Source organism: Pyxicephalus adspersus, chromosome 7 (genome assembly GCF_032062135.1).
Source record: "Pyxicephalus adspersus chromosome 7, UCB_Pads_2.0, whole genome shotgun sequence".
Taxonomy (NCBI): Eukaryota; Metazoa; Chordata; class Amphibia; order Anura; family Pyxicephalidae; genus Pyxicephalus; species Pyxicephalus adspersus.
The window spans coordinates 14,461,650-14,533,738 of record NC_092864.1 but is presented as its reverse complement, the minus strand read 5'-3'; the positions used below and the strand labels follow the sequence as shown (position 1 = coordinate 14,533,738).

General features: G+C 40.3%; 3 protein-coding genes across 4 annotated transcripts in view; 1 reads left to right on the top strand and 2 right to left on the bottom strand.

Annotated features, from left to right (window-relative positions):
• The first annotated feature begins 21,880 nt into the window (after positions 1 to 21,880).
• Positions 21,881 to 30,337, top strand: PLK1 (polo like kinase 1). The gene is made up of 10 exons (XM_072417555.1): positions 21,881 to 22,371; positions 25,048 to 25,216; positions 26,063 to 26,207; positions 26,924 to 27,017; positions 27,259 to 27,478; positions 28,054 to 28,218; positions 28,691 to 28,768; positions 28,848 to 29,002; positions 29,462 to 29,644; positions 29,827 to 30,337. The coding sequence occupies exons 1-10, from the start codon at positions 22,003 to 22,005 to the stop codon at positions 30,031 to 30,033; spliced, it is 1,785 nt and encodes a 594-aa protein (XP_072273656.1). The 5' UTR covers positions 21,881 to 22,002; the 3' UTR covers positions 30,034 to 30,337.
• A 6,359-nt stretch (positions 30,338 to 36,696) lies between these two features.
• Positions 36,697 to 60,997, bottom strand: ERN2 (endoplasmic reticulum to nucleus signaling 2). The gene is made up of 19 exons (XM_072417554.1): positions 60,765 to 60,997; positions 57,644 to 57,761; positions 53,923 to 53,956; positions 53,070 to 53,142; positions 52,625 to 52,697; positions 49,622 to 49,744; positions 48,974 to 49,075; positions 47,967 to 48,228; positions 47,013 to 47,091; positions 45,895 to 46,042; positions 45,248 to 45,366; positions 44,333 to 44,518; positions 43,975 to 44,221; positions 43,315 to 43,405; positions 43,040 to 43,229; positions 40,251 to 40,350; positions 38,673 to 38,872; positions 37,493 to 37,640; positions 36,697 to 37,311 (listed from the first exon to the last, which is right to left on the bottom strand). The coding sequence occupies exons 1-19, from the start codon at positions 60,816 to 60,818 to the stop codon at positions 37,178 to 37,180; spliced, it is 2,481 nt and encodes an 826-aa protein (XP_072273655.1). The 5' UTR covers positions 60,819 to 60,997; the 3' UTR covers positions 36,697 to 37,177.
• A 6,805-nt stretch (positions 60,998 to 67,802) lies between these two features.
• PIGQ (phosphatidylinositol glycan anchor biosynthesis class Q) overlaps positions 67,803 to 72,089 on the bottom strand; it is a 13,336-nt gene continuing 9,049 nt past the window's right edge. For both annotated transcript variants that reach the window (XM_072417552.1, XM_072417551.1), the window contains exons 6-11: positions 71,623 to 71,776; positions 70,966 to 71,077; positions 69,993 to 70,073; positions 68,856 to 68,970; positions 68,681 to 68,742; positions 67,803 to 68,053 (exon numbers count right to left, since the gene is read on the bottom strand). In XM_072417552.1, coding sequence (XP_072273653.1) covers positions 67,901 to 68,053; positions 68,681 to 68,742; positions 68,856 to 68,970; positions 69,993 to 70,073; positions 70,966 to 71,077; positions 71,623 to 71,776 — 677 coding nt within the window. In that variant the 3' untranslated portion in view covers positions 67,803 to 67,900. The remainder of the gene's footprint in view (positions 68,054 to 68,680; positions 68,743 to 68,855; positions 68,971 to 69,992; positions 70,074 to 70,965; positions 71,078 to 71,622; positions 71,777 to 72,089) is intronic.

Sequence of the window (72,089 nt, the reverse complement as noted above, 5' to 3'; positions counted from 1 at the left end):
TGCCCATCATGAAGGATTCTACTATGGAGAATGGAAATATGTAAAATCCAGATGCCCCCTGTTTATTAAAGAACAAAACTTTTGGTTTTGGCCAACCCCTGAGAAAGTCTGCAAAAGTTTTTGAACTTCTAAAAACTTTATTTTGGATATTGGTAAAAGTGAGTTTTCTACTTTCTTCTCCATTGATTCTCTAATATGTAAGGTTTACTGGGAAAAAAAACCTTCCTATAGATCCATACACTTTGTATATCGCTATCCTCTGATGAAGCTGAATGGCGAAACGCGTCAGCATCTGAGATTTCTCTTTCTCCTGTTCCAATGTTCCTAATGATGAACGCATGAATATCACAAAAGTGCTTTTGTATTCATTAAATCATTAATTAAATCTTCTCTTGTGCCAAAAACCCACTTGTCAAAAATCATCTACACTAGGGGTTCAAACACTTTTTTAAATATGCAGAATAGTGCAAAAAACGTGTGCAAGAACACCAATAATTTTTGGGGAGCAAGAACTATGGCTATTTCCAAGACATGTTAAACCAGACGTTGGCTATAGCCAAGAGGTTGGGTGGACTGCTGTTTAGGTTAGCCTACGGTTAAATTATGGTAACTGCCCATGTGTACTTGCCATACAGCACATGTGTAGCAGCATTCCTGAATGACAACCCTATCATCTTACTAGCTGGCATGGGCCTTCTTATGACCTAAGGAGAAATGAGAGGGAGCTGGAAATGAAGCATGAGCAGAAAGTAGGAGCAAGCCGAATAGGATGAGGAAGACCATTCCAGAGAGTCGGGACAGCCCTAGAAAAGTCTTGGAGCCGTGTGTGTGATGAGGTTATGAGTGAGGAAGTCATTAGTAAGTCATTGGAGGAGCGAAGAGAGCGGCTGGGGGAGTATTTTACTATCAGGTCAGAAAGGTAAGTGCGACAAGAACCTTGGAGGGATTTGAAGGCAAAGCACAGGAGCTTGAATTTGATTCTAAGGTGATATGGAAGCCAAATGTTATTATTAATATTAATTTTTATTATTATAATTGTTATTATTAATATTAAACAGGGTTTCTATAGCGCCAACATATTACGCAGCGCAGTACATTAAATAGGGGTTGCAAATGACTGACAGATACACACAGTGACACAGGAACAAGAGAGGACCCCTGCCCTGAAGAGCTTACAATCTAGGAGGTGGAGGAAGTTACATACAATATGTTGCAGGACATTGCGTGTCCTTTCTACAATAAAACCCCTGCCACTTCGCAATTTTTGAATACAGAACTATAGTTCTCCATTAAGCACCTCTTACACAGAATCGCATATACAAACTAGTAGCACAATGTGCAAAGGTTTCCCTGGCATTTCCTTAGTGGGTGCCCGTCTAGGCTTGTCTTTAGTGCCCATGTACACGTCTATGGTCCATTGCAGTACTCTAACATGCAATGCATTATGACAACCCATGAAAGGTCTGCTAATGCACCTAAGACAATTTTGCGGTGAGTGCCTTGTGCTGATCTGCCATGGGTTGTCTATTTCCAGCTACTATACCTGACATGCATTGATACGTGTTGCGTTAACCCTCGTTACCCCAACACATAGCTATGACTGCGCCCTTAATAACTTATAACAAAAGAAGATGAATAATGAGTGAAAAATAATTATTTGCCATAACATGGCAGATTGTTGATCCAAGGCGGAATAATTACCTGTGGGCATCAGGAAGAATTGTGTTTTCCTGGTTGTAGCTAATAAGAGAATGCTATGCATTGGGTTTCACCCTTCACCTGGATCGGCTGTGGGTTCAGGGCAGTGATGAGAAAAATATGAATGTTTGTGTGAATGAAAGCTGATGTTTTTTAAATCAGTCTTTTATGGTCTTAAAGGACTAAGCTTGTGCAATGCACTTTACATGTGCATTGTGATAAAAGTGCCCTTTCATTTAAAAGCAATCCCAGTGCACCTCAGCAAAACAAAAATTGCATGTGCATTATTTTTCCAATTCAACATAGTACAACGTAGGTGCCTGTTTTTAAGTGCATTGCAAATGTCACAGCATTCTGCCTCATTGTTCTCTTGATATATTCTCTCATATAATATGACCTGACATACTCCAATTTTTAAATAAACCTATTCAAACACAGCCAAGTTTTATTAGATGCCGGTGCATAAATGCCAAAAACCCCAAGTCCCGGACACTACACAGGAATGTTTGTTTGGTATAATTTATGTGCACGTGTTATTTCAAGTTACCTTTATTACCATGAGCATCGGCTGTGATTGTATGACGTAGGACATCATGGATGGACACCATTAAACCTGAAGCTCCACATCTGGAATGAATGCAACTAAAAATACCTATGGGTATATTTTAGGAGTAAACCCCCACATTCCATGCACCTAATGTCCTTGGTAGGAATCAAACTTGAAACCCCAATGATGACCCCCCCCCCCATAACAACCACCACAATACCCCATTTCACCCCATATTAAACCTAATTTCCTTCCAGCTTATTGGCTGGAGATTAGACAGCGGAAACACTATTTTGCATCCTATAAAAGCCAGTTTGCCATATATACTCAAATATAAACCAAAATAAATATATAAATATATATATTTTTTAAACATATGTATATTACTCATATGATTAGGTGACTGGAGATAACCCACATAAACACTAAGAGAATAAACTGTTTATAGACAGAGTGCTGCAAAGACAAGAGTGCTAGCCACCGGACCACCCTTACCACTCCAAAACCTGATAGTTTTTACTGCTTTGCTCAAAAAACAAACAAACTGATTACCATTGGACATAAGAGGTGACCCTCCTGATCCCCGCGCTCTGAGTAAGAAATACCCCTGACCTCTGCATTCTATATTAAATAGTCCTGACTCCTGCATTACCCCATACTAAATCTTTTCCCTTCAGATTTTTGACTGGAGATGAGACAGCAGTAACATTATTTTGCATCCTATAAAAGCCAATTTGCCGAATATACTCAAATATAAACCAAAAATATAGTTTTTTATTAATATATGTATATTAATCAAATGGTATGCAGTATTCCTCTTTAATGTGAGGACTGTGACTTAAGGTTTCCTTTAATTAAAGTGCATTGTAAGATGAATTTGCACTCTAGCTGTGATTATATGTTAATGATAATACACATAAAATCTTTTCACAGGCTCCCTGATAGATAACGTTCGTTACTAAACATTACTTAATCCTTACCTGACCACGAGGAAATAAAAGAGCATAATATAATGACATTGCTCCTCAGCTGTGATTATATCTTAATGAGATTGGACATGTGATAGATAAACATTGCACAATCCGGACTTCAGCATCGTGGCTAAAGTGAAATGCATTAAATTAAAGCATTATCCATCTGCTATGATTTTATCTTAGGGACAGCAAATGTAAAATCTTTTCTCAAAGCCTGAGACTGATTTGTTACTGAACATTATTGTTATTATCATGCATCCATATTGCACACTCACGTCACTCTGGATTTGCTGCTTATTTTCTATACATACCAAGGACAATGGGCCTGATTTATTCCAGCTCTCCAAGGCTGGAGAGGATACACTTTCATCAGTGAAGCTGAGTGATCCAGCAAACCTGGAATGGATTTCTTCATAGTAATTTGCTATTTGATAGCAAATGTTTTGAATCATGGACCAGGTCCTAATTAATCTAACTGCTTTTTTGGAGGTGTGGGGAACACTGGAAAAAACCCAAGTGAGAGAACATGCAAACTCTGTGCAGATAATGTGCTGGCTGGGCTTTGAACCCAGGACCCAGTGCTGTATAGGAAGAAGTGCTAGCTTCTGAGCCACCCCACAACCTGAGACTTTTACCATTTTGCTCAATTACAATTTGATATGGTGAACCCTGCACTTTGTATACTATAGCCTCCTGCTCCCTGTGCTTTGAGTAAAACATACACCTGACCTCTGCACTCTGTATTTAATACTTCTGACCTCTGCACTCTGTACATTACACATTTTTTACACCTGCACTTTGTGTACTACATGCTCCTGATCCCTTTAATCTGAGTGGTAAATACCCCTGATGTCTGCACTCTGCTTGAAACTCCTGCACTCTGTGTACTAAACACTTTTTACACCTGCACTTTGTGTGCCACATGCTCCTGTCCCATGTACTCTGTGCATTACACATTTTTAATACCTGAATTTTGTGCAATATGTGCTACTGATCCCTGTATTCTAAGTAATAAATACCCCTGACCCCATCATTTTGTGTACACCCTTCTGACCCCTGTATATTGTGTATTAAACCCCCTGGACCCCTGTGTTTGCATACTGTTCCCTTCCTAGTTTCTGCACCCTAAGTATAAAATACTGCCGACCCCTGGACTTTTGTACCTTTACACTTTTTATTCCTGAACTTTGTGAACAATATGGCCCTTATCCCTTTACTGTGAATGATAAATACCCCTAATGCCTGCATTCTATGTTTAAAAACCCTGACCCCTACATTCTGTTTACAACACACTCATGACCCCTGCATTCTGTACACCTGTGCTTCATATACAGTACCCTTTACCCATGTGCACTGCACTACCCATATTTTAGGTATATTCCTCCCTTTTGTCTGACAAGGTGTAGATGGATACCTTCTAGAATATATTATTTAGACAAAATATGTACCCCTGCCACACAAGTAAGCAAAATACAAAATAAAAGTCACTTTTTCAAAAACTCAGCATTTCAAAATAGAAAATGGAAAAATGTATCTGGATGAAACTTTGCTGAAATATAAAACTTTTATTTTGTTGTAATATTTTAAAAATGTATTTGTTAAAACCCAATAAAAACGAATTAAAAAAGAAATATAAATCTTTTTATAGGGAAATAATACTATTTTGGGTAGGTGAATAATAAAGGAGGTAATGCGGCCTCCAATCATTCCTCACATAAATGCCAATTTGCACAATTTAGGACTCAAGCTGGCACTATGTATGAAGAGTAAACATAAAGACGAAATGATAGTTTTTAGATCCAGCTTCCTTCTCAGCATGTAGAATTGCCTGCCTGTTTATTCACAACTTATATTTAATGTCATTGTTTAAACAAGCTCTCATCCCTGACCAGAGTTCCGGCAAATATTCCATCCTGCACGTGATTGGTGCTTTAACATTTTAATTGTCTTAAGGAATGCAAAGTTCTCCTTTGAATTGACGTAATTTTTCACGTGTCGCATCTCCTCGTTATACTGATGTTGTTTTCTCAGAATTTTTTCTTGATATTTAGCCTTATGACAGCTAAAGAAGATCATGGTAACCCACTCAATGACATAGGACTGGTGGTTGTGGATTTGAGACCCCTTACTACAGGGGGCCTGTAGAGTTGATGACCATTGTCTGGCCACCAGTTGTACCAAGAGCCGGCAGAGAAGATCTTCCACCATTGGCTTCCTCTTCCTGGCCCTGCATTATAGAATTGGAAGGATCCTAATATGATAGGTCCCCTGATGTAATTTGGAAAACTCTGATGTAAGAAGATGCTCCTGATGTAAACGGGGGAGGAGGGGGGTCCTAATTTGAATTTAGGAACTCTAATTCAAAGAAGCGCTCCTGATAAAAAGGGGGCCTTCTCATGTGAAGGACCTTGTCCTAAAAGATAGGGGCCATGCCAAAAATTATCATTAGGATCTGTAGCTAGAAGACTGTGAGTTGCTGTGGAAGAGGGTCGAGGTCCAAAATCAGCATCAGAGCCAACAGAACAGAAGGCCATCCCTACCAAATAAGATTTTGTTTGATTATTACCAAAAGATGGTCAGCCATCTTGTAAATTCTAGCTTAGTAAACTCATTTATGTTCTTTATATTACATTGTTCATATTGCTTTTGTTCAACTTCAGATTTCAACAACAATGTTCCCATATGATTCCATGTGCTGTGATTGCTGTTGGGTGCTGCCATTTTGGATGTGATGTCAACAGCCCCAGGAGGCTCAAAGTTGTCACACCAATTACACAAAAGATTATGTGGGAAACAAGGACAAAAGAGCTGGGTCGGCACTAAAAGTAATTACACACTCCCAGTACAGGAGAGGGCTATGACATGCAAAGAGGAGGTGGGGTAAGTTGACTCCTCCTAAAAAAAGTCCAAATTTATAGCAAGTTCAGAAGCACTTACCAAGTGATTATAAAATTTGAAATGAATTTTTTTGAAATTGGTGACAATTAGTTCAGTTGGGAAATCTGTATGTCTTTACAGTAAGTCAATCTAACTGCCTATAAGAGCTGCAGAAGTACATATGACCATCTATGACCAAAGATGCTAGACTTTGGTATTCAATGTCCATGTTATGGGAGAAGAGTGTAGGGTATTTTTAGAACTCCTCATTATATGGGGACTTTAAAGCACTTTTGAAATGGTTGGTTTGGAATTGGACTTTGGTGGAAATGACCGCTTTGTAGGGTGATGGCTGTGATAGGCGAAGGGCTTTGGTGGGCTTAGGAAAGGCAGATAGCTTAGTGTGGGCATTGAGGTGGCATTCTTTATGGATATTCTTAGGGGTAATTAGGATAGGGGGTCAGTGACATACCCCAGCCATAAAGCACAGCAAGGAAAAGTTATGATATTATACATTTGCCCTATCCACGTATCCTGTTGTTTTCCTGGTTTTTTAAGCAGCTGTTGCACATGACTTGAAAAGTAAAAAAAATCCTACATAAGGGCTCTATTGTTATCGTCCCCACCAGTTTCGGCACTTTTACTGTAAGGCACCAATCACGTGCAGGAAAAAACAATTGCAGGAACTCTAGTTACGGATGACACCTAATTCAAACAAAGACGTTAAATATTATGTGTAGTATATCTAAACAAACAAGCAGAGAAATTTGAGTCTGAGGCTGAGAAGGAAGCTGGACCTATAAACTATGATAATATCCCATGTGGGTGTTTATTTTCAGGCTGAGCTGTAATTACAGGAAAGAAATATAGTACTCACATGAGCAATGCCAGGAGGGTGACACTTGTAGGTAGATCTGGGAAATATATATTGTGGAAGATGAGCGGGAAGGAGATTTGGTAGAGAAGTAGTAAAATGCCCCAGAGATACCCTTGTTTCATGGGTCAGTTCCTGGGTTGTAGACCTCATGTTGTAGGAATATCTAAGCGGCATTTTTTGCATGAGTTTAGTTACACTTTCACGAGGGTGTAAAAAGGTCATAAAACAAAAGAACAGATGGCTTTATATTTCCAGAACTGTATTATGTATTTATAATGCACCGATACATCACATGTGCTTTGCGCATGAGTGATAGTCATGTGACTAACTGTCCCTTGGAGAAGCTCACAATTAAACGTCCCTATTATAGTTTAAGGCCAGTTTGGGGGAATCCAATTGACCTACCTATATGTTTTTGAGTGTTCTGGCCAAAATCCAAACCTAGTCCCGTAACCCAAGTGTGCTAACAACTTATCTACTGTGCCCCCAATTGTAATAATTCAGAGATTGGATGAACTAAAAGGATGAAATATGGGACAGATGGGAACAAAGGAGGACAGCATATTGGAATGAATTCCATGCCTGTAAGCAAAGGAGGCCAGTATATGTAGAATGCCTTCCATGCCTACAAGCCAAGGAGGCCAGCATATGCCGAATGGTTTCCATGCATATAAACAAAGGAGGCCAGTATATGTAGAATGGCTTTCATGGTTATTGGCCAAAGAGGCCAGCATATGCAGAATGGCTTCCATGCCTATAAGCAAAGGAGGCCAGCATATGTAGAATAGCTTTCATGCCTGTGCGCCAAGGAGGCCAGCATATGTAGAATGGCTTTCATGTCTATAAGCTAAGGAGTCCAGCATATATAGAATGGCTTCTATGTCTATAAGCAAAAGAGTCCAGTATATGTAGAATGGCTTCCATACCTGTAAGCCAAGGAAGCCAGCACATGTACAATGGCTTCCATGTCTATAAGCAAAGGAGGCCAGTATATGTAGAATGGCTTTCATGGCTATAGGCCGAGGAGGCCAGCATATGTAGAATGGCTTTCATGGCTATAGGCCAAGGAGGCCAGTATACGCAGAATGGCTTCCATGCCTGTAAGCCAAGGAGGCCAGCATATGTAGAATGGCTTCCATGCCTGTGAGAGCAAATTACTTTGGTTGTCTGATCTAAAAAGAACCTGTCTGAGTAAAAACTTTAGAGCTGCCATTGATTCCTGTTTTTGGGTTGCCATGAATGTGCTCACTTTATTACCTTTATTACCTTACCTTATTACCTCACTTTTATAAACCAATAGAATTCTACCAGGATCTTGGGTCTTGATACCCTTTAAAGTATAGGTGTACTGTTGAAGGCTAAAGTGGAACCAAACTCAATAAAATAAAAAAAAAAATTTTGATAAAAAAATTGATATTTTTTAAATACACTATTCTCCATTCCATCACAAGCATCGCCATCTTTTTTCTTCACTTCTTCCAGATTTCAATCTTCAGCGAGTAAGTCTGGATAGCAGATTTAATTAGACGCATACAGTAAGCTGGTACCACTTTCTGCCATTGTATGTGTCCCCCATCACCTTCCATGGGTACTGGAACAGGAAATGAGAGTAAATGGGGACACAATGACACAACAGGGGCAATAAATGCTCTTTTTCCAGAGAATGGTTTGAGCTCTAACAAGCTGGAAAACCTTATAAAGAATTAAAAAGCTCTAGCCAACATCTATGACCAAGAAACCTTGGAGGATCATACCGGTAGCAACAGGGAAATAGGACACTATAAAGAATATAAAAACCCAATCACATTTGCATGCCAGATAGAAAAAAATCATGAAGATTCCTAAGAAAACTATAATCCTCTAGCAAATTTAGACAAGCTAGGCAGAGATTACCTATAAAGCTGTTTGCAGTAATGAAATGATCATGTGACCCAGAGTGGGAAATGTACCAAACCAATCTCGTAATTATTTCATAAAAGTGGAATTTAACTGACTTGGGGCAAGGTATCCTCCGAGAAAGGTCTCCATGTACTCATACCAATGTGGATCATTCTGTATAATCTCAACCTCAAATAAACTCCAAAAATATGATTAAGGGGTAACCATAAAATGCGTCCGAAAGCTGTATTGTATGGGCACTTTCAATGTTTTTGAAACTACTAATAAAACTATTGCACAAGATGCACCTTTTTTTACTTACAAGGAGCATCGCTGTTCTGGGGGGTAAAATGCTGTGTTTGCCATTCCAATACAAATGAATGTGTTTAATGGGCCAATGCAACGTCTGACCTTCTTCACCTGCTCAAAAGTTCTATATTGGTTAGATGTATAAGATAATGGGTTATTGGGTATTTAAAATGGAGGAACCCTTAAAACAATTCTTAGGTCTTGGGGAATACCTACTATTATTACTATAGCCATGGCTCATGGGAAACCAATGTCACCCTTACAGATAGCCAAAAAGATCATTGGTGTCATGTAAACTAACCCATAAGTTACAAATCGCTCATTGCTTAAGCAACCCCCAGCAACCTCTGGAGGAACTCTGGTTGAGGAACACTGGTCTAGCTGGTCATACTTGTTGGTTACTTATGGAATCAAAAGAGGGTAACTTTTTCTCATGCCTTATGCAGAACCTAACCATAGCCAGATGGGTCTGTGACATAGCATGCATACATTTAATATGTGGCTTAGTTTTGGCATGATTCCATAGTCCTTATGGGGTCCTGGCTTCTCCAAGGCACCATAGGAAGCCCCATAGCCTATAGAATCTAATACAACCATACCTGACCTTAGTTGATCCCTGCCCCCTGCTTTGGTACACAGTGGCTGGTCATCCAGCACCCATTACTCTGCCAATCACCAAGTGCCACAACATTCCCCAACTTAGGAGCGGCCACACGTCAGTCAACCCATCCATTTGGATAGAGACCCCTCTGATGTGTGAAGACCCTAACAATAAACTGATTTGCCCCTTCTGATCTGTTAAATATACTTTTGGAATCTTTTTTATATTTATTTTATTATAAATATTATTATTATATTACTATATTTATATATTTGTTATATTGTTATATAAAGTGTTGACAATATCTGTTGACCCTGCGAAAAATCCACTGAAATAAAAATTAATAACCCTTACATATTCCCAGTTATCTCTGAAGACTACATATCACCTACCTTCTTGTAGAGTAGATTTCTGTAGTCCTGTCCTGAGTTGACATTGCTGCCTCTCCATAGATTTAGATTTGCCAGTACAACATTATTTTTTCCCCTTTTTATCAGTTCCTTGCTTATTTTATAGCTGCTTAGCCTGATAATTCTACTTTTTCAGCCTCTATTTATTTCTTTTAGAGGTCTTAACAGAGCACACATCTTACAAATCTATGATTCCATGCATTACTGCAGATTTTTTTTAACTCCTGAGGAACCCTTGAAAAAAATGTTAGGAGTCCTCAAAGATGCAAAGACCTTCACTGCCATGATAATATCAGCACCACGTTTATAGAAAGTGAGGACGAAGAATGAGGACATCTAGTGGCAGAATAGAATTACTGCAAAGGACAGTGCCAGAGAGGAGATGTCTACTGCAGCCTGGGCTGCTTTTTATGTGCTATACAAACAGATAAAATACATATATGTGAAAATAATTTACCTGATGGGTTTGTATTTTTGTCTATCCAGCACAGCCCTGTCTGGCAAAAGAAAAGACCTGGTTTTGGTTAAATACCATCCATAGGTCTTGTCTCTCCCATAACCTTTGATTGGACAGAAAACAGAAGAAGCAGACTGATATGCTCATCCCTTTGCCTCTCCTTGAGCAATTGACTGGCTTTTTATGCTGCGTTTGTTCTTTCAGGTTTAATCTCTGCTGTACAGGGAATACAAGAGGCCAATACAAAGTCAGAATCAGGTACACTGCTTGCTTTTTATAAAATAAATATTGAATGACTTGTGTTATTTAATACAATTCTGGATTATTCTGTGTCTTTTATATTAACCTACAGATCACCTAATACATATTATATTGCTGTGAATTTAAAAGTATCTCCCACTCACAGTGTTTGTGCTGCCTGTGTATATCAGCAAATAAAGCTGTACAAACACTTAGAATCCATCATATGGACAAATCTGAACCATATCTGGGACACAGGGAGCCAACATGATTTATCCTGTCAATTCCCCAATTAAAACATCCCGAGATTCATTAAACAGCTGATGTGTGAAATGAGTGGGCATTCATGTTGGGGCTGGTTGTCACCATTTGTGAAATCAGTGGAAAAATACAGCAGGTTTCTGTGTCCAGAGGTAAGCAGAATATATTTCTATAATAACACAGATTGATGCAGAATAATATGGTTCCCTGTGTAAGACATTGGGCTGGATTTATTAAAGCTCTCCAAGACTGGAGAAGATAGACTATTATTGAGAACCTGGGTGATCCTGGGTGCTGGATCATCCCTGTGAAAGTCTATCTTCTCTTCGATTTCCTGCGACTAAACGTGCTGCAGACACATACCTTTTTTTTTGCAGTATAAGACGCACTTTTTCTTCCCCAAAACTGGTGGGGGAAGTTAGTGCGTCCTATACAACAAAGGTGTGATAAAATACGGTAATTAAAATAATATACTCACCCGATACCCGATCCTGCGTGTGTCTCTGGCTGCAGCAGCTTCTGTCTCCTCTTCTCTCTGGCAGCAGCACGTGTCTTCTCCTGTCTGTAAAGCAGAGCGAAAGAAGCCGGCACAGCGCCACCTGCTGTTCCCTGTCCTAACTGCCGTACAGTGGAAAAAAAGCACAGAAGGGGAATTTGAATGACAGAATGATCAGAAAGGAATTTTGAATGACACAGAGTGATCAGAAAGGGAATTTGAAAGGCATTGAGTGATCAGAAAGGGAATTTGAATGGCACATAAGTGATCAGAAGGGGAATACCGGTATGAATGGCACATGAGTGATCAGAAGGGGAATAATCTTTCAGAATCTTTTTTTCCTAGATTTTCCTCCTTTAAAATTGGGTGCGTCTTATATTCCAGAGCGTCTTATAGGGCGAAAAATACAGTATTTCCTACTGTAAAGCAAGGATGATGGGAAACGTAGTCTGACCTCTATTATTCTTCCTATTTTGGTTGTCACATGGTCACATCTAGCTGTCCTTTCCACTGGTTTAATTAACAGAGGAGATGAAATAGGCTGTAGTGTAATATCCAAGCACATCTGGCTCATAAAACGTGTTCAGTGCACGATTATACCTCTGTACACAGTTTGTATTCAATGATCCCCCCCTCTATTGCTATTACAATTTGCCTTGTACAATTTTCGGTTTAGTTGGGCTTTAAGCTTTTAATTTTTATGGAGCAGGCCTGGCCTCCTCATAGGAATCATATTGAGGATGGAGACAGAAGTGACAAAAGAGTCCTTTGCATTTTTCAGAATAAAAGAAGAACTCTACCTGGCATCACCTCCACCGGTGTTCTCTTTTTCATTCTTTAATAAACTGCAGAATAATTCAGGCAGTAAAACGCCTACTCATTTTTAAAATCTTTACCTTACATTTCCAATAGCCTGGGGTTATTTGGAGCGGTTCCTGATATTTCACAGAAACTATTTATTATAACTGGTAAAGGTTTGCAGCATACTGGTTTTAGCCCTGGGCCCAATGAGACATTCAAAGATAAATGTTGCTGGCTCGGTGTGACTTCCTGGAAGATACATGATGGAATATTTTTTGTTTGTAGGATAGTCAACCACAATTCTTCATCTACCCATCATTCACCTGGTGTCTATGCGTTTATGTCTGCGCCAGGTGTCAGGTGACTCTGGTGCCACCAATCCATGGCCCTTTGGTGATTACTGTGCCACCCAGGTGCCCCAAAAATCAGTGGTCAATGTATTCCCCACCTAGGAGATGGAGAAGGTGCACTCAACATTTTACTTTACATAAAAGTATAGAAAACCATTTTATTTAAAATAAAAATATTGTTTTTTAAACAAAAAAGGGTTAAGCACCTCCCCTCCTAGAAAAAAGGAAGAACATGGCGGCGCCCGGCACTTTTTCCAGAACGAGGAAGAATTCCAGGATGGCGTGGGAACTGATTGAGGAATTCTCCCGCGTGAACAAGGGATTCTGCAGAATAAGGTATGTGTGATTTTTTTCAGTTTAGTTCACTTTAAGCTGCCCCCTGCATTTAAACTGTATGAATAGACAAAACTTTTATGCTAAGGCTGGATATTGTATGGAGAGGTTAAAGCAGTATTTGTTAACATGAAGGAACCCTAGAAATAATATTCTGGTCTTCAAGGACCCCAGCTATATTGATTATATCCATAGCTCACAGTATATTATTAGTGAGAAGAATTCCTCTTACATTGCTGGCCATTGGGAAGAATGTCACCCTTACAGATAGCCAAACATCATTTTGTGTCACTTAAACTGACCTGAGAGGTACAAACTCCTCATTGCTCAAGCAACTCCAAGTAACCTTTGGAGGAACCCGAGGATACCATGGAACCCTAGTGGAGAAACACTGGGTTAGAACCCCTGCTGTCTGTGTTCATTCAGATCCTGTCTTCAAGAGACAACAAGAGGTTAAAGGGAACATCTTTAAAATTAGGGAAATTCCTGGCTCAATAATAAACCTGCACTTCTTGTTCTTGTGACAAGCCGAACTAAGCAAATAATTATTTAAAGAAGAAGCAGGTGTATTGTTACTTGAAACATGATGTGCTTTGTGTTTTTCTTCCAGATCTGTATGGTAATCTCATGTACATGCGCTTCCTGTAATAAAGACCTGTTTGTGCCGCTCTTTCTCCTTGTCCAAGGTGACTGGTCTTGTATCCGCCCCCTCCTGTCCTTTTCGGCAGACATCCTGTAGTGGGAGGGGCTTATGGGACCCTCCCACATTTCTACACAGGGTATATCTAGGGCAGTGATAATGTCCCTACTTTTACATAATAATAACTGAGTTTTCAAAGACATTTTGTGCATTCAGAATACATTTATATGATTTGTGGCTATAGGAGAATCAGTTTAACATTTTTGGCTCTGAAATATTATTATTTGATTGTTGGCTTTTTTATGCCAAACACATTACAATGGGAAGTTTTACAGCTGTCAGATGTATTTTTATCAATTTATTGTAAAGATGACTGGATGAAAAATGGTGCTGAGAAGAAACATTCAGTTGCACAGCAGCTTTCGGGTTCCTTCAGCTTGTGATGTCAAATAGGAAAGGGAGTTCACACATCTGACTTGTTCCAGGACATTATTGTCATTCATCGGTGGAAGGTTTTCAGAAGGTTCCATTGTAGATGAAAGTGTGTATGTATGTATCTGTATTATATATAGCATGGATTTCCAAGCCCTTGAGTACTATATAGAACCATTGACTCATGAACTGTTACTAGGGCAGCATGGTGGCTTGGTGGTTAGCACTCTGACCTTTGCAGCGCCAGGTCCCAGGTTTGATTCTCGACAAGGACACTATCTGCATTAAGTTTTTAGGTTCTCCCCGTGATTGTGTGGGTTTACTTTTACTGCCACCTAAATTTCATCATTGTTACTCACCCCCATGTGATGCTCCTTTCTCCCCTCCAAACACCCTTGTCCAGACCCATTGGCCTCCCGCAACCTTTGTTACACCATATTGTTTAAGAAGGTTACCCCGCTTTATGGCCACATTGCATCCCTTGTAAGATCTACTTCCAGCTGTAACCAACTGATTCTTCTGTCCTCCTATGAAAACAGCTGTAGAGGTGGACCATTGCTTTACATGCAGAAGAAATAATTTGTCTACAGTTCATTGGCTTTGCAACCAGCAGAGCTCATAATCCTTATTGATTGAAGAGCCCTAGCTGTAACCGAGCAGAGGGAAAGTTATTCCTCTGCAGAGTGACCACTGTTTCCACTCGGAGAGCAAGGTTCCTTCTCTGTAGCTCTTGGCAAGGAAGAGTTCTGAATATTGATGCATTACTAGCAAATTGTTTGCTGCCCCACCGAGTTGGTGGGCCTAAAAATACCCTGACCAATCCCACTGCTTTGTTACAAAATCAAAATAATATTTATGCTGTAGATACCTATCCAAGGCACGTGTGCCAGGACTGGGCATAACAAATCATGTGAAAGTATTGTATTACACCAGAATCAGATATTTATTACAATTCCTGAGAACTCTGCAGTGGAGAATGGATAGCTCTTAATCAACAAATATATACGCTTACTGAACTAGAGCAGCCATTCACTAAGTGAAGTGATCTGAATCTGCTGACTTGCTTTGGATCAGTGACTCAAACTTTAAAAAAGTTGGTTACAGTGACACAGTCTTATTTTTAGAAGAGATCAGATTTGGCCATCTCCAAGTCTATTCACCTGCAAAGGTACAACAATTTACCTATCACAGCTCTCTATCGCCATCCAGTGGTATGTTACAGTACAGTACAGTACAGTTACATGTATGCAATATCTACGGTAGTTACTAACAGCAGAAGTAAACCTAATTAAAAATTTAAAACAAACCAGTTTTCTGGCTACACCCAGCACCAAAAATTATTTATTTCTGAATGTTTTTCCTGCCTGAAAGCAGAACTAAACCAGCAAATATAGGCACGTTCTTTATTGCAGAGTTCTTTTGCTGGTGCCAACATGTTCACCCAGTCCTCTTTGAGTTTGGGTATCTTTGGCCATCTTCAATGGGCAGTGCAGAATTTTACTTTTACACATGAGCATCCAAAGCCATTTGTTCCCTGCAGCCAACTATGCCGGGAACATATACTGAGATGCTTAGTGTACATTATGGAGAGACAAAGCCTGTCCCTTCTGCAATAAAGAACCTGCCTGCTTGCATTTTTTTTTCATTTTAGGTTTAGTTATGCTTTAAAATAATCCTGTCTTTGATATGTCTGTGTTCAAACTAATGAAAATGCCAAAGGTCAGGTACCTTTTGGTGCCATAAAGTAATTAATAACTAAATTATTTCCATGTTACTGTAGAGTTGATAATGCAAATGCGTTCCAGCATGCATATGTGTGACTATGGAATATCACTGGATTGGCACCAAAACGGGCATTCTGTGTACCATGCACCAGGAATCCAAAGGGATTCCTGGTGCATGGTACACAGAATGTGCATCTGTGCATTGCGTTAGGCAGGATGCATCATTTTTGGCAGGACCTTGTATACCAATGTGCTTACAATGAGTAGGTGCATTGGGGTGACATTAAAAAAGAATGGCTCTGCAATGCACAAATGCAGAACATATGTGTGAATGGGTGGACTGCAGGTGACCTCCTCTTTCTGACTTTGCTACTTGCTTGATTCCTATACTGACCTGATGGTTTCCATATTTTCAGAACCACTTCCTCTAGCTATGCAGATCAGGAAACCTGTTTTAATCTGACTTAACTTCAGATATATATGTTACAGGTCTGTGAATCTGATGATGTTGAAATCAGGTGATCAACATAACAGCCAGGTAAGTAGTATTTCTAGAAGGATGTTAAAAAAGAATAAAAAGGAGACAAAAAGGAGGATTGTGGAAAACCTAGGGAACCTCTGGGCACTCCAGGATGAACAAGGACGCAGTGTGTGATTGTGGTGAACACTGCATGTGGTTACACTGCACTGACAATGCAAAAGGCTTAAATTAAAGGTATTAATAGAAACTGAGCCTATGCACTGTATTCATAGCACACATGTACCACAGTCCTAATACCCACAAAATATCCCCCAATTACAGTGGTATAAGCAAGAATCTCACATATGCAAAAAAATTGAAAAAAAACTGACAAACCACATTTTTTTGCACTCAGACAAAAAAAAGATAAAGAGTTAAAACTTAGCTAAACCAATTTACTTCTGGGAACATTAATAAAAGTTACTTTTGAAATGCAGTATGTGTTGTGGTTTTCTTTCCTTGGAATAGATAAGGCGTACTAATGTACCCCTGTATACATTTTACTGGGTAAAGAGGTGGCTGGCTATCTGAAAACATTATTACAGGTTGCGTCTGGATTCCACTAAAAGCCACTATAAGGGGCAGGATGTGGTATAGGGGTCCTGTCCCCCAACTATGGGTCTCCTCTTCTGTTAAAGGAAGGCATGGGGCCTGGTATAGATAGGAAGAGATGGGACTCATGCTTGTTGCTTTCTGGCCCCCCAGGCTCCATGTCTTAAATGTAATCAATACATAAAAAACATAAATAGAGCTTTAAGGAAAGAGCATTTTTAAGCATTTCTTTGCCAAGGACAAATGCCATAAAAAGGTGAAAAAATGCCACTGCTGCAACAGCTGCTGTGATCCTATTACATTATTTAGCAGCAGCGTAATGTAAGTTTGATCTTAGTGAATGTAGAGCCACTCAATCGCTCTTATAGGCCTGTAAAGGTGCTGACCCACTTCCAGGACCCAGAGAGTACAGGGTCCAGTAATGTACATACCATTGTACAGAGTTCAGTACTTAGGACATCAGTCCAGCAGCCATTAGTATGAAACATATAACAGTACGGGGTATGTAACATACAACACAGTATATAGGGTATGGCAGTCAGGCGTATACCATGTACAGAATACTTTCCAAATCCCTAGCACTTGTACCGTTTACTATTACATTCATTACTTACTCTTGAACAGAATAATATGTTTGGTGCGCCCCCTAAGCATAACTATTCCTTAATAAAAATCCCCTCATTCCCCTCTGCACCCCTTATCCACACCTCATCTTTGCACTCCCTGAACCCTCAAAGCTCACCTGTGTACCCCCTGAACCACTCCACCCCTCGTCAACAGTTTACCTTTTTACTCCGTGGAAAATGGAGTTCAGGGGGTTTAAGGCTCAGGAACAGATAACATACACCCCGGCAGCACTTGGGATAGTTTAGTTGAAGTCCAGTAATAATTTTTATGTAACATACAACAGTGGGGGTTATTTAACATATAACAAAGCATGCAAAGTATGTTAGGAAAGAGTATATAATGCACATGATATGGTAAAGAAAAATCCTAACAGCTGTACTCTGTATACACACAATTCACCTCTGAAGTCTGTACTTTGAACTCTGCACCACCCCTTTCACACCACATATGCACACCTAAACACCCTGCCCCTTCCTGTCCATAAAAAAATGTTTCCTTTACTTTCTTTTGCAGTTTTGTGTTTATTTTTATATGCAGTGTTCTCTCCGGCCCCTTTTAGCGGGGTGCACCACCCGGCACTTTTCAGCAACCACCTGGCTGTTTTTGGGTGGTTATTGATGAGTTGGGTCACAATACAGGGGACATCACCCACATACAATTTCTTCCCATCCAGCTTTAAAAAAAATCCTGGGTTGAGCACAGTATATGATACACAAATTGAATAAAAAAACAAAAATGGTAAATTGTTGCAGCAACTTTTGCAAGGGCTTTTCACATTATGGGAAACCCTGAGTGCTGGAGTTTAAATTGGCTTTAGGAATGGACCCAGTACACCAACCCATTTTATACATTGCTTTAATGCAAACAGTTTCACATGGAAAAGTGAGAGTGATTGCAACACACTGATGGGAATGAGCTGCCTCATTTACCTGTGACAACTGGACAAATGCAAAGAGGAAGAAAAGGCTGGGCCAAACCTTATGTTCTTCAGTAAGGTTTTAGGTGCGCATATTGCATGGCAATTGTCCACTAATTGTTAGAAACAGCAGGGTTAGTTTAGGCAGTACAGAGTGTTCACTAAAAGTGAATTTTTCACATAGCCTAATGAATATGTTGAAGCTAAGTGACAATTCACTATGCAAATTATACCCAGTCACATGCAAATTAAGATTCACCTAATTTATTAAACTAGGTGAACATTCAATTTGCAAAATGAACAGCCACTGGAAAGCTTTCATGATTTCTGACAATATCAGCAGGAATTTATTGAACATATATAACAAAACAATTTAAATGGTAATTGTAACTGATTCTTCCTTCTGCCTGGTCCTGGGCCTATATCTGTGCTATCATTGTCAGCCCCCTAAGACCGATGGCACCCTTAGTACATCAGCTGATTGCTTAGCTTTGGTATCATGCAGACATGCTCAGATGCCATGGTCACAGTGCCAGCCTTCTCTGCTAAAATCTCAGTTCAGTTTGTATGTAGCTCTATCCCAGCATTCGCACTGACGGAGCAGTAACATCAGAAAGGAGGACCCAGTAGGGTTGCCAACTGGCCGGTGAATATTTCACTTAATAGGAAAAAGCCCAAAAGGCTGGTAATTCTTTTCCAAAAATGACAGCAACCCCATGGGTTGGGTTGCATTGCCAAATAGTGTAGCTTTTTATCATGCACGGGTTGCAGGGTAATTCCTTGGCATAGGAGTGCATGATATGCTTAGGATACAACCAGGCTAAAGGGAGCCCACTGGCAGAGACAGCAAGTTTGCCCGATACTCTGCAACCTTTCAATGGCCTGATACTAAGGCTTCTTTCTTGTAGTTGCAGTGGGTGAGGATGGCTCAGTGCCTATGAAGGAGAGTGGGCACAGCACCAGCTGCAGTCATGGGCAAAGCAACTTCCATCCATTTCTACCTGAAGGCCTGAAGAGTGAGTGTGGTGTGTTGGTTGTTGTTGGTGGTGGGGTAAGGTGTTACAGAAAGTACTAATCCTAAAACCTTATTGGCTTTTTCAAATTAATGGGGTATGCTGCCACTGACATGGTCTGCCACCCCAGGCTAAACAGAGATTTAGACTTGGTCATCATGGCTGTAGCATTGTACATTAGCATATGAAAAGGCATTAACCTGCATGAGAGAGGGCAGTGGGGCAATTAGGCTTATATTATTCGAAAGCACAATTGTCCTTTAACATATGTAAACAAACCATTAAGAAAAGACAAGGCTTCTGTATAAACAAATAGGAAATGGCCTGTTCTACACACTAAATAATGATAATGTCAATTACTGTTTAAAGCTAGACTTCTGAATTTGCAAATATTGTCTACTTAAAGAGTGATGTGTATTCTTACTCCAGGCTTGGTGTGTTTTGTACACTTTTTACAGGTTTGTGCAGTAATCCAGTGTGAAACATTGCCTCTGTGTAGAAACTTCCTGTAATAAAGACCAATCACTGCTGCTCTCTTTCTTCGTGCTGGGTGACTGGTCTTGTATTTGCCCCCTCCTGTATTACCTGTGGGTAGCCTGTGGTGGGCCGGCCTTTGGGGTCCTTGTGTGCACTAGATATGCTGTTATTGAAAATATATAGGGTTGGAAAGGCATGCAATGCACACAAAGCAGATATATAATATTGGGAGATGTATTTAAAGTGGAAGTAAACTCAAAAAAACACTCACCTTTACTTTCAGAGATCCGTCAATACCTGCGGAGGTTTTCTGGTTCCTGGTTTCAGAGAATACTGTTTTATAAAGTTTGTTTTGCACTGAGCAGTCCTGGCACTGGCGTTGTATTCTGGGATGTGGGGGGACAGTGCCAGTACTAATGTTCATTTTTTATTTAAAAAATAACGTTTTTTCACGGGCCTGCAAAATTTTCCAAAGCTGTCCCCTAACCACTGATGAAGCAGTAAATGTACCATTTGGTCATGAGTCCCGCCATTCTCAGACTACATTTCTCATTCGGCCTGCATTTTGCACAATGCATGTGTACCTTATCAATGTCCCTATGATTGTATCAAGTCCCTGGGGACATCATTGAATGGGTTACCTGCTGGTATTTGCCACGTTGGCATGTAATATTGCCACCCCACATAAGAGTCCAGGATGAGGCGGGTGAGGAGTTGTTCCTGCTTAGAGACCCTTCAAGGAAGTGTCGTCAACTGCAGAGGAGTACATATTGAGGTTCAGTGTGTGCAGCTTCATAAGGGCCCCCGTGACAGTCCTTGGAGGGGCTCCTGCAGCAACTCATGTGATATTTGCCTGCAAGCCCAACTTCATCCGGGTGTAACTGCACAAAGGTAGCGCGTGCTGCAAGCTGGCAACTGAGGGCAGGTTTGCAGGCAAGGATCATGCGAGTTGCTGCAGGGGCCCCTGCTGTGACTAAATGTCCCTCAGAGGTACTCACAATCTAATGCCCCTACCATAGTCATACGTCAGTCTAGGGGAAGCAGAATAACCTAACTGCAAGTTTTTGGGATGTGTGAGGAAACCTGAGCATCCATCTGAGCAGCATGGTGGCTCAGAGGTTAGCATTCTGGCCTGTGCAGTGCTAGGTCACAGGTTGGAATCTTGGCCAGGACACTAGCTGCATGGAGTTTGCAGGTTGTCCCTGTGTTTATATGGGTTTCCTCTGGGTACTCTGGTTTTCTCCCACATGCCGTTAAATTAATTGGCTTCCCTTCAGAATTGACCTTAGACTCTAATAAAGATACATGACTATGGTAGAGACATGGACTTTGTACAGCACTGCTTAATATGTTGGTGCCCTATAAATACTCTATAATAATAATATAAACACAGGGCACTTCCTTTTATAGGATGACAACCTTTCATCCCTTTTCCAACTCCTTTCCTATGTTGTCACCTTAATACATTATTTCTTAGCAGAGGCAGAGTGCAGTAGTGATAACAGCATGATTTAGTGTTGTCACCATTAGAAAACTCCTGCTGAGAAATGGCATGCAGCCATGACAGGAGTGTATGTATACAGAAAGGCGGCCTGCAAAGTACTGAGATACAGCTAAGAAGCTGAAAATGTTTCTTTATTATGTAAATTGTTTATAATACACAGTGCTTAGATGTAATAATTGACATTTATTTTGTGTTTTACATCCTTTAACCACATTCCTCAGCATTTCCCCGCCCAGTATGTCCGTTTCCCCCTAACGTTCCTTGTCAATAAAGCTAATCGCCGCCCATTCAGTCCTTTAAACCTCTCTCCTCCCATGGTGCATCAGGGCCGGCGGCTTTGGAATTTAAATCCTATCGACCAATCAGAGGCGCGCGTTCTGCTTCAAAACCAACGGCGGCTATAGGGCCGGGAGCAGAGGCAGTGCAGGGCTCGGTCATTGTCGGCAGCCTCTCGGTCGCAGCGTCAGTAATCCCCCCACCTTATAGATATGGCACAGGTAGATGGCAGGACGGCCGCCCAGGCCGTTAAACCTCCTGGGATCCCCGGCACCACGGCAGTAAAAGAGATCCCCGAGATCCTGGTGGATCCCCGGACCCGCCGCCGGTATCTCCGCGGCCGCTTCCTAGGGAAGGGAGGATTCGCCAAGTGCTACGAGATCACCGACCTGGCCAGCCGGGAGGTGTACGCCGGGAAGATCGTCCCGAAGACCATGCTGCTAAAACCCCATCAGAAGGACAAGATGACCATGGAGATCGCTATCCAGCGCAGCCTAGCGCACAAGCATGTGGTCGGCTTCCACGGCTTCTTCGAGGACAATGACTTCGTCTATGTGGTGCTGGAGCTGTGCAGGAGGAGGGTAGGTGATGGCCATGCTGGGATCTGTAGTGCCACCGCTGCAGATTGTCTTATAATTATAATTGGGACTTGTAGTACACCTGTGGGCATGCTGGGTGTTGTAGTTTCCTGCATCTGCTGCTCATTTTCCTCTATGTATGCAGATTCTCTTCATTTTCAGTCACTGCATGCTGGGATCTGTAGTCCTTCAGCTGCCTATAGCCGTCTTCTGATCGCTGAGATTTGTAGTTTCCAATAACTTTCCTCTATGCATGCTGATCCTCTTTATTTTTAATCACGGGGCGTGCTGGGATCTGTAGTCCCCTGCTGCCTATTTTCTGTCTATAGCTCTTTTGACTGGGATTTGTAGTGCACCAGTGAGCATGATGGCCCTTGTAGTTATGCAGCATCTTCTGCTCTTTCCTCTATTTCAGTAGCCTATTTTTACATTAATTCGATGCATGCTGGGATCTGTAGTTCCTCAGCTTCCTTTAGCTCCTTTCTGATCACTGGGATTTGTAGTGCTGGGCCTTGTAGTAGTTTCCTGCTGCTTAATTTCCTTTATGCCTGTAGCTCCTCTTCATTTTCAATTACTGTTCATGCTGGGATCTGTAGTCCTTCAACTGCCTATAGCTCTCTTATGACTGGGATTTGTAGTGCACCAGTGGGCATGCTGGGCTTTGTAGTTTCCAGCAGCTGCTGCTCTTTCCTCTATGCACTTAGCCTATTTACTTAGCTTAGCCTACATTTAATCCCTGGGCATGCTGGGTTATGTAGTCCCCCATCTCCCTATTGCTTATTTTGTTATAGCTCCCTTCCTATAAGTCACTCGGTTTTGTAGTGAATCTGTGGGCATGCTGGGCTTTGTAGTTTCCTGCAGCTGCTGCTCTTCACATAGCCCATCAATCACTGGGCATTGAGCTTGGCATGTAAATCCTGTTATCTGATAATTTCATCTTGCTGAGCTTTGTAGTCCCACACCAGCACAGGATGCCTTGTCTCCTATGGACCAGAGGTCAGGATGATTGGCAGCTGTCTAGAAAGAAGTTCTGCAGCAGCTGTAAAGGACAAGGGTCTTTGTTGGCCCTGATGAGACAATGGAGATGAATAATGATTTGTGTGTTTTATTTACATTATAAAGCCTGTTTGATAAACTGAGATCTATTGGTGGTGTTCCTTAAGGGTAATTTTGGGGGTTCTGTATTAAAATCTGCCCCTTCCCCCACCATTGTAGGGTTCAGTATTGGCCCCAGACTGTGTAACAGTCCACATGCCATCCTTCCCCATTCCTTTAGTCTACCTGTCTGCCCCCTGCTGGTCACCCGCTGGTAGTGAAAGCCCTGAGCCGCTGAGGAATGCTGGGAGTTTTTTATTTTGAAGGCAGACGAACTCTGATTGGCTCTTTCCTCCGGTTGCCATGAGAACCGCTGTGCTTACAAATCTGCTTTGTATGCTGATAATGTCATATGTGGAGTTAATATGGAGGATTTACAAATAATAAAACTTCAAAATAAATAAAAGTTTTTAATGTTTTGCTTGTATTCCTCATTCTTTAATGGTCACCAGGCAGAAAAAGTTACCATGGGTGACCACAATTCTAGTATAAAGTATACAATATGGGCCCCGACTTGCAATCTGGGCTGTATAGAGCCTGAGTCACACAGGGTTGCAGGATCTTCAATAAAAATATAATGCAAACAGACGTTGTTTTTTTTTGGTTGCTGTATGTAGTCACATTGACACCATTGCAATTTGCACACTCGCCACTTCCTGCTTTTGTTGCAGCCGCCCCCACGAGTGCTGCATTCTGTTCATTCCATTGTAGCGCTCATAATCTTGTCTGGAATGGGGACTGCAGAATAGGAATGGGACAGTGAAGTTTTATCGGAGGCAGTGCAGAAAGTGGGGTACCAGAGAGGAGTTGTGGCCCCAGTCAGTTGAGGGACACGTTAGACTGGTCATTCTCAAATTGGGTTCCTTGACCTGTGGCCCCAGTTCGAGGGCCAATTCCTCTTGGGTGCTGTCAATAAGGTTGGTATTCTCGCCACCATTGCCAGGTGGGGCACAACCATTTCCCCCACTGTAGCCAAAAACTTGCTTTTAGTGCAGAGTCTCCCATATACCTAAAATATTTTTCAAGGGTTCCTCTGGGGTAAAAGGCAGAGATGCTGCTTTGTGGATTAAAGTGGTACTAAACCCAGATGGACTCGCCTGTCCACATTCCAGCAATGGGCCCCATAATATTGCTACTCCCTCTTCCCGGTGTTCTTTTGCCATCTGCCAGGATGCCGAACTCCCGCACGGTTTATTGTACACAGAAAGGGAGCTGTGATTGGTTTTCCTGGCAGCCAAAGCTGATGCTGTGCATGTGCAGCTCAGCTTTTCTTCCAGAAATCTCTAGCAATCTGTTTAAAATGCTTTATTTCAGAATGTACAACACCTGTCCCTCTCTCCTGTCATGACCTGCTTGATCGTACAAGTTAGAGGTACTAAAGTTCCAGGGTCTAATTTAGGACTGTCCAGTATCTAAATACCCCCTCAATCACCTTTGACACCCACTAGGATGGAGGTGTTGCTGCACTAAAAGGTCCAGGACACTCCTGGAATAAAATATGCTTGTAAATTATATTCCCATCCAGAGATTTTTTTATGGTCTTGTGGTACTGGACACTCAAAAGTCTCTTATTTTTCTTTTCAGTCTTTGCTGGAGTTGCACAAGAGGAGAAAAGCTGTGACTGAGCCAGAAGCTCGCTATTACCTGCGACAAACCATCCTGGGCTGCCAGTACCTTCAGGGCAACAAAGTCATACATAGAGATCTCAAACTTGGGAATCTGTTCCTTAATGATGACCTGGATGTGAAAATAGGTAGGAAGATTGGAGCAATGCTTTGATATGATTGAGTGGACTGGGGTTGTGCTGCTGCTATAGAATGGGAGTATCTTCTATTCTATACCTACATGACTAAAGAGTGGCTTTTAGCACCCATTTGGTGGCAAAGTAAATGACAATTGGTCAACCGTTTCAGCAAATCACTAATAAAGTAAGGGGATTTGTAAATGCTGCAATCGAAAGTTTGCCATATCCAGCAGTTTGTTTTCTGCTGCGTGACAAAACCTTCAGGGACACATCAAACCTTTGTCACCTTAATAAACAGAGGTTTGCATGGTATGGCCCGAGTTTGTGGTCCTCTGCTGCAGACATGCATTGCTGACATTTTTAGATTTTGCATTGGCAGCACAGCATTAATTTGGTGTAGATGGCTTAGTGTAAACCCCAACAACTGCATTAAAGTGAAGGGCATGCCACAGTGAATATGAAAGCCATGAACGTGCCAAGTCCCTTCTAAAACCTTCTTGTGATGTAGTGCTCGGTTCTGAGGACCATTTTGCCAGCCCCATCCACATTTAGATGTAGTGGAGGATATTGACTCATTGTAAGCTTTACCTCTTGTAGCTGAGTTTGCACCAGCCTGGGTGGGGTAGGGAGTATATGTGGGTGGTGGGGTAGAAGGGGCAAAGTGAAAGTTTCTAATAGAATATTTAATTCTTGCTCACTTCTGGCAATACATTGCTCTGGCTACACCCTTGCTCATTCCTGTTGATATGCTGGTTTGCTAGATCAAAGGTCAGGTTTATTGACCCATTTATAGCATTATTGGAGATATTGGTTTAAATCAAGCCTTGATTCCTAACAGTTTATCTAATCTTTCAGGTGATTTTGGGCTTGCCACTAAAGTGGAATTTGATGGGGAAAGAAACAAAACCTTATGTGGAACACCTAACTACATTGCACCAGAAGTGTTGGGCAAGAAGGGCCACAGTTTTGAAGTAGATATCTGGTCCATAGGATGCATCATGTAAGTACTGGCTTATCTTGGAGGCATTCAAAATTTACTTCCTGTTATCAGGCAAACTGGCAGATAATATGGGGAAAAACAGAACGGTCATACATGTGGAACACAAATTTCCTGCCACGGGTAAGAACGTGCAAACCTTTTACTTCAGCCGGGTAAAGTAACAGGTTGCTTTATCATAGATGCAAGAAGCATTCCCTGCTTGCCTTCTCTCAGCCCTGGTGAAAAACATGTGGTGACCTTGTTGGTCTCCTGTGAAGACAGGATGTTTTTTTTAAAACTGAACTAAAACCACAATTACTGGCCTATCCAGTTCCATCACAGGGTGCTGCCATATTTCTACGTTTATTCTTGAAGGCTGTTTCCCCACAGTGACTGGGTGTCCCAGTATGATGTAACTACAATGCTGGCAGATAGTAGTTCATTCCCAGGATTGCCAGGTTTCCCTGAAAACAATGCATGCTCAAATCTGCAAAACATGATGGCTTAAGCAGAGTTCAGGCAGCTAAACTGTTAGTGCAGAACAGACCTTGCCTGTCCCTTTCAGCAATAACCACCTGCCTGACTGGCCCATCTTCAAAGTGCTGCTCTAATTTAGAAGTCTTGTTAAGCTTTTCGTAGTCCTAAACCACCCAATACCAGAAACTGAAGCAAATAAATGGCACTTGCAAATCTAAATGCTACTTATGGTAAAAATGTTTTTTTGCTTCTTTTCTTAGGTACACACTACTGGTTGGCAAGCCTCCCTTTGAAACGTCATGCCTTAAGGAAACCTACCTTAGGATCAAGAAGAACGAGTACTCAATTCCCAAGGTGAGCTTAAACAATGACATGATATTTGGCATGATGTAGGTGTATTAAGTTGCAGTTTGGTAAATTTCCCCAAGGCTTTGGCTTCTTAAAGCAGCTTGGTTTCTTTGGTAACATTCTTTTAATGGAAATGGTTCATCTTACAAAAGAAACTTGATACATTGTTATGTAGCACCAATGTTTCTGGCAAGGCACAATTGCCCCAGGTCTGTATACTAACTGAATTTTTCCCCTCTCTCCTCAGCACATAAACCCTGTAGCAGCAGCTCTTATACAGAAGATGCTCCATTCGGACCCCCCCTCCAGGCCCACCATAGATGATTTGCTAAATGATGAGTTTTTCACCACCGGCTACATCCCTAACCGCCTCCCTACTACATGCTTGACAGTGCCTCCCCGATTCTCCATTGCACCAAGCTCTATTGACCCAAGCATTAGGAAACCACTTACAGCAATTAACAAAGGTAGGTTGTGCTGCTCTGATCAGTGGTGAATGGGTCTGTCCAGTCTTTAGGCAGAATTTGTCATTTTCCCCTGTTCTGTTTCTTCCGTCTTCTTAATTTGCCAGGTCAGAATGACAAACTCCTGCATGTAGGTGTGCATTCGTTCCCTGCAGCTGGGGGTATGCAGGATTCTTGGCATTGATCAATGAACTGCACAGTTCAATTTATTTTACAAAGAGTGCAGAAGAGAAGTCCCTTCTGCAAAAAAGCTTGCAGTTTACGTTCCCACTTTAAGCTGTAAAGGATATTAGTTTGTCCTAGGTTTAAAATGTACAATGAAAAGGCATCGACTCAAACTGGGTTGATCTCCCTGCATGGGGGTGGCAATAAACCTGTCTACTAAGAGTTGGGAGTAGTAGTGTACCCAATGATCTGCTCTGATATGTTTGTGTGCTTCAGGAGGATTTAGGATCCCCATGCTGGTCAAATACACCTGTTGATGGATTTCTGAATGACTTTTGTCAGTGATATGATCACTGCTAAGGGCATCTTGCTCACACTATAGTATATCTAACATGTGATGTTTTTTCATACAGGCCAAGATTCTCCAATGGTTGATAAGAATGTTGCACCTGTAAAGGATGAGGAGATGGCCCAACCAGAGTCAACCGAGCCTGCAGATTGTTACCTGTCTGATATGATGCAACAACTGACCAGTGTCAATGCTGCTAAACCCTCTGAGAAGCCTTTAATCCGCCAGGGTGAGTTTGATGTTCTAAAGTATCTTGCATAAAGTTGGCTGGCAAACAATGAAATTACAAGTCAATATTACCTGCAAATCAATTTTGTGGTTTTCTCAATAGTTCTAGCTGCTGTGCAAGCATTTATTTTCTGGCCTCTTGGCTTGATCTCTGCTTGCACATCTTTGAGATCATAGAGTATCCAGTCACCTGCATATATAATGTTTCTAAGTTTGTGTAAGGAGCATAGATTATTGCACAAAATCTTCACCCCCCCCCCCCCCCCCCAATCCTCCATCTGTAGTTACAACTCAATGTGTTTCAAGCAATAATGCCCATTCATTCCATGTGCCTAATCTCATCCAGTATACATGTCCCTGGTTTTGGAGCTTTAGGCTGTAGAACCCAGAGATTAAGATCTTGGTTGGAGGGATGATAATTCTTCAGGTATGCATGGGAATTAGTCCTAATATAATTGATATTTCTTATGCAGAGGAAGCTGAGGATCCAGCCTGCAATCCAATATTCTGGGTCAGCAAATGGGTGGATTATTCCGACAAGTATGGTCTAGGTATGTAGCATCTGGATTGAAAACTTAGATGTCTGTTTGTATCCCACATGGTCACTAAGCTTAAATGTTTCTTTCACAGGTTACCAGCTGTGTGATAACAGTGTAGGTGTTCTCTTTAATGACTCCACTCGGCTGATTATGTACAATGACGGAGACAGTCTACAGTATATTGAGAGGAATAATACAGAATCTTACCTTAATGTGCGTGCTTACCCATCGTCGCTGACAAAGAAGGTAACGTCAACTAAATGTCAGTATCCTTAGCACAAGGACCTCTTAAATCTGATGCATTTTAGTATTTGGAAGTTTAGGTTTGAGAGGAAAAACAGGAACTATTTGTAAAATTAGTTGCCTGGCTGGTATCCTAGATTGTATTGGTACAGCCAATTGGTAGGTTTGGCAGTTTAGGTTTGAGAGGAAAAACAGGAACTATTTGTAAAATTAGTTGCCTGGCTGGTATCCTAGATTGTATTGGTACAGCCAATTTAGAATGTTTGAAGGGCAGGTCCCTTTTTGACACTTGTCAGTACCCTAAAAAATTGTGTTCAAACTATTTGTGTAACTTGATATCAAAGGCTACTGTACCTTTAGTTTTTGTAAGATCAGGGTGCTTTTCCTGTACAAAAGGTGTCTATTGGCTGTAAAATGGCAATATCTAGCAGAACGGATCTAATAAATAACTTTTAATTGCAGATCACACTACTAAAATACTTCAGGAACTACATGAGTGAGCACCTTCTGAAGGCTGGTGCCAACATTACTCCTCGGGAGGGTGATGAGCTGGCTCGCCTCCCTTTCTTGCGTACATGGTTCAGGACACGAAGTGCTATTATCCTACACCTCAGCAATGGAACCGTTCAGATTAACTTCTTCCAGGTGAGAACTGTGCAGGGAATTGTCACATTGTAGGCAAACTATCAGTGTTAAAATTAGTGGGTCATATATGGTGCCAATTCCCATGCTCTGCATAGTGAGCAGTAGTAGGTGTAAGGTCTACCTGGTTAAATGTCTGAATTCAGTTTAAGTTTGACATGTGCCTTTTTTTCCTGTTTCTACAGGATCACACAAAGATTATTCTGTGTCCTCTTATGGCTGCCGTCTCTTATATTGATGAGAAACGGGAATTCCACACATACAAGTTGAGCCTTATTGAGGAGTTCGGCTGCTCAAAGGAGCTGGCTAGTCGCTTGCGTTATGCCCGTACCATGGTGGAAAAACTTCAGAACTCAAAGTCTGGTGCAATACAAATAAAATCCGCGGCATAGCTGGATTAAAGAAATACGGACGCAGTCTCCTGAATGGGGAACTTCGTGCCAACCTCGGCGGCCGCTGATGGTTTTTATCCCTGAGCCGAATGGTGACAATGGTTTGAATGTACAGTTCTTAGCTTCGCACTGGCCACTAGTGCTGGTTGCAGGCCTCTTTGTACTAGGAAGCTGGGTGGTATCATGACTTGTCTTAAGAGCCTCTCTTTGTCTGTCACTTCTTAATGTTGTCAGGTTTTAATGTAATATATTGGCCTTATAACTTTTGTATATTAATATCAGATTAAAGTTCTTTGTATATGAATTCATGTTTGTTTGTTTTTTAACTTTGATCTCTGAAAGCCTGAATTTGCACCTTGAGATTCCGTAGAAGGAGCTGGAGGCATGCTGTACCATTGTACCAAAATATCACCTCACCCAGCCCTGATTCAGACAATTGGCTTGCTCTTTTTGGACAAGAGATGGGAAATGTCTGGGGGGGGTTGGCCAGTTAAGATAAATCTTATGTGCATGAAGAAACTGCATAGTGTTTGAAGGAACAATATTGTGTAAAAAGGTTGGGTTAGGACACTGGGTAAAAATTGACCAGGGCCCCAAAAAATGACAAAATACTGGACATCCTTCAGCCAGAAAATGACTTTATGCTGTCTCTAGGCATCCTTTATCACCAAATAAGCATGGAACCTTAATTCACTCCAAATGAAGACATTTACCATAGTCCCTTGCCTCTAAACAAGTCCTCCTTTGAAGCATTCCCTCTTAAAATTGACTTTTTATTTATTCAATTTAAAATTGAAAGGAAAGCAGGAACTATCTACAATGTGACATCTTTAGGTGATAGGATAATAAATTGTCTCAAAGTTCAGATAGTTGAAAAATGATAAGCTTATCACACAAGCTGGGGGTGGAAGTCTTGGAAAAGCTGTATGTGGATTACATAAGCATTGGTGGGAGAGCTGATCACATGAGGATGGAAATGCTGGGAAGTTCTGGTGTTGCAGGGATTATAAGCATTCAAGGTAATCCATTAGTATAACTTTTTTGACACTTTAATTTGTTCTGGTTTTTAGGCTGGGTTAAAATATCTATTGGTAAATTTGTGGTGTCCTGTTGAGCAAAGAATTGCCTGAAGGGGTAAAAAAAAATCCTCACAAAAAGACTCACTGAAACACACCCCTTTTGAGAATTTCTGTTCTGTTGGCATCTAGACTTTAAATTTGGATAACTATCTGGCAATAGAACTTACCACAATGGTGTATTTATACCATATACCCAGCAGGCATGCAAATGGTGGCAAGGGGAAAGGTTTGGAGTAATCAGCCCTATACCGCTCCTAGCGTTCTAGTGAAAGCTTACAAACTTTACATGTAATCAAATATAACAACCTATACTTTTTGATTTATTTTGCATTAGGACCCCATTTATGCAGAATAACCATTCTGGGTTTCTGTCCATCCAAGAGCTCTGACTTCTCTCATTACTTTGCAATAATTGCTTTTTTAGCATGACAGTAATGGTTTCTCTGTGCTGCATTCTCTGTCCTTGCATTGGGAAGGAAAACCATGGGTCTCTTCCAGACTCCTATCTTTACATTAGTTCTGTATAGAAACCTGAGAAATTTGTGCCTCCTGAACCATCTTGGGCTGAAGCAAATTACATTTCTGGATGTCCAGCTTTAAACTTTACCTTTTTGTGCTGTTGGCATGTTCTTCTACTCAAGTTAAATTGGCTACAATGTTACTTGCCAGGCACACCACCTGGCTGTATTGTGGTGATTACTTAAAAGTTGGGCCACAATACAGGGGGTGCCACCCACCTAGGGCTTCTTCCCACTCGGCCTAAATTAATTTCTCAGGAGAATACTGGGCTAAATTTCTAAATGCTTCAAAACAAAATGGTGTTCAAGGTCATGCAGTTTATATTTATGGAGCAACTGTCAACAATTGCAGCATGGAGCCAGTGCTTTCTCCTGATACCCATTTGCCAAGTGAGATCTATAGCCATGTCCCCCATTCATTTAAGAGTTCTGGTTAAGCATGTGGTGTTAGACCACTGTCTTCCCATGGAGAGCAAGAATCCCTTGCAGCTGCATGGTGGAAGGGCACAGGCCAGCTAATTCTTGCCATGACAGAAGCCCGTCAGAACCAACAGTGCATCAAAGCTTGCTATGTATAGGACTGCATTGACAGACCGGTTACTATGACCTCCCCCTGTTGGAAGTGCCTGCAATGGACATCAAAACTTGACCATTAACCCCCTAGGGGTCTAGTTCTGTCCAAATTTCCATGCAAAAAGGGTTACAATTTTTTTGCATGTAACTTTACATTGTAGGCTATAATTCTTAGGCATAAACTCCAAAAAATGTCCAAGTTAATACATTTAATAATAAACTTTAAAAAAAAAATTGAAAATGTAATAACTACAGTAGCATATATAATTATATATATTCTATGAAGATTTCTTTGTATTGGACTCATTACACCTCTTGTGTTTGAATCCAATACAAAATGATTTAAATTTCCTGCACCGACGTCACGGGAAACCCCATAGATCTCGGCTCTTCACTTCGCACCTGGGGATCGGAGAGATAAGACATGTCCCCAGGACCTGCAGGGACCAGAAGGATGACAACAAAGCAAGGTAAGTGGGGTTTTTCTCAGTTTAAGCCACCCAGAGTGTGACTCGGGATTACTGCTAGGGATCTTAAACAATGGAAGCAGGCACCTTGGTCTGATGAATCATGTTTCCATTTGGATGGCAAAGCAGCTTAGTGGTTAGCACTTTGTCCTTTCCAGGTTAAGATCTCCACCAGGACACTATCTTCATGGAGTTTTCAGGTTCTCCCTGTGTTTGTGTGGGTTTCCTCTGGGTAGATCAGTTTCCTCCCACATTCCAAAAACATGCAGTTAGGTTAATTGGCTTCCTCCATAATTGACCTTAGACTGTATTAATGACATATGACTATGGTAGGGACAGACTGTGAGCTAGTGACAGGACTATGGACTTTGTAAAGCACTGCATAATATGCTGGCACTATAATAATGCTGTGTATTAATAATAGCTGGGATGTGTGCATCATTTACCTGGGGACAAGATGGCAGCAGGATACATTATCAGAAGATCCACTAGATAATATTGTCTTGGTGCCAGATAAAACAAGACACTTTCAGTCAGGGGAATCTTGTGATTATACATAGAGATATATATATATATATATATATATTCATCACTAGACGACTGACTGAAAGTGTCTTGTTTTATCTGGCTCCAACACACACACGACATTATTGTGCATAATATAAAGGCCCTATAGGACACATTTTACTTTAATTTATATATATATATAAAAAATGTATGTCCTATGTGGGGCCTTTAAATTATGCACAATAATGTCTGTATCAGTCTATTACCATATGATAAGTTAAGTACAAAGATGGTGCAGCAGAACAATTGTTTTGGGTGTCTATGCCCTTTCTAAGGTTCACAGGGAACCTTTACAACTTTTGTATTGTATTTTACTATTCAGTAAAAGGAGTGCAGCAGACATTTGTGTGCAGTGTCTTATTTAGGATTATATTTATGTGTGTTAATGGGAGACATTAGACACAGCTCATCTACTTGGCTATAAGGAAATCAGAAACACTATATGTAAATCATCAAACAGAAAATTCATAATTACAATGACATATTTAATACTTTCCCCATCTTTTAAAAAGAATAACTGTACAGCACAAAATTCCCCTATCCTAACAAAAAATAAATATTTCTTTATAAAACAGGAAATAAAATCATTTAATATAAAGTAAAATCTTTATGTAGAATCCACAGGGGCAGCAAAAGAACTTCAGAATAGTGCACAAGTTACACCCTGCCTTGCTGGAATGTAAGATGGCTGCCAGTGGATAGGTTACTAAGGTAACGGCATTACTATCCGAGGCTTTAATGCAAACAAAGTGTGGCCTCCTCGGTTCAACAGACCGGAAAGTTAATGAACAGATGTAAAATGATATAAAAAGAGAAATGTGTTAGGAGGTTGTTGAAATAAAAGCAAATACAGTGAAAAATAAAAACTACTGTGCAAATACTATAAGGCAGTGCAATTCACTGTATGAAAACAGGAGAGTTCACCGACCAACACAAGTGCTTTCTGGGGCGGCCCAAGGCCGGAAACGTAACAACTCAGCGCCAGGGTTCGCTGTGGTAATAGTTCTGGAAAGATCTCTCTCCTGCGCATAGGTTCAAAGCCTGGTGCGTGTGAAGGAGTAAAAGTGGAAACCGTGATGTAAAATAAGCTACAAAATCATCAGGAATGGTGCCCAGCGTCTCCTGGACCTCCGGCGGCAGTTCATGATAATGATGTTTCTGTGGACATAAAAAGAACCATTAAGAGTGGAGCCTTGTAGGTAAAAAAAAATCTAGGTGATATAATATTAGGTATAAAAGGAGATTTCACCATCACTTCCTGGTGCATCTTCAGGACAGGAAGTAAGGAGTACACAGATGGTATTTTTTAACCCTTACTTTTTACAAAACAAAAAAAAAAAGCTTGGCTATACCTATTTTATTTAAGTGAGTGCTGCATGTGGCTCAGTCTTTTCATGGGTGCCTGTGTCACTTATTGAAGGGAGGGTTCCCTGTTTTTTTGTAGGGGGATTTGCCCTCAGGTTCTATTTTGAGACATTGGGTCTGATTTATTAAGGCTCTCCAAGGCTGGAGAGCTTACACTTTCATCAGTGAAGCTGTGTGATCCAGCAAACCTTGAATGGATCTGGTCCAGGGTTCAAAACATTTGCTAGCAAATAATTTTGAAAAAATCTATTCCAGGTTTGCTGATTACCCAGCTTCATTGATGAAAGTGTATCCTCTCCAGCCTTGGAAAGCTTTAGTAAATCAGACCCGCTGTGCCAACAAAAATAATTTAAAGCAGAATTCTGGGAATAAACCTCTTGTGTTTTTTTTTCTTTTTAGTGAAAAGCTTCCTAATCTTCCTCCAGTGTCTACAAGTTATAACATGTGTCATGGAGTATCCTGACTCCTGCCGGCATGATAATAACGCCTTGGGGGCAGGCAAAATGCAGGCCAGGCTCATGGGAAATAGGCAAAAGTACATGACTGTCCTGCCTAAGGCTGCGTAAACACGTGCAATAATTGTCAATGAAAGGATCTTTCAAAATCTTTTCCAAAGCCAAAAGACTGCAGGATGCATGAACGAGCGCTGTACATACAAGTGTCATTTTGTAACATTTTTGATTTGTGGTGTGCCGCAGGATTTTTTCAATGTAAAAAAATGTGCCGTGGCTCAAAAAAGTTGAAAAACACTGAGCTACGCAACACGTCCAATGGTTCTCGTCCGATAATCAGCTTAGGGCCGATATGGGACGAGAATCTGGCGTGTGTACAGCGCCCAGCTTCCATTATTATTATTATTATTATTAAACAGGATTTATATAGCGCCAACATATTACGCAGCGCTTCCATCATCCGAACAACCTTCCTGGTGGATCCATGGACGATGGACAATGAACGATCCTAATGTCGTCCACCCCCCCCTCAAAGAGCAGAACAGTGCTGCATGTACAGCACTCATTCATGCATTGTGCAGTCCTTAATCGTTGGAAAGGATTGTGAAAGATCATTTCCAACGACAATAATTGCACGTGTGTATACAGCTTTACAGTGAGGGAAAGAAGTATTTGATCCCCTGCTGATTTTGTATGTTTGCCCTCTGAGAAAGAAATGACCAGTCTATAATTGTATTGGTAAGTTCATTGTAGCTGTGAGAGACAGAATAACAACAATGATCTCAGGGCAGCTGGAACCATAGTCACCAAGAAAACAATTGGTACCACAGGGCGCCATAAAGGTCTGAAATCTTGCAGAGCCCGCAAGGTCCCCCTGCTGAAGACAGCACATGTACAGGCCCATCTGCAGTTTGCCAATGAACATCTGAATGATCCAGAGGAGAACTGGGTGAAAGTGTTGTGGTCGAATGAGACCAAAATTGAGCTCTTTGACATCAACTCAACTCGCTGTGTTTGGAAGAGGAGGAATGCTGCCTATGACCGCAAGAACACCATCCCCACCATCAAACATGGAGGTGGACACATTATGCTTTGGGGGTGTTTTTCTGCTAAAGGGACAGGACCGTCAAATCTTGGGTGAGCACCTCCTTCCTCAGCCAGGGGATTGAAAATGGGTTGTGGATGGGTATTCCAGCATGGCAATGACCCAAAAGACACAGTCAAGGCAACAAAGAAGTGGCTCAAGAAGAAGCACATGAAGACGATATAGGACGAGAGTGGCCTAGCCAGTTTCCAGACCGTAATCCCACAGAAAATCTGTGGAGGGAGCTGAAGGTTTGAGTTGCCAAACACCAGCCTCAAAACTTTACTGACTTGGAGAGGATCTGAAAAGAGGAGTGGGACAAAATCCGTCCTGAGATGTGTGCAAACCTGGTGGTAAAGTACAAGAAATGTCTGACCTCTGACTGCCAACACGGGGGGGGGGGGGGGGGTAAAGGAGGCATGAATATATGGTGCTATGGAGGTGGCATTATCATAAATTATTGGTTTACCCAAAACAAGGTCCATAATGGAGTGGAGTGTGTAGCCTGTTCTGTACATTTATGGTGTATAACTATTAGGCTATTAGCACTATATGTTTTTAGTTTTTAAAGATTGCGTTTCATTGTTTCACTTGGAACTGAAAATCCAAGACACAGTGGTTTAACACTACTGTAAGCAGGTGCCATTTCTACAATAACTCCAAAACCCAACATACGCATGGTGGAAATCAAATTAAAAAAATTGAAAATTTAAAAATTAAATGAACAATGTGCAACTAAATGCCCTGCAACTAGATTTCTGGTGATAGGTCACGTCTACTGTCCTTCTATGTGAATTTGGTATCACTTTGTTACTACACCATGAGTTTCCCTGACATCAATGCTATACTTCATCTGCCATCCTCTTGTCATCTTAGTCTGCACTTACTGGCCACAAAAACATAATATTGTAAAAGAGTTATGGCAGGTAAAGTAAGGGTGCGGTAACAAAGTGAAACTTCATTGAAGAGCAAGGGTGAAGGCAATTTTCTAGCTAATCATAGCAGTGGCCATCTTGTGCACTTTAAGGTAGTCATCACTTCAAACCTGAAAGAACTGAAGCTGCTTCTCTCTGGACCAGAAGAACGGATGTCTCAGAACGCAGGGAGCAGAGGGCCGGAGCTGGGGGTCGCTGCTGATCATCCTCTCAATGAGATCCAGTGCAACTACCTTTTCTGTGATCCAAACACAATACATGCATATAAGTCAGAGAAGCCTTCATTTATTGGGTCTTTAATTATCAAAGTCTCCATAAGGACCTATTACTATCAATAGGATCAATAGGATCTATTACTAAAATAGATCAATCAGGTTCTCACGTCTTCACAAGAAAATCTAAACATTTATATGTCTTACCATGTGTCTCCTCCTCCAGATGTGGGAGTTGGTATGACCCATTCAATATATTTCCCTGTCTTCTGAGGCTGTCTCCAAATGGGTGCTTCCCACATGCCAAGACGTAATAAAATACACAACCAGCAGAGAAAATGTCCACCGCTGATGTCTGAGAAAAATAAGAAAAACTGTACTGTATGTGACCCTTTAAAACCAATAGTTTTAAACCAGTATTTCCCAACTAGGGTTCCTGCAGAGGTTGCTAGGGGTTCCTTAAGCTATGAGGGATTTGTGACTCGCAAGTCAGTTGACACCAATGTTATTTTTTGGCTATCTGTAAGGGTGACATTTATCCCAATGGCCAGCTATGTAAGAGGCATTCTTTCTACTGACCACGACACTAGTGCACGGTGAGCTGTGGATATCGTACCTAAAGCAGGGTTCTGGACAACCTGAAAGTTTTTTCAAAGGGTTCTCCAGTATTAAAAAGGTTGAGAAACACCCAAACAGAAGGGAAGAAGTGGTCGTCTGAACAAAAGGATAAAACCTCCCAATGGGGACACAAGTTCTGATAACATCTGTCAGAAGGATCTTCTCCTAATCTAGGAGTTATTGCCCCCCACCGCCTGTTGTTTCCTTGAGGACAGAATTTAAAGGAAATTGCAGACTGTATTGGAAAATTCCATTATTGTTTTGATTCCCCACGCAATCTTGAACATAATTTGGGTTTTGCACCCCTTAAAGCCATGCCTACACCAGTCTCTTTTTAGCACAGGAATCACATGAAGAGAGCCAGACCAAAATTAATGAAAACGATAATTATAAAGCAGATGATAAAACAGCAGCCAACACATTTCAAGGTTTAGAAGATTCTCCCTTCATCAGGGCTTAGGTACTATTATCTACTTGAAGTGACTAAAAGTTATAAATATTTAAAGATTGAATTGATATGTCATTAATGTGAATAATAATAACAACACTATTTAAATAATAATGCAATCTATTCTCTTTTGCTATTTTGATTTCCTTCAAGTAGATTTACAAGCCCAGATAAATTGGTATTGTTGAGAACCCCATAAGGTGTTGTATGTTGTATTCAATCATCTGATGAAAGCTTAAAAGTGCTTTTCTGATGTTTCATTTAGGACAGTTCTCTTTCCCTCCTGAAAAACAAACAAAAAAAAAAAAAATAAAAACTTACGGGGTTCTGTGTTCGTCCATCACGTAGAACCTCTGGTGCGATCCAGCCCTCAGTTCCTGGTATACCAGACCGCAGGCTGAAACTACTTCTCCCCATTCCCAGTTTTTTGCATAGGCCAAACTCTGAGATGACGGCTCTCTGTCTGCCTTGGGCATTTGGCAGGGAGATGAGGATATTGCATGGTTTCAAATCTCTGTGAACTGCAAAAAACAAAATACCAATAAGCTCAAATACTAGCCCATCACAGCCCACAAATCAAAACAGGATAATGACTGTTGGGAGATTACTGTATAAACTACTAAAATCATTCACAATGATATCCTGGCTATGCCATATTGTGAGGAGGATTATGTTTCATACAAAAATTGCACTAATCTGGACTATCTTTGCAATGAGCATATTTTCTGAATGAGTCCTGAGGGCCAATCATCCACACCATAAGCCAATCAGATGATGCTCGCCTCAGGGCTCATCTCGGATGAGAATCTGACATGTGTACAGTGGCTCTACAAAGTCGCAATGAAAGTGAGGAGAGGAGAGCGCAACAGAACAGAACATTCATCTTTTGGTCTTTTGGCATTGGAAACAATCATGAATGATAATTTCCAAGGATAAAAATCTAACGTGTGTACATAGCCTAACTCGTTCTAGAAATAAAACCTTAAAGTCTTAGATAAAGGTACAATTACCGGTAGTAATATTAACTTTTTACATTTAGTAACTGTCACTCGTTTGCTGCTACATATTTTGATAATTGTAGTTAATATACAGACATGTTCCTGCTTCACCAATGGCTATCTATTTGTCAAGATAATTGATTAGCATTCCCTGCTCTTTAGTAATGAGATCATATTAATTGCCCCTATTGAGATTTTACTGATTTCAAAAAGTCACACCTGACTCAGATATGTACTGCGAGAAAAGGGACATGAAAGACACTGTGCAGAAATATTAAGCAAAATGTAAAGCCTGTATGGTTAATGAGCACTTAAGGCAATACCAAACCTAGCTACAGCCCCATACAGACGTCTGATGGATGTCAGATTTTTGTTGCTGGACACAATCTTTTGTAATAATTTCCAGTGACAGATGAACATATGAGCACTGTACACACAACACCATTCTGTTTTCTGGAGAGAGGAGGAGGGAGAACAAGTGACCCGCACCATGTTGTGCTCTCTTTCATTGGGGTGAACATTAATTGTTCTCCATTGGTCATTCATTATTTCGCAGTGGCAGGGGAATGCTGTATACATGGCAGATTTTCTCCACGTATGACTGTTCATATCCAGCAACGAATATCTGACGTGTACCAGCCTAATACCAAGTAAGGGCAGTAACAGCTGTGATGGGTGTGAGAGAAGCCCCCTGATGCACAGCAGTCAATATCAAAAGAAGGATCAAATACTCACTATTCGATCTAAATCAGAGAATTTCCTATAGTGTGAAGATACATTTTAGGACAAGAACATACAAGTGATAATGTAACCAGGATGAATATTTTTAAAGTTGCAGTCCTGCAAAGCTGTGGATTCAACATAAATTGTAACAAACCGCAAATAATCAATCAGCTCTTACCAATGTTCAGAGAATGTAAATGTGCCAGCCCTGACATAGCCTGGAACAGGACAGTCACGTTATCCAATCCATTGCAATGGAAGGCGGGGTTTTCCACATACTATAGGTGATAAAGCAAATATTAAAGTTAAAACAAAATGTACCAACTGAGGAACAGCATTAACAGGTGTGGTTTCCATTTGTGCAGGCACGACAGTCACTGAAGCATCAGGGACCTGGGAATTTTGCAGGTCTGATCACCATCATAGTAACAAACACCAGTTGTAGCATAAGAAAGGTAGTCTTCGGTGCAGGAGAGGGGAGTATGAAAACAAAGTGATTACATCAGTAATTTTGTAAGATAACAGTTACATTAAGGGTTAGTGTTAGGATAACAGGGAGGGTTAGTGGTATAGGAAGGATCAGTGTTATGGTGGAGGTTACAGGGAGAGTTGGTGTGAGGGTTATACAGAGGGTAAAATAAGGATTAAAGGGAGAGTTAGTGTTACATAGAAGGTTAATGTTATAGAAAGGATCAGAGTAAGTATTAAAGTTACATAAAGGGTTAATGTTACAGTTATATAAAGAATCACCACTGGGATCAGAGTTAGGGTGATAGAGAGGGTTAGTTGTAGGGTTTTAGGTTTGATCAGGGTTGGGGTAAAAGGGAGGGTTAATGTTTTTTATGGAAAAGGGGTAATATGAAAAGTAAAGGGCTTATACAAAGGGATAGAATTAGGATTATAGTTAGGGTTAATGTAAATGGTTACATGTAGAGTTATAGAGAGATTTAGTTTCAGGGTAATAGGTAGAATCAGAAAGTAGGGCTTGCAATACACGAATAGTTAGTTGGGTTGGGTCCATTGGGTTAGTATGGAAAAAAAGGGGGTTAACCATTCAGAGGTATAGAATTATAGAGGTAATGTTAATGGTTACATGTAGAGTTATAGAGAGATTTAGTTTCAGGTTATTAGGAAGTAGTAATAGGGCTTGCAATACAGGATGAATTAGTGGGGTTAGTATGAAAAGTAAGGGGGTTATTCAGAGGGATAGAATTAGAATTATAGTTAGGGTTAATGTAAATGGTTACATGCAGAGTTATAGAGAGATTTTGCTTCAGGTTAATAGGCGAAATAAGTACAGTAGTAGGGCTTGCAAAACAGGAAGAGTTAGGGAAGTTAGTATAAAGGGGTTAAGAAGGTTATACAGAGAGAACAAATTAGTATTATTGTTAAGGTTAATGTAAATGGTTACATGGAAAATAATTTTTAGGGTGATAGAGAGATTTAGTTTTAAGTTTACAGGTAAAATCAGTAGTAATACTTGCAATACAGGAAAGGTTAGTGTTATGGGTATGAAAAGAAGTTTGAATGAGGAGACGTTGAGGTAAAAAGAGGGATAGAATTAGGATTATAGTTAGGGTTAATGTTAATGGCTACATGTAAAGTTATTGTTGGAGTTATAGTGAGATTTAGTTTCAGATTAATAGGTAAAATCAGCAGCAGGGCTTGAGATACAGAAAATGTTAGTGGAGTTAGTATGCAGGGTAAGGGGGTTATACAGAGAAATAGAATTAGGATTTAGTTAGGGTTAATGTAAAGTTATTGTTAATCATGGAGAGGTTATAGAGAGGTTTAGTTTAAGGTTTATAGGTGGAATCAGTAGTAGGGCTTGCACTACAAGTATGGAAAGAAGTTAGTATAAGGGGGTTATACAGAGGGATAGAATTAGAATTCAGTTAGGGTTGATGTGACATTATGATTAGAGTTATAGAGTAATTTATTTTTAGGTTTATAGGTGAAATCAGTAGTAGTGCTTGCAATACAAGGGTTAGTGATATGGTTATGGAAAATATTAGTTAGTATGAGGGGTTAAATTGGGTTAAAGGCTAAATGGGGGTAAAGACTAATATAGCTAGGATTATAGTCAGGGTTAATGTAAATGGTTACATGGAAGTTTATTGCTAAAGTTTTAAGAGTATGAGGGGTTAGGGAGGTTATACAGAGGGATAGAATTAGGATTATATTTGAGGTTATTATAAATGGTTACATGGAAAAATATTGTTAGGGTTATAGAGAGATTTAGTTTCAGATTAATAGGTAAAATAAGTAGCAAGGCTTGAGATACAGGAAATGTTAGTGGAGTTAGTATGAGGGGTTAGGGAGGATATACAGAGGCATAGAATTAGGATTATAGTTGAGGTTAATGTAAATGGTTACATGGAAAAATATTGTTAGGGTTATAGAAAGATTTAGTTTCAGGTTTATAGGTAGAATTAGTAGTAGGGCTTGCCCTACAAGTATGGAAAGAAGTTAGTTTGAGGGGTAAGGGGGTTATACAGATGGATATAATTGGAATTCAGTTAGGGTTGATGTGAAATTATTGTAAGAGTTATAGAGTGATTGAGTTTCAGGTTTATAGGTGAAATCTGTAGTAGTGCTTGCAATACAAGAAGTGTTAGTGATATGGCTATGGAAAATATTAGTTCGTATGAGGGGATAAATGGGGTTATAAAGACAAATAGAGCTAGGATTATAGTTAGTGTTAATGTAGGTGGTTACATGGAAAATTATTGTTAGGGTTATAGAATGATTTAGTTACAGGTTTATAGGTAGAATCAGTGGTGAAATTTGCAATACAGGAACTGTTAGGGTTACAGATAAAGTGTTATGTTTGAGGCTAGAGACCATTTTCCTGCAATACATGTATCATGTGATAAGAACCATGACTCATTTTTCCAGTCCTTCCTCATCATTTGCTAAGTGATGTCACTGCACTCCATCTTGTCATTCATACAGATCTACTCTCACCTCTTGTAAAGTGGCTGCACACAGCTCCAAGGCGATATAATAGAACAGCTTGTCACTCTCAGTGCAGAAATAGCGGATAACGTTCGGGTGTTCATCAGATTCTCGCAACAGTTGAACTTCTCGATCCGCCAGTACAAAACTCTCTGGTAGAATTCTCTTTACTGCTACAGGGCGGTCATCAAATCTGCCCCTACACACCAAGAAACCCATGTTACTAACACACAGTATCCCAGATAGAGGGGACTTAGCATTCACCAGGTGGGTGGGTCATTTACCTGAACACAAATGTTCCTCCTGCTCCACGACCCAAAACTTCCTTGGTAAAAAAGGAGATTTTGCCCACTTGCATTACTTCTTCATCATGACCTGCAAGAAGAAGGTTTAGCACCAGAGTAATTGTATTGTAAGTAAAATTGTACAATGAAAAGGACAATATTGTGCAAATCAGGTAGCTTCTAGGTATAAAAGAAGCATGTGACCTTCTCACCTTCTTCCCAGAATAAAATGCTTGCACATGATCAACTAATCATTCGGAATGAACACTGTCACCTGTGCAATATCCAACACTGACTAGCAGAAGGATTAGATTTAGCCCTCCCACAGAAGAACAGCAGGGAAGCACAGGAAGGTAAGCTATGTGGGTTTGATATTAAGGGAACTTGTTACCTGAAGTGTCAAACCCCAATTAATGACTTTCCAAGAAGCAAAACATTCAAGTCAAACTCAATGACAGCAAAAACTTCTTTGGTGCTGAGGGGTGGAACAAATTATTGCAAAAAAAATGCATTTATACCTTTTTGCATGAACTAAATTAATTCCTTATGTGTTATTTAATGCATGAATTTAATATATAGTTACACTGTTGAGATTTACTATTCGGTTTAATGAACATACTCAGATTGTTCTATATAGTTCATTGACCAGGGAGCTCATACCTTTATCACTTTCCTCCCCATCATCTCTGCTCAATCGCTTTGGTCCATTGGCTTGGCTCTGGTCCAGCTCTCCACTCTGCCTCTTGCTGCTGCTGGTCCTCTGCTCCTCAGCCAGAACAATGGTTTCTCCTGCAGATGGGGACACAGAGGCCTCAGCGTTCACATTCTGCTGTTGCTGGAGGCGGAGTAGCTTCTCTTCAAATTGTTGCTGCAACTGTTGTTGCTGAAGACGCTGCTGTTCTTGTATCTGAGTCAGCAAAATATCACAATGATAAGTTATAAAGTGCAAAAAGCTTGGCCAACTGGTGAGCTTAACAGCCATATTTAAACAAGTATGCACAAGCTATCATACACTTACTTTTGGGTATGTGAGGCCAAAGAGCACCCATCCTCCCAGAAGAAGTGTCACTATTCCCATAATAAGTAGATTAGTGATTGAGGAGTCAGGTAAGACAATTCCAGCTTCCTCTTTGTTGCTGTCCATCTTCAACCGCCCTTCTGTGTCACCCTGGGAAATCCCACCTTGATTCTGCGGGGTCAAAAACTGAAAAGGAGGACAAATACAATAAGGGACAGGGCAGTCAATAAAACTTTTTATGTCCTAACCAGAGCTACACAAATAAGAACTGGCATTTGATTTCCTTATACAGTACAATTCTCTAAAATGTATTTGAAAGCCCCAAACATTTTCCCCTACAGAAGCCATAAAGATTCCAGATGTTCTGAGACATGGAGGTAGTGAATTCTGTATCTCTTTTCAGCCTCATCCTATAAGCCATAGAGGATGTGAGGTGGTTAAACAGCCAAAATGCTAAACATAAAGGAGGTCTTGACCCTCCCATACAATCTATCCAAACCAATGGTTGGCTTTGCATACATTCCTACATAATTGTTCTTAGCAAACATCACTATTTTACACAACTTGAATTATCTCTGGGAAAAGAATATACTCACCTATGTCCGCTGTCCCAGCCATTTCTTGGTGTGGGGGACTCCTATTCAAAACCTGCAGATGTGCCTGTACTGCCCTGACACTCACTATGTGCTAATATTACCACTGCAGACTCCTCTTCTGGATCTAGAGAGGACCCCACCACTGGACAGCTATTGACATGGTGACATGGGGTATGTGGGAAACCCAAATATCAGCTTAAAAAATAATTTCTTGACTTCTAAAGTGTCATACCCCTTACGAAGTATGATTTTCTTTCTATAACACTGAACGTGTGGGTAAGCTAATAATTATTATTGTGTTTTTCAGCAAAAATCTTACATCATCAAACAAAGTTTTTGGTGCCGGGCCTCTGATTACAGACTCTGTGTCCCTCCGCAGTGTCTCTGGAAATGCTCGTAGCATTGTGGTATGAACAACATGTGGTACCTCGTGGTGACCTGGGGATTTACACAAGATAATAGTATTCTGTTAGATACATATAATAGTATTGGGAGAGACAATAGATGAAGATAGACAACATAACAACCCATAGAAAATGACTTAAAGAACCGAAACGTTTGGTGTGGGTGAACCTATTTCATAATCAGCAAGTATGTACAGCTTAGTGGTGATTATGACAGATCCTTCTGTAAGCAGGTGTCCTGCAGTGATAGCAGTCCAGGAACCTGTCACTGCTGCATACCTTGGCATTCAATGTTATTTAACTTAAATTGTGTCCAAAAATGACAGCTAAAAAGTGGCAATCAGTTACCTTATTCTAAAACGATATCTAAACGATCACCCGAAAGTCCTTTTAATATTTTACATTTATTTTAAAGGTTTTTGCACTGGGAAAAGACTACTAACATTATTGTGTTCAGGTTCCTAGATGTGTACAAATTCCTGCAAAATTAACAGGCAAATATTTGAAAATGTAACTGTAAAAAACAATGTTTTCTCCTGTTTGGTCTCTCCCACCTTCTTACCTATTAGCAACCACTGGCTGACCGATACCACGCCACCTTTTGGGTATTTAACATCTGTGCTAGGTGTCACATCAAATTCTGTGGACTCCTTTAGAGTGACATCCTTGGTGGTGGGACCCTCTATCCGGGCCAAGGTGATCCCACGTGGCTAAATAATGATAAGAGAAACCTAGAGTTAGAAAACATCACATTGTCAGGCGAATGGGGGCTGCCATTGCTGATTTCAGAAGCTGAAAAACTTTCAGGCACTGATATGGAACAAATAAGCAGATGAAGAACTACATGCTTGTTGTAGATCGAAACCTTGGAAATTAGTGGAGCCAGGGAAAACTGGGAAAATGTAATTCTTTAAAGGAACTTAGCAATGGCAGGCACATGTTTTTCTCTGTTTTTTAAGCATGCTAGTTGTCTGGCTGTCACTCGAGTTTTCTTTCCCTTGCTCTTCAACCTTTTGAGTCTCCAAACGGCACAGGTAAAAGCCTGTATTGGCTTCTAGACCACTTGCTGAATGTTTGTTTTGGAAAAGTCACTTAGAAGGTACCCAACCCAGGGACAGCTAGGCAACTAGCATTTTAGCAAGGTCAGCAATTGCAGTCTGCATCACTTTCAGATACCAGTTTCCTTTAAAGTACAGAAAGGCCTTGATTATGGCTGACAACAAAATAGTCATCAAACAGGGGTGCTAGAGAGTGGTAAACTGTGTTGCAGTATGTTCGGAATCATGCCTCACTGTATACAGTTTTCAAAAGTTGCAAAGTTTTATAACTGGAGATCCTGCCAGCATTAGCCCCAGGGTGACGACACTACATCTTGGTCCCGTAACAAGCAGTCTGCCATTTGCATTTCCTGCAGACAGACCTGATAAGCAGCCAAAAAGCGAACTAATAGAGACCACCAAAAGTGGTCTAATGCTGCGAGTCTGCAACGGGAAGTGCTGTCACTGGCAGGGTCCTCAGGTAAGAAACTTTGCAACAAAGCCATATATGGTCAGGAAAATTCTCTAGCACCTGGTGTTTGGGGACCATTTTGTGATCAGTCATAATCAAGGTCTTCTCCATCTGTCTTGTGGCTTGTCACTATTCACCCTACAAAGTGACCATTAGGTCAAATATTCTTACCACAACAGAGACTCCCTCATGAATCACAGAGGTGGAAGCATAGAATCCGCTGGCATGCTTCCCAACATACAGTGATGGACTAGATAGAGAGAAACACACATGATTAGTACTTTTCATTAAAGCTGCTCACAAAAAATGGTATTACAATAAAAAATAAGTAAAAAAAGCAATAATACATTTATTATAAAAGCCAGCAGTTTTTTTTTGCCTCTGTAACCCACTGGGGAAATTTTTCTTAACTTCCTAATTCTTAGACACATTAGGAATTAAGAAGAGGTCCAAAATGAGGAAAATATAACCAGTTGTCACTGAAAAATTGTTAGATAAGCTTTTACTGCTTTTTTTTGTTCTGTTAACAATTCCAAATTTTAGAAGACAATGATCACTAGTATAAATAAAGGGGGTAAATCCTCCCAGTGGGGTTAGGAAAAATGGTTGCTAATCCATTCCTACTTGCATGTAAATGCATTTTTAAACACTAATTTCAACTATGTTTTTACAGACCTGTTATCCCCTGCACTACAACATTCAAACACAAAAAAGCATAAGAAATAATGCTTAGTGATAGGCTTGTTAAGCACCCAGTGCTGTCACATAGGGGTGGGTAGAGTCCCTAGATCTGTGCAAGCTCAAAACCTGGCACTTACACAGGGCTTGCAGAATGGCTGGATGCAGGTTGGAGGTTAACCACTTCAAACTTGTGCTATATGTGCCTAGTGTAGTCCTGTAACATTTTTAGTGGGGGCACGTACCATGCGAAATGCCCACAACTGGTTAAGTGACACGAATGCATCACTGGAAAGAGTTACCAAAGATTATTTAAAACACTTCCATGAATCCAAAGAATAAAGAAATGTATTATTATTGCTGCTCTGAAGGAAAAGCTATCCTCCAACAACCAGTATGGTTATTCTGCTGAACTAGCAGCTGTGCCATGGGCTACAAAGTACTCACAGTAGATGTGTCTTGGTGCTGCTCAGCTCTTGCCCAGCCTGGTAATTTAATTGGATCAGTCGAATATCTTGAGAGTTAAATGTTAGGTAACGTAAGGTCTCTGTGGCCACATTGAGATGAGGGATACGTCTCAGACTATCCTGGTGCCACATAAAGAGTCCGACCACAGGTGAGCCATAATTCTGCATCCACAATACCTCCCCGCTATTCCGGTCTGCTGTGACCAATAACCCATCGCCAGTGGACGCGAAGTGAGCCATCTCTGGGAAACAACCAAACCGTCAGGATCAGGTAATGCAACATACATTATAGAACACAGGTACTAGGTTTAAAGGTGTTACTAGGGTAGGATAGCAGGGGCAGTATGCATTAAAGCCAATCTGCAGAGCAGGCCAACAATATCACGCAAGAAATAGAGATTTTTATTTTATTTTATTAAAATGGCCACCATGTCTGTATTTATAGCAACTGAACTGAACACTGAAGGTTGCTACAGATACAGGGAAAGTGGCAGCTCGGCAAAGAAACATCAGATCTTAACCCTGAGAACACACTAATTATTTAGTGTATGTCTGAATTATCCTATTAGCTACCCTTTAACGTAATGTATTTTAGATCTAGTGAACTTATCGTCACATTTTCAACATTATGTAAAAGTTTAGCTTTTCATATTGTACCTTCCCAATTCATCACATATTTCAGGAGGCTGCAGGCTGCTCCTTCTGTGCATGCCGAGATTAGGCATGAATCATTAGGGGTTTTACTATAATGTAAAAAAAAAAAACAAGCGCTCACATATGCATAGCAAGATTAGCGCTCTTTTTTTTGCATTTGGAGGAAGACATTTCATCCTATCTCACAACTGTGCACTGTGAGATCTGGAGCGAAGTGACATTTTTTTTTTTAATAAAAGTTCTGAAGTAATGAAAAATAACTATATGCACTCACTAACTCACTGCTAAATTAAATTAAAAAAACCCACCCAGATTTTTTTTGCCAGGACTTACTATATTCATAGCTGTCATCACACACAGGGGCAGAGTAGTCATAGAAAGTGGCGTTCCAACGCAGTTCCCGGGACTTTGTGTCATACATAGTGATCATGTACTCTGTAACATAAAACAGACCTTTACAGATGGCCAGGAACAAACAAACAACTTAACATACCTATGTATGAATTGGTGATGCAAAACAAGATTGAATATTCCTACAAATACATTGTATACGTCACTCAGATATCAAATGACTGGATTAAAAAATGCAAAAAAGGACAAACTCAGTAGCAGAATATAATAAGAGCCGAAAAGATAGCTGGCCAGGTCCCAGACTACAGAGGTGCCCATGGGGATACTGACAGCGTAATAAAACAGTAAGCCAGGTTCAGGTTTGAAAACCTTTTAGGATCTTCTTTGAGAAGGTTATCAGAATTGGCATCTTTTGTATTCTTTGACCATATAAAATATGAAATAAAATGGCAGAGGGTTCACATACTGTAAACAACCGAGGAAGATACAAATGACATGTATGCATGCATGACTATTATATTGTCGTCATCAGGGTATTAGTATTTAGTAACTGTTACAAAAGATGTAAGTGTAGCTGAGGATGTAATGTGTAAATGTAAAGGCAGCTATCGTTAAACCTGTCGAACGTACGTGTGCGTCCAATATACAGCAGAGGAGATGATGGACACAATCCATCTGATGACTCTGTGGACAGCGTTGTCTGCTTCTCTCCAGATTTTGGATCCACAACGAACCAGGAATCCTGCTTCTTACCTGAACCAAGAATGACGAAAACAGACAGGCATATGTGTGGGAACATAGAATCTTTGTTTTATTATTTATCAGTTTGGTTACAAATGGAACACACAAATACATAGTAAAGAAATTGGAAACTGTCTAGTACGTTGAGAGGGTTAAGGGATACTGTGATGTAGGAGGGACTGGCTGGAGGAAACATGCCAAACACGGGGGTATTATTTTCATATCACACACATACTACTTAATATGCAAGTGCAAAACAAATCCATAATTATTGTTCAGCGCTGCATAATATGTTGGCGCTTTATAAATCCTGTTTATTAATAATAATAATATTAATAATAGTAATACTTATGACCTTTTAAAGAGATCATCAAACACACCTAATGTTCATGCATTAACCAGGGTCAGCAACTGCTTTTGGGGCTGATGACACAATCAAGTAATTCCCAGTGCTTGGAATGATCCTAAAATGTTGCCTCACACAGATCAGTTCCCTGTTGCTGCCTCTACAAAGATACATTTCTCAGTCAGAATGATCACCTGGGCTAAAAAAACAGGATACTGATGGCATGATTTGCACCTTCCAACTTACACACAGTCCTGGAGATAAGGGACTGCATTTTAGAGATCAACATTGAAGTTGTTTCTGTAGATTGTAATACATCAGGATTGTACTCATGTAGACTTTTACAGTTACAGATAGGTTCACCTAAATGTGTTATTATTATCAAGCCAGAATATAAAACTTTGCATTAAAGTTTGGAAATAAGATAGCGGCAAGTCTGGAGAAGCTGTTTTTTCCTACTAACTGTGAATACCAGAGGTATTTCTAAGAACGAGGCAGCTCTATATAAGGTGTTTTTGTACAAACTCCAAACTGTAATACAGGGGTGTCAAACTCAAATACACAGAGGGCCAAAAATAAAAACTTAGACAAAGTCGCAGGCCAACCTTAAAATTTATAGAAAAATTGAGGAAATTTTTTCTTCCCATTAGATATAAACCCTTTTCATATGGAAACAAAGAGGTTTTGCTTCACATTCAATCCGGAACAAGCTTATAATAGAGAAAGAGGCATGACTTTTTTTTTTTAATTTTATTTAAGAAAAAAATCTTATGCCTCTTTCTCTATTTGTAGCCTTTTGAGTTAAATTTCAATGGTAACTTTTTTGCACAGGCTAACAATAATATTAACAATATTCTTCTATGAAAATCCAACCATTCAAGTCCATGCCTTGGAGTAGCAAGGAAAAGTACAGCTGGAAATACCAGACGCAGACAATACCGAGCTAAATTTTATGAGTGGCCCGCCGCCAAAACTTTCTCTTTATTGAAATAGCACCGCTACTAAAATTACTGGCATTATTTGCATCTATAAAACAGTCCAATGCGGGACCACGCAAGGGCAGAGAGCCCGCTGGTCTATAGATGTGAGTGATTCCGGGAACTGTAGTAGAGGCCCTATTTCAATGCAGCGGTGGGTCAGCTGCAGTTCATATTTATGAATCTTTTGGGGGCCAAAAAAAAAAAAGGACATTGGGGGCCAGATTTGGTCCCTGGGCCAGAGTTTGACACCCCTGCTGTAATAATTAAACAAGAATGACTCCAATGTCATTCTACAAATAATCTACCGCCTAATTATTCATTTGTTTTTCCTTAGTAATGAAATATTAAGTAGGAACTCCCTGTTGGTGTCAGCTGCTCATCCAGTTCTAAATTAACAACCGGCATTAATGCAATTCAGGTCCCAAGGGATTCTCAATACAAAGCTTCTTACTGAATAAACACAGAAGATTAAATAGGCAACAGATCATATCTATTAATATGTTGATTAAATTAATGGCTAAATTAAAAGTTTAAATAAATGTTTTCAGCTTTACTTGCCAAATTATTTTTAAGAGTGCGTACTCAGATTCTAAAGGTATTAGAAAATGCAGCAAGTCGGAAAGAGACCTCATATTCTGCCTAGAGGATATACAGTAACAGCTGTCCCTTTTCTATCCTGATTGAAAGACCCTGGCTTCCCCTTTTATTTATTGGATTTGAGTTCTTCACATAAACTCAGCATTGCATTTGGGTATTACTTTGCAGTCTGCATGCTAAATCTGTGTGACTAGAAACACCCACTCCTCCATTGTAATATTTTACCAAATAAACTTTTTTTGATATTTGCTTATTTTCCATTCATAAGTCAGCCCACTACTTGCTCTTGAGGGGAGTACTGAGGGGGGTGCTGAGATTTTTCCAGAAAGCCGTGTATAGCACTCCTGCCACCCCTCCCACCATCGATGATCTGCTGGCATTGCATGTTTTTTTTCCTTCACATGGCTTCACTGGTTGCTCTTTCTTAATAGACAGAGGAAGTAAAATCAGCCGAGGTGAAATTTTAGCATTAGCACATTTGTCCCATGACGTTGCTTGATGACCTCTCCATGACAGATCACTAAAGGATCAAATGCTACAGCTACGTACACATGCTGGATGAATGAATGATACCCAAGATGAGCATTATCATTTGTCTAGCATGTGTACAGCAGTCCCCCAATTTCATTGATTGATCCACACTGGCGGACTGATTAACAGAACAACTGGAACAATTGCTGTGTTTTCCTATAAAAGGGAGTACATAAGGGTGCTGCTTGTTCGTCCTCCCCCTTCCTTTTCCAAAGAACAGAACAGTGCTATATGTACAGGGCTCATTTGTTTACCAAGCAGCTTCTCCTCCTATTCAGTGATCCTTTCTTAAACATTCACCCAAAGCAATTCCTAACAACCATTTTGAGTAACAATTATTGTGTGTCTGCACAAAACTTTAAAGATCACTCTGGGGCTCTATTCCATCCATTGGTACAGTACACTGGCATTTTTGTTCTTGTAGAAGAGTGCAATTACCTGTATACAAGATCCCATCAGAGCTACGACAGGGAGAAGATTGGACCAGTTCTTGAATGGTGAAGGGTAATTTCTACAGAATAAAGAAAAAGAAGGATCAGGTATTGCTATGCTATTTTCCACAATCCCAAGACCAGCTTTATGGTATTAATCAGGGTGGTTGCCTGATGGTGACAACAGCACATCATGACTACACAATCAACATCAGCGTAGCTACTTTTTGTACCCACTGGAGGTAAATTTGACAAGGAGATAATCTAGGAGATCTAAAAGATACTTTATGATTGAATGAAACTTTCTGACTTGATAGGTCGAATGGTGCAAATATTGCTCCAATGTGTCAGCTGTAAGTTGTCTAATGTCATTAAGGATAAGATAATATCTCCTTTTCATGGATATGCCGCATCTATGGCCATCCCAAAGCTTTTTAGATGTACAAACTCACCATGAGTCCCTCCTTGTTCCTTCCTCCCAGGATGTACAGACTTCCATCACTGGGGTCCGGCAGGAAAGCCGGCCTGTAACAAAGATCAGTGTCACTTATCACTAGTATATACTACGACAATCGATAACCAATACGGACCAATAAAGAAACACATATAACACCATATGCTACCACCATATCTTTCTACTGAAATAAAAATTGATTGTAGTACCCAATAGCTACCAGTCAAATTTGAGGCCGATAGCAGCAGACTGAATCTGAATCTGAAAACGGATTTGTTGCTCTGCGGTACTACATAAGGTTCATTTTTCCAACACATATACAGACTGGACCATACCATGGCTGCATAAAAGTCTATAAATATTTATTTAAGTCCCAGGATTTTTACTATTAAAGACCAAAAAGCATTTAGAGACAAAATATGTTATCTATAAAAAGTAAAGTAAACAAAAGTGAAATAGATGCCCAAAGTGACTGGATTCTATTAAAGTTTAATAAAACTTTTCAGCTCATCTACTTGCTCATGGAAAAACTCTGCCTTTGGCTAAGCATGGGCAGGTCAGATTCCTACAAAGAGACCACTGCTTTCAAGCACAGTTGTCCTTCTCTGCAGCTACTGCCTATGGGCAGGCTTTTCATTTTAAGCTGCGACTGCATTTTAAAGCGCACAAACTGTGCTTTGCATTAACTTTCTTTTGATGTACTACCTAAATGTATTTAAGTCATTTACAATGAAAGTTCAATTGGGCGTTAATTCTCTTCTTAGAGAAGAAACACTAAAATCTGATTAGTCAATATGATTGCCATTTTTTTTCAGTTGCCATGCTGTTCATAAATTAGCAAAAATACTTACTCAGAAACATAAAGTGGAACTTGGATGACCGGATCTAAAACAAAAAGCATACAAATGTGTCACTACACAGAAGCAGGTTTACTATTCTAAAGAAATATATTTACCTAAATACATTTGGGGTTTAACAATAGACTATTAGTAAAGACCATCAAGAAATATAACAAAGTGGAGATTATTCTTATAATAAATGGATTAATCAATATTGCAATGAATAAACATTCAAGGATGAAAATTAATAAATTAGAGTAAATTTTCCTAGGAAACCAAACAAATTAATGCAAAGTCACAAGATAAGCAAACAGATAAATGTGGAAGATGCTTTACTTGTCAGCCAGACTGGAGATTTAAGAATCGCTGGCCAACATCACAGAGTGCCTGGTGACCCTGACACTTCTATTCTGCAGTAAAGCAATATAACCTGATCACATCCCAGACCCCAAGTTGTTGCTATAAAGTAAAGAAGAAGCAGCAGAAAAAAAAAGTCATCTTGCTGCTCACTCTGCTCTTTCCTCCCCATTCAGCCTCATTCTTATCAGCATTTGTATGCAGAATACCTGACTTGTGTGTCCCCTACCCTTCCTAATATCCTCAAGGTTATACTGTACAGGCAACTAAAAAAGGCATTATCATGTCAGATTAAGCTTCTTTAAAACTGCATACCAAAGGCAATTGGTGTGTGATTTGCATCAAGACAAATGTTTGCAAATCATTGATCATCTCTACTCACTACTATGCTGATCACTGTTCTACTTGCTGCACTTGATGACTTGCAGTGCAGTGCAAGGATCTCCCTGCTTCTACTTAATTTATTTTGTGGCTCTGTGCTTTTTTCTCTTATCCTGCTGCCCAAGTCTTTTCTAAAAAATAGGATTATTGATATTCAGCCTACTGCTCCAAACAAAAGTGCATCTGTCAGAAACAAATGCTGACCTTGCTCTGAAAATGCTATTTGCCTGGCTGTTCCTGATTTTGTCATTGCCACCCCCTTCTTCCTAACAAGAGTGCAGCCTATGAGTGCCAAAAAGTGTTCCAAAACTTTATTTTTAATTGATATGGACTACACAGAATTGGTCACAGAAAGAAAATATTGCCAGGAGACAGATCATGGCTTTGGGGTTTAGGTAAGTATGTAAGGGGATGTGGGGGTTACTTTAATGGGAGTAGGTAGGAAAGATAACTGTATCAAATGAATAAAATGGAAGTGAATCCTTTTATGTTTCCTTCCATACCTGCAGTAAAAAGGCTATACTATAATTTCTGGCACAGCATCGTCTATACATTCCCTGAATGATTCAGTTGCTGTGGGTAACAGTAATGCGTTTCCTATGAATGCTTTCCATAAATAGGGCCTTGTACTTGTTTGTTTTTTGAGCCAAAGATAAATCTTTGAAACCTGAGTTACCAGGAAATAACATGACGGGAGGGGACCAGCATGTTTGGGCCAAAGCTGGCTTGCCAAACAAGTTTAATTTGTATGTAACAGTTAGGATATGTTCTGTAAAGGGAGATTAGGACAAACCGGTTTAATAAGCATAAGGTTCTTAGTTTCCAATTAGCTGCCCCCAAACCCTCTATTCAACTTCTATGCAGTTTTCTGGGTCAGCCACAGTGCTAGACAACCCCTTTGCCATGCACTTGAGTGAGGATAAGTATGGAAGAGGAGAAGCACCCGTGCAGTCAGAAGCAACTTACAGGAACTACACTGCGTTCTATTGTAGCCAGGTGCAAACATTTGCAGAATATGGTTCCCAAATGTTGAAAGCGTGGATGAGCCTGCAGTAAAAGGACGTTTGACATGGCCCTTATTGTGATGCTTGATACTAGAATTTAATGATTCCCTGTACTCCACCTTAGTCTTCAATCCTTTGCAGATAGGTGGAGTCCCTTGCCGCTGCCCTCCTCCCTCTTAATTCCATCTGCTGTCATACTCCAACTGCATCCAAGCTGTTATCTGCAAAATGCATTGGAGACAATTTTCTATGTATTGATAAATGTAAATGTTTTAATTAGAGGAATTATGAAGCTTTATCTTGGAGATGTCAACTAATTTTTATAGTATTGAACAACTGTTCATTCATTTATCTTTTAAGCCAAATGAATAATAATAATAAATGAATGATTTTAAAATATTGAACTTTTTTGATGCTTTAAAAATCCTATCCAAAATATTGATATTCTATTATTTATTCTATCATATTCCCTCTATTTTCTATCTTTGTTTGGATTTATTGATTAGGGATGTATTTGGGCTTTATTATACAAGATAAAGTTTTGCTCAGGGTACAGTTAAGCCTGTAAGTGGCAAGAGGGGGCAGATAGACCTATCTGAGCCTCCAATAGAAATATAAGATATGAAATAGAAAATAAATGTAATTTTTCACAGCAGCTTTAACAGATAAAGATAATGTGATATATGTATATATACATACATACACACACAGTATATCTTAAACACCTTCCTTTATATAAAACCACCCTCCTTCCTCCTTACCCACCCCTGTGCAATGTACGGGTTAATTGCTTTAATTCTAGGGGGTATTTTTTAGGAAAAAAAATATTCAGCATTGATTACCACCTCACCAACTGGCATTTTACTTTGAAGATTGTGGATGGGCCTTCGGTTTCCAAGCATATAGTGCTGAACCAGTATTACCATAAATCTTGCACTCTGGCCCACATAGCACAGGTGAACTTTAAAGGATAACCGTATTTCTGCACAATAGTACAATTTTCTGTTTGCCCCTCCAGAGTGCATCAAAAAACTAAATTGGAACTTGTAGCTAGGAGGCCCCCGATACGTATATTTGGCCACTGAGGCCTAGCGCCCCTCAAATTCATATTGGTAGTTGTAAACAATGGTGATATTGTTTCCTAGCAACCAAAAAAAGCTGGGAGATAAAAAGGAGGCAATAACAATGAATCTTTGGCTGGGATGACTAAAGCTACATACACACTTCCAATTATTATCGTTGGAAAACGAACGACGAACGTTCATGCACGATATATATGAACGATCGTATAGCACCGATCCTGCACATAGAGTTAACGACACGATCGTTCGTAGATATTGTACACACAATAGATACGATCGTTTGAGCGATAGAGGAACTATGTGCACGACAGGAAAGTGAACGGACGTTCGTTCATCACACATGCTCTGAACATGGACGATCAACGAACGACCGTACACACGAACGATGTTCAACGATCGTCGTCCAATCCGATCCGTCGGTCCGGTCGTTCGTTTCCAGCGACTTTCCTCGTTCGTCGGTGTCGTTGGTTACTTTTTTACAAACGATTTTTTGCCCAATCGATCGTTCGTCGTTCGATTGGAACGATAAAAATTGGAAGTGTGTACGCACCTTATATTTGCCACCCTATGTGGGCAATTAAATCAAAGGGACATATTTATATGATGGATGATAAAATGATGTAATGGATGACCAATAATGATATATGCTCTCCCTTACAATGCATACACCCTGGCTTATCTAATTCATAGAAAATAGGCCACAGTGTTTGCAGCGGGGTGCCACAGAATTGTCTTTGCTCTGTGATTGAAGAAAAGGAGGCCCTTCAAGTTTTTTATTTTCATTTTCAACGTGCTGCCACAGTTTCAAAGCCCCAAAATTGGTGCAACATGGCGCCCATTTGTACAGCATGTATCTAAATGTGCGGTGTTTTTAACCCGTTTGTTTACAGGTTTAGATGCAGGATTTACCATCTCTCAGAGTCCACATCACATCTCCGGTCTTCTTACTGACGGCGTGCAAACTTCCATCCAACGTGGACACAAACAGCAAGGATTCTGGAAGCGAGACGGAGGCCCCGGCATCACACTACAACACAAAGACGTCATGTAAGAGAAGATTTGGGCAAGGGTAAGATTCGTCTAACTAGCCAATCAAGTGACATATTTCCGTCTTTGAAGATGAAACCTGATTGCCTATATTTAGGCTAGGTTTCATTAAGGTTTGTACTGAGAAAACAGGTAACCATTGCCATCCATGTCCTGAACCTACATGGGTTCCCCTGGTAACCTCCTGACAACCCTACTCCTTTGTAGCACAGTGAGTAAGCGTTGTCACGATGCTTCTTTTGCTTGCTTCCTGCAGCTGAATGGATCAGGAGGAAAATAAAGACATAATATTTTGCTGGGGGAATATTTTTTTGAACCTCTTGGTTTGCCCATCAGCATCAGCTGCAACAGAACTCATGCTGGCCTCCATATAATGATACTTTCTGAGTCACTAAACTACAATAAGCATGCGGACAGTGAAATCAGAACTTCTTATAGGCATATTTGCTGCAGATCAGGGGTACTGGAGCTATTGGGTCAGCATGGCAGCCAGGTAAGTAGCATTTTTGGACAGCATTGGTGACAAGAGTACATATATACTGAATCTGGAATATTCTTGTAGAGTTCTATGAATGTCCCCTGAGTGTAGACAGCACAGGCTGCTCCTGTGTTTACATTGTGGGCAGATTAGTGCCGCCACCTCTAACAATGGAACGCACCGGCTGGAGTCACATGACACGGAGCACCACGTCACGCTGAATTCCTGAAAATACAGGACCCCCAGCCTAATACCAGGAAGTTACCATGTCTCTGTCCTGAAAAGACCCCACCTGTGACCTGCTGCTGTCATTGGGGACACAGCTATTGTCACAGGCAGGAGGGAAATGAATGACCCCATCCAGCACATTCCAAAGTCACACCGGAGGACGATGAGGGATGTGGTCATCATGTGCAATGGCTTGTTTTCTAGTAACTATCCAGTAGACAGTGGTACGGAACAAACAAACAATAAATGGCTACCCATAAAACCTTACAATTAATTTCTTATTTGCTCCCTTTTGGTCTGTAAATATACAAAAAAAACTGTTGACATGCCAAAGATCCAGCGATTTCCTAACTAATGTTATCAACCTTATTTGGGGACTACAGAACATCACCTCCATGTCATGACGATAGGAGAGGAGGTTTAAAACAACTTAAAGGTGTCTACGCTGACCCTACAAAAACACAATACAGTGAACGTTGTCACCATGAGAGAGATCAGCATCAGAGTAATCACCCTAGGCCAGATTCACCCAGTGAAAGTATTACATTGAAACTAAAGCCCTCCAAGCCATAAGACTATTCATTTGATTATCACATTTGTGCTAGGGTTATTGTCCCATTGGGGAGATTTTCTTTCACTTTCCATTTTATAAACACAATAGGAAATCTCTCTATATACAAATTTTCCCTATCAGGACAGGTGTCCCCATTGGAATGTGACCCTCACCTCTTGTTCTGGGGTCAATTGGTAAATTTGGATTTTTGTTTGATTTGCCCTATAGGAAGCAGAACCTATTCAGAAACAAGTAAGGAGATTTCTGGAACCTCACTTGCACTGCACAAATGAATGGATTACATAGGAGCAGCTTGTGAGCTGAAGCGATGCATTCCTATACAGAGCCATGCACCTGTTCAGTGCAAATATTGATTCACACAGGAGTGGTTCTCTGGGAGGGACAAGGAATTGTTTGCACTTTGCTGAGTATTGCATATTAATTATGTCTGGAGGTCTGAGATCTCAGCACCCCCCATCCCCCCCACAGCCTGCAATTAATTCTGTACACACAGCAATGGAACATGGTGACTCTGATAACAATCTAAAAGCGTCACATTACAGGATTTATTAATCTTCTCTAAACAGCAGCTTTGTCTTCGGCTTTACTGCTAAGCTCCAGGCAAACATAATGATAAAATACAGAAATGTGAGGAGACCTACTGGTCAGGGCATTGGTAGGTCCGGTAGCAGCACCAGCAATCAGAAAGGTGACACCAATGTTTGTAATAGTAATGTCACCAATTGTGCCAGGAACAGTGCCAACATTATTATTATTATACAGGATTTATATAGCACCAACATATTACGCAGCGCTGTACATTAAATAGGGTAGAATGACTTCCAGGATCTAGATCCCTGGTACCCAGTATGTGGTTCCCATGCCCTGCCTTTCAAACCCCAGAAGTGTAGAAGACAGAAATTATTTGCAAAGATATTGTGATGGCTGTGATCTCTAACAGACTCCTGTAACATAGCCTCTGACAGTCGCCTGTAATAGTCTGACTATACTTATAGCAAGTCTGCATGTCTGTATGTGTGCTGTCTCTGACCATCTCTTCCGATGTCTTAGTTCTCTGACCATCTCATCTTAAAAGCCCGCAGTCTCTGACCATCTCATCTTAAAAGCCCGCAGTCTCTGACCATCTCATCTTAAAAGCCCGCAGTCTCTTACCATCTCTATTATTATACCCCTAGTCTCTGACTATCTCTTCCTATATATATGTAGTTTCTGATAATCTGTCTGCAGAACAGATTTCTGTATCATTACAAACCCTGAATATCACATGTGGCCCCACACTACTATCAAGGGCCACAAATAAGGCTATATCACAACCACCGCCCTGTACAGTTCCCGCTCATTGCGATTTGGTTTGTGATTTGTGACCACTGATCCCAAACTCCTTTACACAAAAGTCCCAGTTCTGGATTCACAAGCACAGATCATGATTTCAGTACTTCAAAATCCCCGCACAATACAAATATTTATATCAGACAAGCAGCCAAATCTGTAGAATAAAAAAGACCAATCACAGGAATATTTTGTGGTGTGTCCCACAAGCAAGGACACAGAAATTTGAACGATTTGCAGGACAGAACTTCAATTTCTTGACCATCCATTGAAAGCAGAGGCACCTACAATATCTGGGGGTGCAGATATTACAGCACAGATACATGATCATTATCTATAATAATATGATAATATTTTCCTGTTCAGTGACTCACCTGTAGCACCTGTGTGATGCACAAGGTAAGTGTCACCCACAGAGCTGGGGGCATGTTGTTGGGGGGTTGTCAGCTCCAGGCAGGGGGTCTTCTCATCCTTAGAGATGCTAGGACAGTAGTTGTGTCAGTGTGCCTCCATCATGTGAATTGATGACAATAGCAGCTCCTGACCCCCTGTGCTGTGTCAATGGGCTCCCAGTTTCCGGGTGTCAGGCGGATCTCTGCTACAATAACATTTGTCCACCTGTATGAGTCCAGAGGGTTCCCTATTGCATCACTGGCATGGATGGCCAATCAGCGAGCACACGTCATTCCACCTGACCAATAAGGAGGAAGGGGGCGTGGCGCCTATCACCCGGAACTAAGCTTGTGTGTTGTTGGTGGACACGTGGAGGTGATAGGAGATGTGACGATCAGAAAAGCAGAAGTGATCTGACAAATATGGGACCATCGATAACTCCTCGTAAGTGTTGTCAGTGCCGGTTTAGCAAAGAATTGGCACTGACAACATCAGCCAAAGGGAACAGAGTTGTCAGATGGTAAATGATAACATGAGACCAAGTTCAGACAAACTAGAAAACGAAGATATTCTTACCTGCTTCCACTAACCCTCATCAGTGCTGTTTTATTATATGTGTTGCACAAGGGCTGGATAAATGGGATACCCTTTGGCCCCTGGGGGCCAGTACTAATATTGTGTTGGGCTGGTGCTGTTTTTTCCAGATATCAATTCGGAAACAAGCTGGTCATCATAAAACTTCCTGATCAGACCTGCAGTCACAGCAGCAGAAAGACTTCCACTATTGACTTCCTTTGTAGATGTCATGTGACTGAATGTGGGGAGCCACAGAGGAAGCTGATGATGGAAGATATAAAAGTGTCATGAATAACCCTGTTTATTAAAGTGGAACAAAAAAATGCATGTAAGCAGGGTTTTTTTTATTGCAGAAGGGACAGGTGACAACTCATCTGCAATAAAACAAACTTATCTGGTTGGTTTGCAATCTGATGTGCTGGTGCTGCCCAGTTGCCATGCATTGGAATAGGTAGCCCATACAGAAATATAGTGGACGTGTAAAAGCCCTTAGGAACACTAACCTTTCATCATGCTCAGCCATTAGTACAGCACCATTGTTTTCATTACATACCTTTTATTAGATCCAGTGATCAATATGGGGTCTCAGTGTTTCTCTATGCAGATCATAGTTGGTGGCAGATTGTATATAGCTTTAATAAAACATTGCAGCACTCTTACTTTGTATGTCTATGTCTATGCTATGTCTCTTCAAAAGCAACCCTAATGCAAGCAGTGCCCTGACTTTTGGGAGAAGATATGCAAATTGATGTGCAGGTGTCCGTCATAAGGTTGTGGACATTACAGGGCAGTCTGCATTTACATTGAGCCTGCCCTAAGTAATGCTCACAGGTGATGTGGCACCACCATGATTGAAATAAGTGGAATCCAAAAAATGAAAATGATGGGACAGGGATGCTAAGCTGGGGGATAAAATGGCTAGATGATGGATAGCCTCCTGCCAAAAAAGGAGGTGGACTTGATCTTCCAATGCACATTGTGCAATGAAATCAGAGACAGCAATCTCAATCCAGGAGAGGAGCTGGCACAACATTTTTCTTTGTTCTTGCAGAACAAAGTAAGATGTTTGTTGGAATGCTGCTCCCCCATGCAGTATGGATGTATATTTCCTTTATTGCCACTTCATTCACCCACTGTAGCTAACACACATGTTGGATTCATTCAGGTATGGGGGGGAGAATATGAATTAGGGCAATTGATGACTGGCCCAACACTGTCACATTGGGGCAAGGAGATATCTAAGCTCTGTGTAAGCTATTCCTATGCTCCAGACTATCTCTATTTTCAGTGGCTGAATAGAGGAGAGAAGGAAGCAAAGGACAGGTAAGTATGCATTGCAGGTGGGGTGTTACTGTTAAGCTGATGCAAGAAAAGTCAGTACGTGTTGCAGGTGGCTATTGAGTCTATTGCCTTTGCTTTGGTCATTTTGGTACAATGCTATGAATAGGTCTGATTTGCTTTTCAGAATGCAAACATGATTTATTAGGTTAGGGTTTGTGTTTATGAAGCTTTTTAACATAGGCGAACCCTTACAATAACATTCAGATCATAAAAGAACCCCTTCTATTATTCCTATATCCACAGCTCACAGTATAGTAGTATGGTGGTCAGTAGGAAGAATTCCTCTTAGATTGCCAGCCATTGGCAAGAATGTCACTCTTACAGATAGCCAAAAAGATCATTAGGTGTCAGTGGAAACTGACCTGAGACACACAAACTAACCAAAACCCAGTTTATTTTACTACTTTTGGCTTGCTATAGGACAACACAGATTAAGAGAAGTTCTTAAACACTGAATAATAAAGCCGTATTTGTGAAGGAAGAATGGTTCTTGTTGCCCACAGCAGAGTGAAAGGTTTTCCTTCAGACATTATGATAAATAAATGAAATGGAATTTCTACAACCCAGAAATCTAATATGACACATCATTGTAGAAAATAGCACTTATTGTAGCATATATTATTCATCATTTTTAGACCTTTTCACAATAAAACAGAGGTCCCTAAATACAAAAATGGTTTGTTGCCCAAAGCAACAAGATCCCAGAAATCTTTTTAGATTACAATATAAAAATCTAACATCTGATCCCCGTGTTCCAGTTTCATAAATAATGCCCCAAGTGTGAATGCTTGTTCTGGGATTTTGGCCTTCTTAGTGTGAACATTGATTGATTGATGGAATAATGCCCATAATCCTGGTAGGCAATACAGGCAATGTACATGAGAATTTTAGGGAGTTGGTGCCAATTCAGAAATTGGTGTAGAGTTATGTATTTATTACACAGTATTTATATAGAGCCGACATATTTTGCAGCGCTGTACAAAGTCCATAGTCATGTAACTGTCCCACAAAGGAGCTCACAATCTAACGTCCCTACCATAGCCATATGTCATTACCACAGTCTAAGGACAATTTGAGGGGAAGCTAATTAACCTAAGTGTATGCTTTAAGAATGTGGGAGGAAACCGGAGTAACCAGAGGAAACCCACGCAGACACGCGCAGAACCTGCAAACTCCACGCAGATAGTGTCCTGGCCGAGATTCAAACCTGGGACCCAGCACTGCAAAGGCCAGAGTGCTAACCACTGAGCCAATATATCTATATACATGCAATCACCTTTAATGGGCGATTAATCCCCACCAACCTTCCTATATACACTAAATAGCATCTGCCTCTTCTGACCTTAAAAAAGGGTACCTGTCTAATTTTATTAACCTCATATATCACTGCATACCGTCAACCCAGATACATGCTACTGACTCTGTGGGCATGGCTGTTTTTTTTTAATGCTTTGTAGGTGTTTACAGTTCTGGAATCAGAACTGGTCTAAAGAGTCCGATAATGGCAACCTCTGTACCAGCCCCTGACAAATAGGACAAATTCTCTTTAAGCTCCTCCTGTGTCACTGTTTGTATCTGTCTGTCATTTGCAATCCCTCTTTAATGTACAGCGCTGCGTAATATGTTGGTGCTATATAAATCCTGTTTATTAATAATAATGAAAACACTGCATGGAGTGTAATGCTGCAATATGTAGATGAATATGTGGGATTTGCCCACAGGCAGATGTCATACCCTATTGACTTGTAATCATTAGACAATTGTGTGTTGTCTCAGGAGTCTAATAACCATCGTAACTGCTGGGAGAACAAATAAATGTGGTCATGTGACAAAAAACTGCAACATCACCAGTGTAGATTGAGCTTAAACTAAGCTGACGACCTTGCAGTGCAATAACATATATATATATATATATATATATATATATATATACACACACTATCTGGAGTGTAAAACAATATACTATAGTGTGATTCGAATGTGGCCCGGTTTTATTTCCCTTCCATAGAAAATATATCTGTCTTGTATAACTATTTATTGTGCTTAGCTGCCATATTCTATCTTTAAATAGAAAATTCCAAAGAGTCATCAAAGGTTAAATGAAGTTACAAGCGACCATGTCTTAGTCGGAAAGTTACTATGAAGGAAGAAAGCAGGGCAGGGCCATAGCAAGCAGGGATTATCGTTACATGGGTTGTGAATAAAAGATGTATGTTCATTGAGTTCAAACAAAACATCCTCAGAACCCTAAAACCAAAAAAGATTCAGAGGAAGGCTAAAAAAAAGTCAAAGTACAATTAGCTCACTTCTTGATCCCCTGAAAAAGGTTGCTTGTAAAGAAATGCAAGCAAACTATATAATGCGCTGGGCATACGGCTAGGTTAAAGCAAACCATATCTAGCTAACAATTAACTAAAATCAATTTGCAAGAAGCAGCAACAGAGCACTGTGACAGCCCCTAGCCACCCTCTGTTTATTGAGGCTCACAGGAATCCAATGAATTTGACATCATCACAGGCATATCCTGCCCACCCTGACTCCTATGCAGGGGTTTACATTGATGGCAGGCTCCAGGAACAGAAGGAGCTGCCAAGCTATAGCTTGTGCCTTCACCAATATGGCAGCTGCCTCAGTTACACATTGCTGTGTAATGGCCAACAAAGTGGACATTGGTAATAGAGTGCAAATGTAATGTCCACAGTAGTGCTGTATCCTTACCAGCTCATGCGTCTCTGCTTTCACTTAAGATTAGCCCTATAGAAACCATGTGATGGTCATAAAGACTTCACATTGTATGCTACTGTGAGACAGGGACTGGTTTTATGTGCTATGCAAAGGGCTGCTAATTTTGCTGGCCCTACCAAAAGTAGGGTCTGCCTAGGAATTCCCTTGCTTCAGGTCTACTACTGCTAACTGCTTGTTTAGGTGGATGTAAAGAGTAGGATTACCATATTCCCTTACAGGCTCCATGTGACCGGTCCTCTTATTTGATCGGCAGTCCATTAGAAGTAGAAAGCATAAGATGCTCGGGAACACCGCACAACATCAGAGGAGCTGCCCAAGCTGCAGAGGGAGCAAGTGATGGGCACAGTGATCTTTCTCTATACATCATCCCTATATATAACTGAGCATTTAACCCTTGTAGCCTCATTCGAAAGTCATTGTTTACCAGATTCTAAAATTCAGCTTTAAATACAAAGAATAGTCAATCTAAGAAGGCAAAATAAGTCCAGTTATTCCCTAAAAAATAATACAATGTATTTTAAAATAGTGCTTGTATAATTGCCTATAATACAGCTTTATATTACCTTCCCACAATCTCCTGCACAGCAGAAGTTGGGCAGAGTGGGAGGTTTTGCATTGTCAGCAACTTTACTGCGCTGATTAGTACTTCCAATCCATTTCCAGGCAATGGAAGCTAGAGGGGGAGTTGTTTCGGCAGTTTATGGAAGGCAAGCACAGGGAGGACCTCAGTAGTATGATGATGCTCTTTGCAAATGGCACAGAACACTAAAAAGCAACAATAAATAGTGGTGTCATCTCCCTGGCAATGCGGTGTAAGACAGTGACTGAACAGAATTTAAAACATTTTGGCAGGTAAAGTCATTCACATATACTGTATGTAGTTCATGTATACATTTGGCTGTTTGGCTTTTACTGCAGAAATTTTCATGAAACACAGCCAGTGCCCGTACCTTAGGTAACATTGGCCATAACAATATGGATGACCCCTTAATTGCCAATAAAAATTAAAATAATCTGCAGATGCACATTATAACAAAGGCAATATATTTCAGGACTATTGTTTTGGGGCTGTTAAGTCCAATCTCATTATTGGAATGTGATAAAATAGGATGTTCAGTTTAAATGGAAATAGAGATCATGTCTGCTTAGAATTCCAGTTATTGGCACAAATTTTCCACACTACTGCAGCCCTTAGCTTATTAAAAAAAAACAGGAGAGTGACATGCAGTGCCCCCTGCTGGTGAAACCTGGTATTTTGCTACTGCGTGACAAGCAACACCAACCTGTTTATGTCAACCACACAGGGAAACATGATAGAAAAAGAAGAATGTGGTTATGGAAACACAAGGAAGTGATTTTTAATGACAGAATTTATTTGGAAAATGGGATAAGGGAGTCATTTTAAACAATGTGGGATTAATGTGCTTGAAGTCCTTTAAAGGGAATTTATTTTTTGGCCAAAAGGAACTAAAGGTAAAAGACTTTATTAAAAATTTGGGGAATGGGTGGAGACAAAAAAAGAATAAATTATATAGGTATAAATTGGAGTATGGGAATGGAAAGGTGTAAGGAAAGAATAAATAAGAGAGGTAAAGGTAAACTATTAGGCAGTGGAATGGGTAAAATACCCATGTGAAGTTGGATGAAATGGGTTGGTGTTCTTTGGTATAGTTATATACACCAGTAACTGCCTTTCCTTTTACCCTGAAGCAGGAAAATAATAGGTAGCATACTCTGATTATTTGTCTCACCTTTCCTTAAAGTGGAGGAGGCTACAATCTACATTGGGGTTACAAGGCTTTCAGACATCTGTGTTCAAGCCAGAATTTTTTTCAAATTTTTTTAACAAATTGTAGGCGGGTGGCAGCCCCTGTATCGTGACCAAACTCCTCAGTAACCACCCAAAAATAGCCGAGTGGTCACCTAAAAGTGCCAGCTAAAAGGGTCTGGGGAGAACACCGAGACATAATATTGAGGGTGGGGTGTGACTACTCTGGGATCCCATTATATACTAAGGCAGACAGATGAGCGATTTCCATTTAAACTGAAACTATCCTATGCAGAAGTTCTCCATTAATTTGTTAAAAGTCAGTGTTTGGAAGGGTGGTCAGGGATTTAAAGCCCTTGGCCTATTAACTTCCTGTGGAATTAAAGGCTGTGTTTAGCTTAAGCCCTTATCTAAATAGATCTGTGCTGCAAAGGACTGGTTATTAGGGGAGGTGACTCCATATTGATTTCTCTTGGTAGCTGTGGTAGTGCATCCACTAACAAACAGTCCATGTCAGCTGAGGATTTACACAACCCTTGGTGTACAAGGAAGTTAACATTCTCTGGACTATAAATCAATAAACAAAGAGTGAAAAGAATTTAACTGTTTAATGAAGAACTTCTAATGCCTCATGACCTGTTGACTTGTGGCAGTGTCCTGCTTGTAACAAACACTGTTTGTACTCCCTCAGTCTTGTTTCTCTTCCTTCTGCTTCCAAGGATAGATGACTTCCCCAATGAACAGCTTCTTGCACAAAGATCCCCACGAGTCTTTAGGGTAACATCTGCTGGATGGCAGCCTGTAGGTGTCAAGCACTTGCCCATAGGGGAGCGGGTTGATCTGTAGTGAAAGAAGCATAGAAATTAGATGCAAAGTGTATCTGTGGTCCCTGCCCTCCCAAAGCACACTGGGATCACCTGAATAACAGAGCTTATCATATACATACTTGTATAATTCATATTATTAATATTATTATTCTTAATCATTTTAAAAATAATAATAATTTTAATAAACAGGATTCATATAGCACCAACATATTACACAGCGCTGTACATAAAATAAATTTAATTATATATATAAATAGGCATATAATAAATGTACACAAAAATTGCCTATAGCTATCTATGATGCCTGATGTGTCTGGAAATGTTAAAGTAGATCACAGAATGTATACTGAATATACTGCAGATTAGAAATCTTGTGATCTTCCTGTGCCCTGAATCTAAATATCAAGCAGTGTTATCTGCCTTCTCAGTTTTTTTCTGTTTGCGTGTTGTCACTCTAGGACAGGAAGTGTGATGGTAAAAAGAAAAAAAGAGGCCTAATGCAGCTACCATATTGATTTTGCTTTGTGATAATGAAGCAAAAATGCCACACAACATAACATTAATAATATTATAAAACAGCATTGTATACAGCTTTATTAAGCTAATAATACATATTTGTTAAAAGATATATCAAACTCACCTGCATCAGCAATCGAAGTGGCTTTCCCTGTTGTTGCTCCAGCATCCGGAATTTTACACCCGCTGTAATAGAATCAAACTGGAGTTATCACACCCAAAAATACAAAGTATAAAGTTACCATTTATCAATGCAATATTTCTCCATGTAACCAAATCTAGGGTAATAAAGGACCCACCTGCCAGTCGGTAAGAACGACATAGGCGCTGTAGCAATGCAAAGAATGGGAGGGAGCTGAGCAGGTTAATGGTCATCTGGATGACACCTTGTACCATTATCACGAGCAGACGAAGCTGTCAGGAAACAAGAGAAATTTTATATGAGCAGATGGAGAGCAAGGGGAGAAATCTGTATTAATATAAAATGAGTGTGCTTTCATATTTATTCCTGCAGGTTTTTGCAATCTAACTGAACTGTATACAATCTGCCCCCAAAAAAACTATTTTTCCTGCTTTGATAAGAACAGCACGGTTTTACTAGAAGTAAGAAGTGCACTTAGCTATAAGCTAAAGTACTTTTTTTATTCAGGGATACCGACGCTACATTTTTATTATAGCCCTGAGACAGCTAAGATTATCATAATGGCTGCATGCAAGCGTCTTGTCTGCTTTCGAGCTGAGCAGTGTACTGACTGGGCATCTGGCCGCTATGTAATGGCTGGCAGCGTTCAGTAAACATTTGCAGTTTAGCTCAGTCCAAAAACCATCACTGCCAGCTCCACAATTGTTTTAATATAATTCATGCTTAACAAATCTAATATTTACATATTGCAGTAAAGTGTTGTTTCCTTTCTAACAACATTCTATAGATCTGAGTGGCAATAAATATGAGCATACACACATTTATATATAAGCAAAATTTTAAAGATTATATCAAATTTTAGTGTTTGATGGGCGCACAGCAAGAAGTACCAACAAACTGACAAAAATATGGTTTAATTAATCATACACATGCACAGGGGCCCAGTACATCTAATTAGAGTCCTCCATTTCAGTTACTTGCTCACATCAGTGCGTTTTTTAACTTTAATTGTTCATTACCTAGATGATGTCTGCAGTCTGGCCAATAACATTCTCACCCACAATGATCTAAAGAGCGTTAATTAACATTCCATTGAGAATTAGGAAAAAGTAGCTGTGCACATTCCTGGTTCTCAGGCCCTGCTGTCAAGTGACAGCTTTGAGTTCCTACTAGCAATCAGGAACCAATTGATGGCACTTTCAGACCATGCCTATCACATGGGTTTACTTTTTAGATCAGGACTACTGAAATCAGCAGACTGCAGTTAAAAAAAGTAGAATAAAATAGTACATACCAGTGTGAAGACCAGGTAATACAAAGCGGTAGTTGGTAGGAGGAAGAGCAAGATTGTGAAAAGCAATGTTCCGAGAAATAGCTGCAGAAGAGATACACAGTCACATCAGTACACAAAAGTGATACGTACAATGGAACAAGTAGAATAGTATTCATCCACTGAAAAGCCCCTTGTAGATACCACAGCAGTTCCAGAGTTAAAAATTGTAAAACACAAACTTTTGCTATGACCTACATTTATCACATATGATGTATGTGCATTTTCATTAATGATTGGCAGTTAAGGTTTGTTCACAAATCAGTAAGTGCATTAGTGTGACTTCATTGCACTGTCCTGGCACTATGCTTTCTAAAATGTGTCAAGTATGATTTTTGGGTGCGTTGTGGTGACAGACCAACCTTTTTATTACAGGACTTCCCTAAAGCAATGCTTGTCAATGCAGGCACAATAATGCAGCACACTAGTGTGAGGCAATTTTACGGACTCTAAACATAACCACTAAACCCATTCTTCACTATACCTTACCCCTCAAAAACCTAAACCTAACCCCTATTGCTACACTTAAGTAAATGCATTATAATGATAAATGCTAACAAGGCAATCCATTCATTTTCTATGGTGTGATAGTATAAATATAGTCGTATGAAGAAGTATGTACACCACATCGAAATTATTCTTTTAACATCTCTGCAATTTTATTTTAATGTTATTTCTCAAAGGAATAAGTTTTTTCCTGGCAGACATCCCATGCACTTTTACTGTTGATTCACTTTTCCATTAAATAATACCGGAGTTAGGACATGATTGGACCGTTATATAGGAGCCTTTAAATGCACAAAGTCTTTTACTAAACTTGTTTCTTTTTTCCTGCATAAGCAAATCAAACAATCAGTTTAAAAATTGAGAAGTATGGATCTGCAGCTTTTAAAAATATGAAAGCTGCAGATCTACAAGCATAAGAAAAACTAGATACCTGATCCAAGTCGTAGGAGCAAGAGTCCACCCGCTGACGCAAGACATTCCACTTCTTACCACGAAATAGTCGCCAAAGAGATGAGAGCCCATGCATCTTGAAGCAGTATAACCTGATAGATGATCAGAAGACAATCAAACACAAGAAAAACAATATATTGGGTAGTGAGTAGTAGAGAAGAAAGTGAACACAGACAAGTTATTTGATGTGTGTGAACAGCTACTGAATGAGCCAAACGTATAGCAGCTGTTCACCATCCGTTAAAAACTGTAAGACTATGTACAGACGTGAAATAATTGTTGTTGGAAAGGATCTTTCATGATCCTTTCCAATGACTAACAACTGTACTATGCATGAACAAGTGCTGTACATACAGCGCCGTTCTGCTCTCTGGAGAGGGGGAGAATGACAGAGCGGCACCCGCTGCACTCTCTCACCTTCACTTCCATTACGATCGTTTGTCGAACATCATCCGTTGACCTGCCAAGACGGTCATTCGAACGATGGATGACGAACACTGTACACCCGCCACATTCTCCTCCGATACTGGTCCTGAGCCGATTATCGGACGAAAACCATTGGACATGTGTACCCAACCTAATTGATTTCAGGGTGACATGATAAAATGGCTTTTTAAGAAGTCCATTGTTTTCTTACCTGGCTCCATAGACATAGAAGCAGTAGATGTGAAAGGTCAGGAGAGCAATTATGTCGGAAAGGATGGACAGAGCTACTGTCAGACCCAGACAAGCAGACAAACCGATATACCAGAGAATCACTTCAATGAAGGGAGACATCAAGCGGATGTAACCTGTTCACAGTCAAACACAACAGATGTTAGAGCCAAAGTACATAGAGTTTCAGTGCTATCAGATTATTTAAAGACAGCATGCTGGCAGAAAAATAATGTGAATACGCAACTTGTAAGTAGCAGCCTGTGTATTCAATTACTAAAATTTCAGTAAAAAAATACCTGTTGATATGTGAGGCTATAATGTAAGTGGTGTAGAAAGACAGCAAAGCTGTGCTGACAGAAGTAAACAACAAGTCTAGAAATGACAAACAGTGGTTTTCTATACGGGAAACTTTTTGAACTAAAAATTTTGTCTGAACTTTTTACATAT

Excerpts from the sequence above, each read along its gene's own strand:
- PLK1 (XM_072417555.1), top strand. The coding sequence starts at position 22,003 with ATGGCACAGGTAGATGGCAGGACGGCCGCCCAGGCCGTTAAACCTCCT. Across the intron at positions 25,217-26,062 it reads TGACCTGGATGTGAAAATAG|GTGATTTTGGGCTTGCCACT; the intron begins GTAGGAAGATTG and ends CTAATCTTTCAG. Across the intron at positions 29,645-29,826 it reads TTCAGATTAACTTCTTCCAG|GATCACACAAAGATTATTCT; the intron begins GTGAGAACTGTG and ends CTGTTTCTACAG.
- ERN2 (XM_072417554.1), bottom strand. The coding sequence starts at position 60,818 with ATGCCCCCAGCTCTGTGGGTGACACTTACCTTGTGCATCACACAGGTG. Across the intron at positions 57,762-60,764 it reads GCATCACACAGGTGCTACAG|TGTGATGCCGGGGCCTCCGT; the intron begins GTGAGTCACTGA and ends TTTGTGTTGTAG. Across the intron at positions 53,957-57,643 it reads GATGTGGACTCTGAGAGATG|ATCCGGTCATCCAAGTTCCA; the intron begins GTAAATCCTGCA and ends TTTTTGTTTTAG.